This window comes from Schistocerca gregaria, chromosome 1, assembly GCF_023897955.1.
Source record: "Schistocerca gregaria isolate iqSchGreg1 chromosome 1, iqSchGreg1.2, whole genome shotgun sequence".
Lineage (NCBI taxonomy): Eukaryota > Metazoa > Arthropoda > Insecta > Orthoptera > Acrididae > Schistocerca > Schistocerca gregaria.
Window position 1 is genome coordinate 152,545,602 of NC_064920.1, and position 72,089 is coordinate 152,617,690.

General features: G+C 44.7%; 1 protein-coding gene across 1 annotated transcript; it reads right to left on the reverse strand.

Annotated features, from left to right (window-relative positions):
- Nucleotides 1–34,081: 34,081 nt before the first annotated feature.
- Nucleotides 34,082–41,160, reverse strand: LOC126335097 (cuticle protein 67-like). Its single transcript, XM_049998012.1, has 2 exons — nt 41,131–41,160; nt 34,082–34,663 (listed from the first exon to the last, which is right to left on the reverse strand). The coding sequence occupies exons 1-2, from the start codon at nt 41,137–41,139 to the stop codon at nt 34,181–34,183; spliced, it is 492 nt and encodes a 163-aa protein (XP_049853969.1). The 5' UTR covers nt 41,140–41,160; the 3' UTR covers nt 34,082–34,180.
- Between the last annotated feature and the right edge of the window lie 30,929 nt (nt 41,161–72,089).

Here is a 72,089-nt window from a genome sequence, read left to right on the forward strand (position 1 = left end):
GGAAATCATTCATTACGTCGTGTAATTAGTTTGCCCTAGCGTCGTCATTCAGTTGTCTATAAAAATTATGAATTACGGAGATCTGGAAGGCCGCGTAAGACTCTAACGCTGGTCTTCCAGATTACAGTCCATGTCTTAACTGACGACACAATCTAGAACTCATTTTACTTCCTGCAGTGTTAGGGAAGGAGGAGTCATTCTGCTGGGTACATGGTAATTCCAAAATCATGTGTGGACATCTACGTGGTAAAGAAAGCAGTCCACTGGATCCCATTCAGGCCGTTATCTTGTTGTCGAACAATAATTTTATGATGATTGGAGTAAGAGCGGACGAAGGTGCAGGGCACCCAGTCTGCAGTCCATAACGCCTACTATTCCTCCCTTTTGCAGTAACTAAGGCGAGTAATTTTAAAGATTTCCCGACAGGACAATGGCCTATTACATATACAGTCCTTCTCTGTGGAGCAGTGCTTTTCTATATTGATTAACGATTGAAACGGTTAGCCAGCCCTAGTTTAGCTCCTTTGGATGCTATAATTTGTCCTAGCAAAAGCATTTACACCACAGAGAAGACGTTATCGACGAAATTTTCACTTCAGTTGCGTTAAAAACTGAGGTCTGAATCAGTCTCGTAGCCACAGGTTCCCGAATGCCGACTGATGTATTTCTAGTAAGAAATCCAGTGATCAATCCTGCTTAGCTATTTTGGATGATTTGTTAAATTTATGCTGAATATTACTTGCATACAGTAATCTTCCCAACTCCATGGAAATATGTCTTACCTGACAAAAACACTTCTACATCTACATCTACATCTACATCTACATCCGTTCTCCGCAAGCCACCTGACGGTGTGTGGCGGAGGGTACCCTGAGTACCTCTATCGGTTCTCCTTTCTATTCCAGTCTCGTATTGTACGTGGAAAGAAGGATTGTCGGTATGCTTCTGTGTGGGCTCTAATCTCTCTGATTTTATCCTCATGGTCTCTTCGCGAGATATACGTAGGAGGGAGCAATATACTGCTTGACTCTTCGGTGAAGGTATGTTCTCGAAACTTTAACAAAAGCCCGTACCGAGCTACTGAGCGTCTCTCCTGCAGAGTCTTCCACTGGAGTTTATCTATCATCTCCGTAACGCTTTCGCAATTACTAAATGATCCTGTAACGAAGCGCGCTGCTCTCCGTTGGATCTTCTCTATCTCTTCTATCAACCCTACCTGGTGCGGATCCCACACTGCTGAGCAGTATTCAAGCATTGGGCGAACAAGTGTACTGTAACCTACTTCCTTTGTTGTCGGATTGCATTTCCTTAGGATTCTTCCAATCAATCTCAGTCTGGCATCTGCTTTACCGACGATCAACTTTATATGATCATTCCATTTGAAATCACTCCTAATGCGTACTCCCAGATAATTTATGGAATTAACTGCTTCCAGTTGCTGACCTGCTATTTTGTAGCTAAATGATAAGGGACCTATCTTTCTATGTATTCGCATCACATTACACTTCGCTACATTGAGATTCAATTGCCATTCCGTGCACCATGCGTCAATTCGCTGCAGATCCTCCTGCATTTCAGTACAATTTTCCATTGCTGCAACCTCTCGATACACCACAGCATCATCTGCAAAAAGCCTCAGTGAACTTCCGATGTCATCCACCAGGTCATTTATGTATATTGTGAACAGCAACGGTCCTATGACACTCCCCTGCAGCACACCTGAAATCACTCTTACTTCGGAAGACTTCTCTCCATTGAGAATGACGTGCTGCGTTCTGTTATCTAGGAACTCCTCAATCCAATCACACAATTGATCTGATAGTCCGTATGCTCTTACTTTGTTCATTAAACGACTGTGGGGAACTGTGTCAAACGCCTTGCGGAAGTCAAGAAACACGGCATCCACCTGTGAACCCGTGTCTAAGGCCCTCTGAGTCTCGTGGACGAATAGCGCGAGCTGGGTTTCACACGATCGTCTTTTTCGAAACCCGTGCTGATTCCTACAGAGTAGATTTCTAGTCTCCAGAAAAGACATTATACTCGAACATAATACGTGTTCCAAAATTCTACAACTGATCGACGTTAGAGATATAGGTCTATAGTTCTGCACATCTGTTCGACGTCCCTTCTTGAGAACGGGGATGACCTGTGCCCTTTTCCAATCCTTTGGAACGCTTCGCTCTTCTAGAGACCTACGGTACACCGCTGCAAGAAGGGGGGCAAGTTCCTTCGCGTACTCTGTGTAAAATCGAACTGGTATCCCATCAGGACCAGCGGCCTTTCCTCTTTTGAGCGATTTTAATTGTTTCTCTATCCCTCTGTCGTCTACTTCGATATCTACCATTTTGTCAACTGTGCGACAATCTAGAGAAGGAAGCACAGTGCAGTCTTCCTCTGTGAAACAGCTTTGGAAGAAGACATTTAGTAATTCGGCCTTTAGTCTGTCATCCTCTGTTTCAGTACCATTTTGGTCACAGAGTGTCTGGACATTTTGTTTTGATCCACCTACCGCTTTGACATAGGACCAAAATTTCTTAGGATTGCTTGGCTGCGTCTTCTTCCTGTTCTTTAGAAAATGTAGACTTCCTAATTTAATTTTAGAGCACTCTCTACTTTTCAGTCCGTCTCTTAAAGCAGAAAAAGGTATTCCATACATTCTTGCAGCTTCCCTCTGTGGCTTTCCATTTTCGGAAACATCATGGAGTGCTCAGTTCATTTCATGATCCTTCTACCCTTTACCTCTATATGTCGTTCTGATTCTTTTTCTGACCATCTGTGTAAATTTTTAAAAATGTGATTCACTGCGAACGCTGGTGCAACATCGTGAACTTTGTGTGGCGTTGCCCAGTGGCGACATGACTCTACATTTTTAATTCTAAAGTAAAAACCACGACGTTTAACTGATAATGTTTGGTGTCCAAAACAAGTTCAATAAAGATGTAACGAAACAGCGATACTTTACACGCTGTTACCTCGACATTTCAGTACCTGTGAACAACCTCGTGCCGTTAGAAACCGGAAACAACTTCGGATCTTATTGAAATTCCCTCCACTGTATGGCAGTACTAAGTGGCGCTCGTTATTCACACTAGGAGAATGGAAAGAAGCAGTGCAAGGCATTCGCTGCTGCAAGCTATTACCCAGCTCTTCCACACTGTAAATTTTTAAGACAGCTAGTGAAAAGACAATTTGGGAGCACAGAAATAAACATTGAAGTTCTTCATTTACGTTATTGCAGACCGAAAGAATGATGTTTTCGATAAGCTATTTACCTGTCTGGTCACCAACTGCTTGTTTAATAAGACTCCCTGTTTCACGATTCGGTAGCAATAGCTACTGTACATCAGGTTAGTAAGGTGAGTTATGCAAATTATAGTGTGTTTTGGCGAAAGAAGCAAAATTCATCCTGTGAGCTATAGAAACGTAGACTTTACTCTTAAGTGATGATGCTGCTGCAGAGGAAGAATTGGTAACAATTCAGACAAAAATAAATAGTCAGTTCAGTTACAATTTCCGCGGAATCTGGAAACCCATAGCATTTTGAAAGTGAACAACTGGTACGGAAACTTACCAAAGGCTTTTCTTCCTGCACTTCAACAATCTGAGAAGAATCAAAACAATTCAAAGCAAAAAGAGTACAATCTTTTGTTCCTATACCCATTTAGAGTGACGTTAACTACTTTACCTTAAATATCTTTTGATATGTTAGAGATATACATTATTTTCATCTTGATGAGCAGTTGCAAATGGCTCGTAATAGGAATTAACTATGTTTTAGCAAACATACAGGGTGCGTTCCGAAAGTAATGCAATTATTTTTTTAAAGTAATTTATTGAACAGATTTGCACAAACACTTAAAATTCTTCAAAGTACTGTCCTTGGGCCTCTACACATTTTTTCCAGCGACTCTGCCATGACCGGTACGCCCCCTGGAAGGCGTCTTCTGGGACCTCTCGCAAGGTCTTCGTCACGGCGGATTGGATCTCGTCTATGGACGAAAAACGGGTTCCTTTCAGGGCTGACTTAATCCTAGGAAACAAAAAGAAGTCAGCTGGGGCGAGGTCAGGACTATAGGGGGGGGGGGGGGAGAGGGGGCAGCGTTGGCACCTGGTGTTTGGCCAGGAACTCGCGGACTCGTAGCGCGTTGTGGCAAGGCGCGTTGTCGTGATGGAGTTGCCAGGTAGCGGAGATGTCCTTTCTCGTCCTGACGACCCTTTTGCGGAGTCTTTCCAGCACATCCACGTAGTAGGCAGCGTTAACTGTCTGTCCTTGAGGAACAAACTCCTTATGGACCACTCCTTTGCTGTCGAAAGAGACAATGAGCATTGTTTTCACTTTTGATTTGCTCATTCTTGCCTTTTTGGGCTTGGGGGACTGACCAGTGTGCCACTCAGAGCTTTGGCGTTTTGTTTCTGGGTCGTATTCAAAAACCCAGGCTTCATCACCAGTGATGACGTTGTCCAAATAATCAGGTTCAATTTCAACACGTTGCAAAAGTTCACTTGAAATTTCCGCTCGGTTGGTCTTTTCGTCGTCTGACAACACCTTGGGCACGAGCTTGGCGCACACTTTCCTCATCGCTAAATCTTCAGTAACAATGCGAAAAACAACAGTAGACGACGAGTTCAGTTCATTGGCAACCATCCTGATACTCAATCGACGGTCAGAGTCCAACAGTTGTCGCACACGAACCACATTGTTGTCGGTTTTGCTGGTTGACGGCCGTCCAGAGCGTTGTTCGTCGTGAACCTCTTCCCGGCCTTCCTTAAAGGCCTTTAACCACCTCGAAACTTGTGAGTAGGACAGAGCAGAGTCCCCGTAAGCCTCACGAATCATTTTGTTAGTCTCCTCAAAAGATTTGTTCAGTTTAGCACAAAACTTAATCGCGTAACGTTGCTCGATCGTCGATTCCATTTTTTCCGTGACACGGTCGGCGCGCAGAGGTTTACAATAACAGACGTCCTGCCGCTTCCACAGCTCGGAGAGCACTGAAACCGGTTTCGCGGCAAAGCTTAGCGTCCCCCCCCCACCTACTCCATGTGGCCCGCTCCCACTCCGACTACTAGGAGCGGCGCGGGAAATTCAATTGCATTACTTTCGGAACGTACCCTGTAACTGTTCTCCTTTTTGGCTAAGGAATAGTAGTAGTAGTAGTTGTTGTTGTAGTTGTAGTAGTTGTTGTTGATGTTGTTGAGACAATACAGGGTGTTCCAGAAGTCCGGAAACACCATCATAAAGTTCAAACGGAGAAGCAAACAGTAAAACAAAGTCCCTACAGACGAGGAAGGACGGGGAAAATACTTATTGGCTGTGTCACCAACATGACGGCTATCTTGAAAATTGACATCCTCGATTCAACTCGAAAATTTCCCATGTGGAGGTGGCCATGTGACATATCAATGAGAAAAACGATGACGTTATTACTTTGATCATAGCATTATTCATTCTCATTATGTGGGGCAGCAGTGATACGCTCGGTAGCGTGAGAGTTACGTACCGAAAAGGCATTAACCCGACGCTGTACACTATCGATAGAACACAGGAACTGTTCGATATGTTCTCCATGATGCAGGAGTGTTAATGCTATCCTCCGAAACCCGCCCTTATGAGCTTCGACCAACACATAGGGCTGAATTAGACCGCACGCATCAACAATCAGCTGCTTAAGATAAATCAGATCCTGTACTTTCACAGTATTAACCAGTGTTTTGACGTGATGCCACATGTAAAAATGTGAAGGAGTTAAATCCGGTAAACGTGATGGCTGCTTCACTGCACCCCTACGACCAATGGGACTTATGACCTCAGATGTTAAGTCCCGTAGTGCTTAGAGCCATTTGAACCATTTGGTACTACCAAAGAATTACATTACACGGTGAACGATCGGACGATTGGCTAGACAACAGCTGTAAATTAAAGTGGCAAACGCATATTCACAGAATATTCAAGTGCTATTTTACCGATTGTTCAATAGTTCTCTCATCGGATAATCCGTACTACTATTACGAATGCCAAAGTAACTATGTCTGTCCCGCTTTCACGACCAAACTGCTAAACTGAGTTTGCTGAAATTTGGTACAGAGATAATTTGAACGCTGAGGAAGAATACAGGCTACGTTAGAAAGTGCGTAGTACAAAATATCTATTGATTTGAAGACTATAGCGCGAAATGTGAAGTAATAATTACTCTATGAAAAAGCTGTTTGCTCCTTGCCTTTTCAACTTTAGCATATTTGTGAAAATACTTTTATTGGTTTATATGTTCTAAGGAATATGATTCAACGTAATCGGTATAATACTTATTTAATACTTCCATTCTAATACCAGCTTTATTAATTGCGAAAGTAACTCATTGTTACGTTTTAACGATTCTATCGCTGAATCGATACCGATGGTACTTGGTATGGACTGCCGGCCGGTGTGGCCGAGCGGTTCTAGGCGCTTCAGTCTGGAACCGCCAGACCGCTACGGTCGCAGGTTCGAATCCTGCCTCGAGCATGGATGTGTGTGATGTCCTTAGGTTGGTTAGGTTTAGGTAGTTCTGAGTTGTGGGAGACTGATGACCTCAGATGTCCCATAGTGCTCAGAGCCATTTATGCACATAACTTGAAACATGAGGAAGTTCACAGGCTACTTTAGATCTATCTTTTTAAATATTATTAACATTTTTAAATATGGTATACGTGAGTGGCATGCAGAGGACACTGGTTTAATGGTCGGCAACTCTTAATATCTATAGATTATATAGTGACAGTGCAAATCGAATGTTACTGTTCCCATGGTTTATGATACTGAGTTGCTACACCACCTGACATAGCTGCCGTGTTTTGGTGGAGATACAACAATGAAATTGGACGGTAAGCTCGAGAACCATACTTAAAACGGTTAACATCAACCTCGCAAATGTAAGTCTGATTTAGCCCATAGTTCTAAGAGAGATCAAGCTGCGAAAGCAACTCGAATCCAAAAAGCCTCAGAGCCATTTCATGTCTGTTGGAACTTGGATGTAGGACGTCAGTCGGCCTTAAGATCTACAGAGACATTAGAAAAGTCACAAGCCCGTCCCAAACTACCTGATTTCTGCGAAATATGCTCTAGAAAATCATTGTCTGAAAGAAGTCAACTCGATTTACATTTTAAAATTAAGTATTAACGTCGGTTAGAAAGAAGAACGATCTCAATTCATTGCTTTGAGGTCAAAGTGACGTTTCACAAAGCTCGACAACATTATTAACTAATCGGGTGGCAGTATAGAACATAGAGTGAGAGGAATAAGACATAAATTTTATGACTACTATTGTTAACATGTCTTCTTCTGCTTATGGCAAAGATTTGACATATGAAGTGTTGCTGTCTAAAACTGATTTCAAGTAACGGTAACACGGAGATGATGAATTTTTCTGTTGAACGTATCTGATATTCAGCTGTCTCTGAAGAATCCGTGACAACTTACGGAATACAGAGAGAAATTTTGTTGTAATTTCCAGGTTTTATCGGAACATTATAGCAGGACCACAATATCATCTTTCCTTCTGGCTGTCCTAGCATGGCCCTGATTGTATGGCCCTGTATTTGTGCTGACGCTGTACCTGGTTAATTAAAAGGTTGGAATAAAAAAATGCATTCTTTCTAAGGTACGATTTCATTAACTGCAGCTTCAACTGAGAGAGAATGATGCGCATTATTTTCTCGAGCAGAAGAATAAGAAAGACGCCATGATATTACACAGTGATGAAAGCTTGTCTCTGAAAGCCAACTGTTTGGGACAGATGTACATTACCCGACATAATACGTGTATCTGACGTTCGTGTTCGTGTTTTTAAGATGTTTGTTGACAAAAGTGGGTCCATGATAGCGACTGTCTAAGCAATCTTGCCTTTTCCTGCCTTCCGTTGTGTAAGCAACTTCTTCTTCTTGCAATGTCTTGCAAAAGGATCAAAAAGTATACATTTATGTGAACTTCTTGATGTCTAATTCCATTGGGATGTATGTTGGATCGGCAACTACTAAGGTCATAAGAAAAGTTCTTCTGTAATTTCTACACTACTGTATGAAGTAAAAGTGAAGAATTAGTGAAGAATTAGGAATTAATTAGCATAGTACATGTTGCCCCATATAGAAACTGCTGTGATTATGATAAGAGCCTACAAGGTTCGAATAGTCTGCACTGAAGATGGTCACACAGTGACCGAAATCGATCTGTAAAATAAAGGATTTCTATCTTTATGACCGATGCTGTCATTTATAGAAAATATATTGACTTTAGTGAACGTCTCTCGTGCGAAGCCTGAACTTCCCAGGCGGTTTTCTTTCAGGTGCAATGCTCTTACTAGCTGAGGGGTGCAGACATGACTCACACAACTTCACTTCTGCCAGTACACCTCACCTACTTTCCAAACTTCGCAGAATCTTTGCTGTGTACCTCATTGGATTCCTCGAAGGACATATTACGAGAGCCACAGCCTAGAGGTTGTTTCCATAAAGAAACTTTCACCCTGAGAGAAGTGTGCGCCATTTTCAAATATCTTGGCAGAGTATAACTGCGTTTTACCTTGATATGCGAACCCACAGCCGTTCATTCCACCATCAGTGATCTTAAAGACCGAGGTATCTCGGTACGGCTCATTTCCCCTCCTACCCCTCCCCCTTCCCCACCCAGACCTGTTATCCTTTCAGAGTTGCACTGGAGCCATTACACCTCTCCTACTTACGAAACATTTGTGTCCGTAGTATGCGAACGACGAACTTGGGAAAATTACTTTCCTCAGTCCCCAATCCTTCCTAAAAACTTTAGGGTAGAACAGGCAATAAAAATACCCCGTACGATCAGCGCATCCTATCCTCCGTCATGGCTAATCAAATTTTACACAATCTTTTGCTGCGGAGTATTATGTCCTTCCGTTACCTTATCATACAAAAGGACTGCTTGAAGTATTGGATTGGTCTATAAGTTAGTAGCATTCTCCCATAAGTTTAGTAAACAAAAAAAATACACAGACTTTAGTAATTTATCATGTATTTACCTTAACTACACTACTGGCCGTTAAAATTGCTACACCAAGAAGAAATGCGGATGATAACCGGGTATTCATTGGACAAATATGCTATACTAGAACTGACATGTGATTACATTTTCACGCAATTTGGGTGCATAGATCCTTAGAAATCAGTACCCAGAACAACCACCTCTTGCCGTAACAACGGCCTTGATACGCCTGGGCATTGAGTCAAACAGAATTTGGATGGCGTTACAAGTACAGCTGCCCATGCAGCTTCAACACGATACCAAAGTTCATCAAGAGTAGTGACTGGCGTACTGTGACGAGCCAGTAGCCAGGCCACCATTTACCAGACGATTTCAATTGGTGAGAGATCTGGAGAATGTGCTGGCCAGGGCAGCAATCTAACACTTTATGTATCCAGAAAGAACTGTACAGGACCTGCAACATGCGGACGTGCATTATCCTGCTGAAATGTAGGGTTTCGCAGGGAGCGAATGAACGGTAGAGCCACGGGTCGTAACACATCTGAAATGTAACCTCCACTGTTCAAAGTGCCGTCAATGCAAACAAGAGGTGACTGAGCCCTGTAACCAATGGCACCCCACACCATCACGCCGGGTGATACGCCAATATGGTTTCCAATGTGCGTTCACCGCGATGTCGCCAAACAGGGATGCGACCATCATGATGCTGTAAACAGAACCGGGATTCGTCCGAGAAAATGACGTTTTGCCATTTGTGCACCCAGGTTCGTCGTTGAGTACACCATCGCAGGCGCTCCTGTCTGTGACGCAGCGTCAAGGGTAACCGCATCCATGGTCTCCGAGCTGATAGTCCATGCTGCTGCAAACGTCGTCGAACTATTCGTGGAGATGGTTGTTGTCTTGACTCAGGGATCGAGACGTGGCTGCACGATCCGTTACAGCCATGCGGATAATATGCGTGTCATCTCGACTGCTAGTGATACGAGGCCGTTGGGATCCAGCACGGCGTTCCGTATTACCCTCCTGAACCCACCGATTCCATATTCTGCTAACCGATCTCGACCAACGCGAGCAGCAATGCCGCGATACGGTAAACCGCATTCACAATAGGCTACAATCCAACCATCATCAAAGTCGGAAACGTGATGGTACGCGTTTCTCTTCCTTACACGAGGTAACACAACAACGTTTCACAAGGGAACGCCGGTCAACTGCTGTTCGTGTATGAGATATCGGTTGGAAACTTTCCGTATGTCAGTACGTTGTAGGTGCCGCCACCGGCGCCAACCTTGTGTGAATGCTCTGAATAGCTAATGATTTGCATATCACAGCATCCTCTTCCTGTCGGTTAAATTTCGCGTCTGTAGCACGTCATCTTCGTGGTGTAGCAATTTTAATGGCCAGTAGTGTATTTATAACAGTCTGTCAACGATGGGGTAAACTTTCTGTGCCGCGACTGTAGAGATCACGTGGTTTTGAGGCAAAGAACTTGTCGAGCCATGTTCGGAGCCCATTTCAAGCCGGAAAGTAACTTCCTCGAAGGTTTCTCGATGAGAGTGGAAAATGTGAAAATCTGAGAATGCAAGATCAGATGATCAAGGTGCTTACGGAATGTCTTCCCAACTCAATTACTGTACAGTGTTTTTTTGTCTGTCTAGCAATATGCAGGTGGTCATTATTGTGCAGCAGCAGCACTTCACGCAGTTTGCTTGTCTTCAGTTGAAACGTCCGGGCTGAGAGGCCGTGGTCGATGTAAAAAATTTCCACCTGATGTTTAGTCTCCATCTGCGGGAGACATCTTCTGATGTCATCCGGCTACTGCCACTGAAGCTCCAGATACTCCCGCATTTATAGAGCGCATAGAGAGCACCACCATTCGTCACGTGATGCCGACGGCATGCCTGTCTTTGGAAGGCGTCATCATTCGCTATTAAGAGTAATCGATTGTTATTCTGCTGGCGTAACGTCGACATCCATATTTTGCCCAACTTTAAAAGTTGCTCTTTCCTATTAAAATTATTAGTGTGTTTGTGAATCTCTATTGCTTCTCTGTACATGAGCGCATGATAATGGGATGTTCGTGTTAGAACGCTTGTCTCATTAAATTTAATGTCGTGGTTCCATCTCGAAAAACATGCTCAGCTATGGCCAATTTTTCGATGTGTCCTAAGCGACAGTTTTTTTAATGTTCGGCTTAGCGGGTGTTTACACTTCTCTTCGTTGTTCCAATATATACTTGTCCACAACTGCATGGAATTTTATACACCCCAAGTATTGCTAGGGGGTGTCGGGCGCCTTTTGCAGTTCTAAAATATTCCTTAATCATCTTGGTGGATCAGAAGATGGTTTCGATCCCATACCTGGCCAGAACTTTCCCGATACGGTCCGTGACTATTTATGAGCGGTAGGAAAACTTTCCCAGTAGGTGACCGTTGTTGCTCTTGACTTCTGGCTTCTTTTCTTCTTTGATGGAGAGCTCGATCAATTTCCTTGCTAGTACATCCGTTTTTAATGAAGGCTTACAGTAAGTGATTAAATTCATCTTGCATGTAAGCCGGTTCGCAGATTTTGTTGGCTCTGTCCACCGAGGGTTTCATGACAACTCTTTTTTGCCTAGGACGATGGTTTGATTCTTTGTGGGGGTATCGATCGGTGTTAGTGTTCTTTCTATATACCTTGTGGCCCAGCGTCCCATCCACCCGTTTAATTAACGACACATCCAGGGAATTGAGTTGACCTTTGCTCTCTTTCTCCATAGTAAATTGTATCTTCGGGTTAATACTGTTTAGATGGAGCAAGAAGACATGTCTTCTTAGGTGGATATTTTATATATCGACCGCTGCCTCTCAGCCCGGAAGTTTCAACTGAAGGTTCAGGAGTAATAGATACATCTCCGAGAAGCAATTCGTAGTACACCACACAGTTGCTCTTTTACCACATGCGTTACATAGGCTTTTGTGGATGCGTGCGGGCAGGTCTTTGTATGGGGAGTTGCTGCATTGTTTGGACTCAACCATTTCTTTTTTTTCATTACGTCAGCATAAAGACACGCAACGATACTGGATTGTAATGGTCAGTATTGTTCATGAGCCAAATGATGAGGAGCAAGGGGAGATTCTCATTCGGCCACCCGCTGATTGTTTTACTTTCGACTTAGAGCATGCGGTACCTATACATCCGATTTTTGATCCTTCGCCACGGTATGTAAATGTAGCACGACGGTCGAATGACCACAGTTCATCACAGTTTCCGATTCTCGCGTACACTGACTTTGAACGTTGTAGATTAGTGCGTTTGAACGATCTCCATCAACCCCGAATGTCTTCCGGAACATGGAGAGTCACTAATGTGAGAAACGAACCTCCTCAAAACGGGAAAACCATTTTCTTACCGTTCTTTGTCCAGTGGCATTATCCTCATACACGGCGCAAATGTTTCTGCTGCCTCCGCTGCTGTCATCCGGTAATTCAAATGGTTCAAATGGCTCTGAGCACTAGAGGGACTTGACAGCTGAGGTCATCAGTCCCCTAGAACTTAGAACTACTTAAACTTAACTAACCCAAGGATATCACACACATCCAAGCCTGTGGCAGGATTCGAGTCTGCGACCGTAGCAGTCGCGCTACCAGACTGAAACGCCTAGAACCGCTCGGCAACTCGGGCCGGCCCATCCGGATTTGAACGCAAACGTACGAATCTGTTACGATTTATTCACTGGGCACTCCATTTTCTAACATCTACAGCTCCACTCACTATCTGCAAATGATAAAATGTAAACTCAGGCCGACCGCGGTGGCTGTGTGATTCTAGGCACTTCAGTCCAGAACCGCGTGACTGCTACGGTCGCAGGTTTGAATCCTGCCCCGGGCATGGATGTGTATGATGTCCTTAGGTTAGTTAGGTTTAAGTAGTTCTAAGTTCTAGGGGACTGATGACCGCAGATGTTCAGTCCCATAGTGCTTAGAGCCATTTGAACCATTTAATATGTAAACTCAAACAGCAACAGTGAACTAAGAAAAAAAAAAAGACCAAGACTGGTAAATCCTTAGCAACCGGAATGCCAACATGCAAAGGAAAAACGCTACGAACTCATACACCAGCCTAATAATTAAGTAAAAATGAAATCCATTATGGTTAACGGATCTTGAAACAGAATTCGAAAATTCCTGGCAGATTAAAATTTTGGCCAGACGTGTAAACAGATGCTGAAACGTTGCCATTACTAGGTAATATGCTTGGTGATTCATAGTTTATTTACGGGAATATAAAACGTCGAACTCCACGACCATCTGTATACCATTACCTAGGTACTACTCACGCAGAACATTGACTCGGCCGTCCCTAGTCCAGCGTTGTCATTGGACAAACCGCCGTCGGTCGTGTTTCTCTGTTGCTGCAACAAGTAAAGCCGCAACAATGGTCGCCATGGTAACAGTCTGTGATGTTGCAGACGTCGTCGCACGTTCCGTGTATACACTACTGGCCATTAAAATTGCTACACCACGAAGATGACGTGCTACAGGCGCGAAATTTAACCAACAGGAAGAAGATGTTGTAAATATGCAAATGATTAGCTTTTCAGAGCATTCACACAAGGTTGGCGCCAGTGGCGACACATACAACGTTCTGACACGAGGAAAGTTTCCAACCGATTTCTCAACAGGAAGAAGATGTTGTAAATATGCAAATGATTAGCTTTTCAGAGCATTCACACAAGGTTGGCGCCAGTGGCGACACATACAACGTTCTGACACGAGGAAAGTTTCCAACCGATTTCTCATACACAAACAGTACTTTTCTGCTGTTGCCTGGTGAAACGTTCTTGTGATGCCTCATGTAAGGAGGAGAAATGCGTACCATCACGTTTCTGACTTTGATAAAGGTCGGATTGTAGCCTGTCGCGGCTGCGGTTTATCGTATCGCGACATTGCTGCTTGCGTTGGTCGAGATCCAATGACTGTTAGCAGAATATGGAATCGGTGGGTTCAGGAGGGTAATACGGAACGCCGTACTGGATCCCAACGGCCTGGTATCACTAGCAGTCGAGATGACATGCATCTTTTCCGCATGGCTGTAACGGATCGTGCAGCCACGTCTCGATCCCTGAGTCAAAAGATGGGGACGTTTGCAAGACAACAACAATCTGCACGAACAGTTCGACGACGTTTGCAGCAGCATGGACTATCAGCTCGGAGACCATGGCTGCGGTTACCCTTGCTGCATCACAGACAGGAGCGCCTGCGATGGTGTACTGAACGACGAACCTGGGTGTACGAATGGCAAAACGCACATTCTCCAGATCTCTCACCAATTGAAAACGTCTGGTCAATGGTGGCCGAGCAACTGGCTCGTCACAATACGCCAGTCACTACTCTTGCTGAACTGTGTATCGTGTTGAACGTGCATGGGCAGCTGTACCTGTACACGCCATCCCAGCTCTGTTTGACTCAATGCTCAGGCGTATCAAAGTCGTTATTACTGACAGAGGTGGTTGTTCTGGATACTGTTTTCTCAGGATCTATGCACCCAAATTGTGTGAAAATGTAATCACATATCAGTTCAGGTATAATATATTTGTCCAATGAATACCCGTTTATCATCTGCATTTCTTCTTGGTGTAGGAATTTTAACGGCCAGTAGTGTAATTAAGTAAAAATGAAATCCATTATGGTTAACGGATCTTGAAGCGGTACTCAAAAATTCCTGGCAGATAAAAATTTTGTGCCAGACGCGAAAGCAGATCCTGAAACGTTGCGCTTTCCAAGTAACGTCCTCGCCGATTCATAGTTTGTTTGTGGGAATATAAAACGTCGAAATGCACGACGGATACTAAGCGCTGGACAATGACGACCATCCGCATACCACTGCCTAGGTACTACTCACGCACAAAAGTGACTCGTCTGAAACAACAATTTGCGGTCTCCAGTTCAGTGTCGTCGTTGGGCGCACCGCCGTCGGTCGTGTTTCTCTGTTACTGCATCTAGGAAACCTGCAACAATGATCACCATGGTGACAGTCAAAGACGTTCCAGACGTTGTCGCACGGTCCATGTGTAATTTGTCTTGCTGCAGGACAGACGCATGGGACATTCCATTTCGAAAATTGCTGGGGAGTTCGATATTCCGAGATCCACAGTGTCAAGAGCGCGTCGAGAGTAACACATTTCTGGCATTACGTCCCGCGACGGACAATACAGAGGTCGCGGCCTTCATTTGACGTTTGAGAGGAGTGGCATTTGCGTAGAGTTTTCAATGTTAACAGACAAGCAGCCATGCGCGAAACCACAGCAGAAGTCAATGTAGGATGTACGACGAGCGTATCCGTTAAGAGAGTGCTGCCGAATTTGGGCGTTGATCAAATGGTTGAAAAGGCTCTAAGCCCTATGGGACTTAACATCTGAGGTCATCAGTCCCCTGGACTTACAACCACTTAAACCTAACTAACCTAAGGACATCACACACATCCATGCGCGAGGCAGGATTCGAACCTGCGACCGTAGACTAAAGCGTCTAAACCCGCTCGGCCGCAGCGGCCTGCAGATATTGATCAGCTATGGTAGCAGGCCTTTGCTGAAAGCATGACGTCGCCTGCAGCGCCTCTCCTGGGCCCGTGAACATAATCGGTTGCATCCAAGATCCCTGTAAAACAGTGACCTTGAAACGGTACACTAGTTTCCGCTTTATAATCAGCAGGTTTCGCTGCTCGCTCGCACCGGGTAATACAAAAGGAGGCAGCTCCGCCGCCAATTTTATTGCACGACGCGGCCGGCCGCGGATGCAACAGAACCCATGTGAACAGGTGGAAAGAAATGTGTCAGGCTTCATAATACATATTTATATGTGTCGTGTATTATGCATGTCTTGTACGTGAATGTGAATCTGCACATGAACTTTCCTAATCCTCCTCACACCTTTCCATAAATCGTGGCCAAATCTTAGTTGGGAAGTAGTTCTGTAGTATAGTAGTGCCAACCTCACTCCTGGGTAGGGGATCAGAGAGACAGCACAGGCAGGTAAAAGTCAAAGACGCTCCAGTGTCACAATATTTGGGGTGGAGGGGTTGGTCACGGCCAAGAGGTTCGACCATTCCCTCCAACGGGGCCAGGGAGACCACTGGGTGCCCGCGAAATTCTGGGAGTGTTACAGAAGACCGGTAAGTGAGCAGACATGCCCTCAGTGCGCCTGTGTCGATGTTCACGCGTAGAGGAGAGGTATTTGAATATTCGCACTAATTTTTTATTTCAAGCTTCGGATTGTGTAAGGAAATAAATGTTCTCGTTTAATTTCGGAAATTTGACCCCCTGTGTTAATGTATCTGGTCCCCAGTTTGCCCGTTATCCTCCTCACATAGTGGATGTCCCATCTAAAATATTGGGAGACTTTGGTGGTATACATTTGGCCAACGCAATTCCGTCTTGCTCGTAGAAATGTGCGTGCAGATTAGTATATAATATACCCGAGCTACAAGTTGTAAAACTGTAATATCTGTAAACTGGAACAATTGCTGCAATCGCTTTAAAGTCGAGTGATAAAGTTTAAAATAAATATATAATAAATTGTCATAAATCTTTAACGTACCCTAAAAATCACATAGGATTCAAGTTAAAGGAATTCATTTAAAATGAAAGATATACAATGCAGGGACCCACACATCAGCGTGTGAGCCCTCCAGCCCCTTGCCTAGTATCGTACAGAATAGGGCACGCTATCTAGGTAGCGCTCTCAAGCTCCCCTCTCCACTTATCCGTTGCTCAATTTTCCTTCAGGGCTTGACTACACCAACTTTCATCTGGCTTCCCTAGGCTAGGAGGTTTGACGGTTATCTTTCAACCTGATCAAATAACTCCCGATTTCAGGTCGTAAGTGCTGATGGTAGAGTTCGAATATGGCGCAGACCCCACGACACCATGGACCCAAGTTATCAACGAGGCACTGTGAAAGCAGATGGTGGCTCCATAATTGTGTAGGCTGCCTTTACATGGAATGGACTGGGTCGTCAGGACAAACTCAACCGGTCATTAACTGAAAATGGTTGTGTTCGGTGTTCGGTGTTACAGACTGTAGCGCCTAGAACCGCTCGGCCACTCTGGCCGGCCGATCGAATAAGGCAGGAGGGATAGACAACTCCCCATAAGAATAAAAATCATTGGGGGAAGTGGCAACAGAACGACTACTCACGTTGCTCTGTAGAATTTATGAGTCTGGTGACATAAAATCTTCGGAAAAGTGTCATCAGAGCAATTCCTTAATTGCAAGAGACGACAAGCACGAGAATAATCCCACAATCAGATTAACAGTTTATACACCCAAGTTGATAATACACAGAAGAATGGAAAAGAAAATAGAGGATGTGTTAAATGACGCTGAGTTTGGCTTTAGGAAATATAAAGGCACCCGAGAGCCAATTCCCACGTTGCAGTTGATAATGGAAACAAAACTAAAGAAAAATCAAGTTACGTTCATAGGATTTGTGGACCTTGAAAAAGAATTCGAGACTTTGAAATGGTGCAAAATAATCGAAATTCTAAGAAAAATAGTGATACACTGTAGGAAAAGACGGGTAATATACAATATGTACAAGAACCAAGAGGGAAGAGTAAGAGTCGACGACCAAGAACGAAGTGCTTGGATTAAAAACTGTGTGAGACAGGGATGTAGTCTTTCAACCCTATTGATCAATCTATACATCGAAGAATCAATGACAGAAACAAAAGAAAGGCTCAAGAGTGGAATTAAAAGTAAGGATGAAAGGTATCAATGATAGGATTCATTGAGGACATTGCTATCCTAAGTAAAATTTACGAATAATTACAGATGTTTTGAGTGTAGTGAACAGCCTACTCAATGTCGAATGTGGATTGAGAGTAAACCGAAGAGGGACGAAGGTAATGAGAAGTAGCAGAAATGAGAACTGTGATGAACTTAACATCAGGACTGGCGACCATTTGCAACCATTAATGGACTTGATGTTCCCAAAAGACAATTGAATTTTCATGGATGAAAACGCGCCCTACCAGGGCGCCACAGTTGTTGGCGACTGGTTTGAAGAACACGCTGGAGAGTTCGAGCGAATGATTTATCCATCCGGAAAATCCGGCATGAATCCCATGGAACAGTTCTGGGAAATAGTCCAGTGATCAGTTTGTGCACAAAAGCCTACACCACGCAACACTTTCGCAGTTATGTACGGCTGTAGGGGCAGCAACGCTCACTGTATCTACAGGGGCCTTCAGACTACTTGTTGAGTGCATGCCACGTGGAGTTACTGCAGTATGTCGGGCAGTAGGAGATCGCACACAGTATTAGGAGACATCCCACGGCTTTTGTCATCTCATTGTATGGTGTTGGTTCAACTGGTTTTCTGCGGTTGTTCTGAAACTTTAACCATTCAAGTATGCAAGCGTGTGAATTTGACGTTTGTATCCTGCCGTCTTCCTGGTCTTGCAGTTTTAATGGCCCGAAGTGTAGTCCCGGTCCAGGCAGCGCCCTGGGTGTTATACGGCGCGGCGGCTGCCCTGCTACTTTACGAGCTGTGGACTGGCTCGGGGCGACGTGCCGGCTTTGTGCTGTCTCTCTGCTCGGTAGTCTGAGAGCGTGTCGCAACCGCCGCCGACGGAACCCAATCGCGGTGAAAATGGCCTACTTGTGAGGCGCGCTATTAATCACACGCTCGTTACAAAATCAAGGGCACTCGTAGCTGGCGGTCGCCACTGGTCGAACCACAGTAGCGCAGGACATTCCCGTTTTTGCACGCTCGATGCCTCAGAATTAAAGTATAAATAACGTTGTTGTCCCTTACTTTATTTATTTTATTTTATGTTAACCGGGGACCTAGAAACGACGGAGCGGCTCCGTCCCCGCCGCAGCCGCAGTGGTCAGCAACCGTGCGACGTCTACCGGAGTCCACTTCACCCCTCCGCCGCCCCACACCGAACCCAGGGTTATTGTGCGGTTCGGCCTCCGGTTGACGCCGCATGGAACGTCTCACACCAGACGAGTGTAGCCCCTATGTTTGCGTGGTAGAGTAATGGTGGTGTACGCGTACATCGAGAACTTGTCTGCGCCGCAGTCGCCGACATAGTGTAGCTGAGGCGGAATGAGGGGAACCAGACCGCATTTGCCGAGGCAGATGGAAAACCGCCTAAAAACCATCAACAGACTGGCCGGCTCACCGGACCTCGACACAAATCTGCCGAGCGGATTCGTGCCGGGGACCAGGCGCTCCTTCCCGCCCGAAAAGCCGTGCGTTAGACTGCACGGCCAACCGGGCAGACTTGTCCTTTTTACTCGTCATTCGTCACAGCGTCTCTCACTGCCTCAAACTACTGCCGGAAGTGTTGAGGTCGGAAAATACGGAGTAAACCACATAAAACTTGCACCGAAACTATTGCGGAAATGTAAAGTGCTTCTAACATTCTGCGTGGTGTCTCTTGTTCTACGTCGAGTCTCCCTACCACTTTCGCGCAACGACGCTCTGAACGTGTTTTTTAGGGAATTGACTAGTTTGAACCTGGGACCTGTTGCTGGTAAGGAGACACCAGACCACACATGACATGTAGAGTTCAGAAGAGTTCAGTGAGACTAGCGATGATATAATCAAATACTTAATGATTTCAGCGTCAGCTACACTGCACTCCCTGTAAAAGAATCTTAATACTAACTAAATTTAGTGGAAGGGGTTCAAGGCTTTCCTATTTTTAGTTAACGTCGAAAAAGCAGTTACGTTTACCATTGGAAATTTTATTCTACTCACAAAACATTGTTTATAAATTGCGCTATTAACAAAAGGAAATATTTTAATAGAGGATGATAAAAACCAACTGCGTTCAACAAAAATGTGAATGAATATTCCCTGAGTGGGTTTCCACGTTCTACAATGGATCGAAGGATGACCTATGCCGTATCACATCTATAATCTAGGTTTAAATTAAGTTTCACAAAAGAGAAAACTATCAAAATGGTCTACAGTGACCATCAATTACCTTTAATTAGTTATCTAACTTGTCGTAAATTACAGTGGCTGATGTGACTTCTCAATAATTATATAACAGAAAAATCATTGCGTTTCAGATTTTAACTTACGTAGCAAATGTGAATACCATGAGCTTTAATTGACGATCGACACTAATATTACGCAAAACGGGGGTGTAACAGATGAGACTTCTGCAGTTCTGAGTGAAGCCTTACGCGCTCAAAAATGCGGCATCGCGTGCGTTCATTACCTTGTCAGTGTTCATCAAGGGGCGGCGGCCGGCGCAGCTCCATACAGCTCGCCGTCTCGGAAGCAACTCTCTCCTAACTTCTCCTTACTACAATTTACCGAAGTTGGTTTTAAAAAAACTATCTGGCTGTGTTTTCATCTGACCAATCAGGGTCTCAATGGTAACCTTAAGCTCCACCTACAAAAATTCTGTCTATCCAATGTGAAACGTTATACTTTTCGTGGTGGGGCAATGTTTTAATGTTTGCAACGTAACAGAGACGCGAAAAAGTCTCACGCTAGAACGTGCGGCTGGTGTTACTCTTTTAGTGTTATTGTAAGATCTATACTGTTCTTCTGGAGGGCTCTATCTTTTAACATGGCCTGGGGGGTGGTCCTGGTGGTTAGCTGCCGACGTGGGAGTCCGTCCCTTATCGTAGGGCCTTCTAGCTTAACACGGTTCTGCTCTCGGCTTCCGTTCTCGTTGCTCCCCTCGGAACTGCGTCTGTCTCACAGTGGGAAGGTATGACATGCATTTAGGCTTTCTTGTGTTTGTCTGTGGTATTCCATTTGCCCACTCGTTACGCGTATTACTTTTCTTGATTTAATGTCACGATTTATTCGGAGCTATGTGACATACTACTGGATTTGCTTACATGTCAGGGTTTTCATGCATCGAGTTGGATTTGCCTGACACCTTACACGATTTTTCTAATAATTTCCGGGTATGCAGCCGGATCCCGTCGACATTCTGCCACGATATTTCGGCCCAGAGACGTCCGGCCATCATCAGGTGAGTACACAACTACTGAAGAGCCCAGGTGCAGTCGCGGTATTTATACCGATTCTCGCGCACGTGTTGACATGCGCGGCATAGCCGAGTTGTACGTGCTGCCCTCGGTGGTGAAAGTAAAAGATCATCTAGTCATTGAGTATCGAATGACGCTGTCTATTCCGCTGTGAATGTATAACTTTAATAACAGGATTCCAAGTTTTATCCAGTTGAAAGCCGTTGTCACGATTTATAAGATTATCGGCAAGACGTATTTCCACTGATTCCTTGATTACGGAATCCCAAAATCCGGAAACCGGAGCTAAAACTTTTGTTCCATTGTATTCCATTGAATGTCCCAATGAAATACAGTGCTCTGCTACTGCCGATTTTGACGGTTGCCGCAGACGGGTGTATCTTTCATGTTCTGTACATCGTTCATGGACAGTTCTTGTCGTCTGGCCAATATATGCAGAGCCACATTCACAGGGAATTTTGTAGACGCCTGCTTTCTTCAGTTGTAAATCGTCTTTAACGGATCCAACCAGGGCCTGGTTCTGGTGCTGCCACCTATTCTACAGCAAAATATCTGGCCTCACTACTAAAGCCGTATGTGGGTAAGTGTTGCCACCATATACGTAGTTCCGAGGATTTTGTCAGTCGCTTGAAGGAAGTTAAGCTTAGCAGTTCGGATTTATTAGTCAGCTTTGATGTGGTCTCACTATTTACCAAAGTGCCTTTAATGGAATCGTTACATCTTATTGGTAACTTATTCAGTGCAGAAATGACGGCCTTGTTTGAACATATACTCTCCTCAACGTACTTTCTATTCAATGACGAATTCTTTGAACAAACAGACGGCGTCGCCATGGGGAGCCCTTTGTCCCCTGTGGTAGCTAATCTCTTTATGGAGGACTTTGAGGAGAAAGCACTTGAGTCTGCTGTCTTAAAGCCTACGGTCTTCTGGCGGTACGTAGATGATACTTTTGTTGTATGGCCTCATGGCAGACAGGAACTGGAGAAATTCCTTCATCATTTAAACTCTTTACATGAGAACATCAAATTCACGATGGAGATTGAAAAAGATGGCACTTTACCATTTCTAGACGTGCTAGTATGCCGTAAAAATGATGGGTCATTAGGACATTCTGTGTACAGGAAACCGACTCACACAGATCTCTATCTCCAGGCGTCAAGCTGCCACCACCCAGCACAAACAGCGAGCGTTCTCAGTACCTTAATACATCGAGCGCATGTAATATCGGACGATGAAAACCTCCACGCAGAGTTAGAACACTTGGAGAAGGTTTTTAAAGAGAATGGCTACACTTCACGCCAAATAAGAAAGGCCATGCGCAACTGTCATAACAAGAAGCAACGCACTGAGGACGCTGATGACGACTTTAAATCAACTGCGTTTCTTCCATACGCCGGGAATGTGTCGTCGAAAATAGGCCGATTACTGAAGAAGAATAAAATCAAGGTTATCTTCCGTCCATCAGCAAAGAACCAGGCCCTGGTTGGATCCGTTAAAGACGATTTACAACTGAAGAAAGCAGGCGTCTACAAAATTCCCTGTGAATGTGGCTCTGCATATATTGGCCAGACGACAAGAACTGTCCATGAACGATGTACAGAACATGAAAGATACACCCGTCTGCGGCAACCGTCAAAATCGGCAGTAGCAGAGCACTGTATTTCATTGGGACATTCAATGGAATACAATGGAACAAAAGTTTTAGCTCCGGTTTCCGGATTTTGGGATTCCGTAATCAAGGAATCAGTGGAAATACGTCTTGCCGATAATCTTATAAATCGTGACAACGGCTTTCAACTGGATAAAACTTGGAATCCTGTTATTAAAGTTATACATTCACAGCGGAATAGACAGCGTCATTCGATACTCAATGACTAGATGATCTTTTACTTTCACCACCGAGGGCAGCACGTACAACTCGGCTATGCCGCGCATGTCAACACGTGCGCGAGAATCGGTATAAATACCGCGACTGCACCTGGGCTCTTCAGTAGTTGTGTACTCACCTGATGATGGCCGGACGTCTCTGGGCCGAAATATCGTGGCAGAATGTCGACGGGATCCGGCTGCATACCCGGAAATTATTAGAAGAACAAATACGCCGGGAAAATTTCAGAAGTCACACCTTACACGATATTGATGTGTTGTTTTCATAGAATGGATTGATAGTCAAAGGCTTGTATTGTTAGCCACTAAACATATTGTAATAATACTTAGGATATGTATTTTTATCCAAATATACACAGTTTAAATGGAACAATACTGACAGTATGAAACTAAAAGTAGTGTAAATTTGAATGTCAGTGGTGTTTATTGGAGGATTGTAATCGAGTCGTTCACGAGATGTCGCATTTTGAAAAGTTTGTACACCGACCTTCGTTTGTACCATTCAACATGTGTAGTTGCTTCGTACAATGTTTCCTTGTAGTGTGCTTGTGTGTTCTTTGAGCATATTGTGACTTGTCAGTCAAAATTTTGAAAAACACAACCCTCAGTTGCAAACACAATTAATTTGTAACTTAGGTTTCGGTGCCACAAGGGACACCTTCTTCGGACAAAATTAAAACTAAATGTTTCAGAATAACGTATCAAAAAATTCGAGAGCTGCGTTCATACCTGACAGCGTGAGATAGCCGGAATTAAAATAAAATGCAACAGAGCTGCAAGCCACTATGTGCTGCCAAGTGTTCTCTGCTACAGTCAACACAAAACTGAGTCAATTTTGTGTTGACAATCGAACTTTGTCGCTCTCGCAAATAGCGCCTCACGATCCGACAGCGCATGCACGGCACCAGCGGTCCCGGCCTGGCTGCGCGCTACGGAGACTTCCTCGCTGCTCCACCCCAACCGATTGACCACCACACACACCACCACCACCCGGAAATAATAGCGGTCACACCGAAGATAGTACAACAGTACTAGCAGCGATAAGCGCTGCTGCTGCCACTCAAGAAGGCAATCCAGTAACTTCGTTACGACAGTAAGGAAGAAACAACACGCCACTCATTGCGACAAAATGCCAAAGAACAAACGGCATGAACTGTCAGTCTCCGATTGGCACGCTCAATTTCGCTGACTTCCTTGACATGAGCATCCTCCGTAGACGTCGAAGGGCGTCCTGAGCGAGGGTCATCCTTCACTTCCGTCCACCCATTTTTAAACTGTGTCAACCGTTCCTAACACCGAGTACGGGTTAAGTCCTCATCACCGTAGGCTTCCTGCATCATTTGGTGTGTCTCTGTACAGGTTTTCTTGAGCTTCGCGCAAAATTTAATACAGACGTATTGCTCCTCTAACTTTGCCATCTCGAAATTAGCAAACTGTGCGACACAACCAACGTTCTACTGAATACAGCACTGAAGAATAACTAACAGATAGACAACAATGAAACTTTCGGCAGTTACACATTAAGCACAGGTGTATGCAGAGGTGCCAACCGCATTTCGCTCCAACACACCGTTGGCGCGAAATTAGGAATGTTCCGAAATTTTTTGGGCAGATCTCGTATACTCGTACGAAGAGGTTGCGATGTGCTTGGTGCACAATACGGGGATCCTCGCTTGCGATGGTCAGACGTGGTTGACTGGAACCTCGGAGAAGAGTTTGGTGCCTCTCGTTCCCAAGTAGGGAAACATGTGAGTGCCTCACAGGTATCGACGTTGCGAGATTCGACCACCTGGTCAGCTGGAGACACACGGTGAGTTTTCAAACTCTGTCTTGTGCGTATAACGCTGTCTCACACGGGTACGCAGCACTGCCGTTCCTTTAGAGATCATCAACATGTGTAGCTTTTTTCGCTCCTTATATACCCTACCACGCCTGCTAATGGCACCAAACACGAACAACGCTAATGTACTCGGGTAGCCGTTCTGCCAGGCACAGAGGACTGCAACTCTAGTCATTTATATACCCTGGGACGAAGTTACATTCAGATCCGATCACATCTCTCGGGCGTTTTACTATTTTGTTAGTCAGTCATACTGACACTCTGTGCTATTTTTGATGCAAAGAAAATGTTGGTTACGGCAAATAACACTAACGAGTTTAAATATTGTGAAAACGATGACACAGTACCAAGTACGGTGGAATGATGTCCTGCAGTCCTTTCTAGGCATAAGATGCGATACTGCGTTCTGAAAATTTTGTTTTTTTGTAAGCCAAGTGTCCCCATAAACCGCACCATAGTTAGTTATCAACTGGAATTAGGCAAAATTAACTAGTATTTGCCTTGTTAAAGAAGCCACTTCATATTGTAATTGAGCTAATGTACACTGAAGTGAAAAAAAATCGTGGGATAACGATATGCGCACATACACATGGCAGTAGTATCGCCTACACAGGCAAGAAAAGGGCAGTGCTTTGGTGGAGCTGTTCAGAGTGGTTCAAATGGCTCTGAGCACTATGGGACTTAAGATCTGAGGTCATCAGTTCCCTAGACTTAGAACTACTTAAACCTGACTAACCTAAGGATATTACACACATCCATGCCCGAGGCAGGATTCGAATCCGCGACCGTTGCAGCAGCGCAGACTGAAGCGCCTAGAACCGCTCGGCCACAGCGGCCGCGGCGGAGCTGTAATTTGTACTCAGGTGTTTCATGTAAAAACGTATCCGACCTGGTTATCCCAGCACGATGACAATTATCAGATTTTGAATGTGAATTGGCAGTTGGTGCTACAAGTATGAGACATTCCATTTGTGAAATCGTTAGGGAATCAGACATTCCACGATCCTTAGGGTCAAGAGTGTGCCAAGAATACCAGGTTTCAGGCATTACCTCTCACCATGGGCACTGCAGCGACCGACGACCTTCACATAATGACCGAGAGCAGCAGCGTTTGCGTAGAATTTTGCAGTGTTAACAGACAAGCAACACTGCATGAAATAACCACAGAAATCAAAGTGCGACGTACGACAAACCTATAGCAGCAGACAACAGCCGCGAGTGCCTTTGCTAACAGCGTAATATCGCCTGCAGCGCCTCTCCTGGGCTCGTGACCATATCAGTTGGACTGTAGACAACTGTGGCCTGGTGAGATGAACCCTGATTTCACTCGCTAAGAGCTGATGGTAGGATTCGAGTGTCGCAGACCCCATGAGGCCAAGAACCCAAGTCGAAAACGACGCACTGTGCTAGCTGGTGGTGGCTCCGTAACTGTGTGGGCTGCATTCTCATGGAATGGGCTGGATCCAACTGAACCGATCATTGACTGGAAATGGCTATGTTCGGCTGCTTGGAGACCATTTGCAGCCAGTCATGGACTTCATGTTGCCAAACAAGGATCGATTTTTTTTTAATGGACGACAATGCACTACGTCACCGGGCAACTATTGCTCGTGATCGGTTTGAAGAACATTCTGGACAAATCGATCGAATGAAATGAGCACCCAGATCGCCCTGACATGAATCTCATCGAACATTTATGGGACATAATCGAGAGGTCGGTTCGTGCAAAAAATACTGCACCTGCAAAACTTTCCTAGTTACGGAGCTATAGAGGCAGAAGGGCTCAATATTTCTGCAGGAGACTTCCAACGACTTGTTGGATCCATGCCACGTCGAGTTGTTGCACCACGCCGGGCAAGAGGAGGTCCGACACAGCATTAGGATGTATCCCGTAACTTTTGTCACCTCGTTGTAATTAATTTAGTTTGGGGTGTAGGTTTATCAGTTCATATTGTCAACTTTTCATATTTCACTGCTTGAGTAGACTGCAGCAATACTCTCTGGCAATCTGCAGAGGTACCGAGTTACGGGTACCGAATCCCGTCAAAAGGCGTTTCATTAGACACGAAGCTCTTCTGTTAATACATTCGAACATTTCGTTAGACACGCTGTCGTTAACAGTTCTGTTGTTTTTCACTCTTGTGCCACCTGCAATAAAGTGCGTACCATTGCGGTTTTGCACCAAACTACTGAGCTACGTAACTAGTCACTGAAGTCACCTGTTCTAACACAGTACATGTCTGAGAGAACGCCGCGACAGTTGAGGATAGTCACAATGGTCGAACAGCGTCGAGGCCTTATTTACCAGAAAATAAACAATAGACAGCCATTCGCAGAGGGGGAGGAGCATACACGAAATTAGAAGGTAGTTATGCAACTATGATCTCTCCTCGCAGCTCCTTCAGGCAGCTTGAGAGCAACGACTGCGTTGGAGAAGCCTTGACGAAGATGGTCCGTCTGCACGGCGAACATTCCCGTGTATAACAGGCGACGCTTCTCAAAGGAGACGCGGTCATAACAAAGTGATCTACCTTTCAAAAATGAGTCCCATATTAGATTACATAGTGACAAAAGACTAATTTTTAAGTGGACACACAAATAATTCGTACTTATATAGTGACGACACAGTGAATAATATTTAGTTTGCATTGATCGTAATTAATTGTGAGGAAAGCTAAATGACAATGGTTGCACACAAACGGCAAGCAAAAGCAAATTTCGTGAAAGAAAAATAGTAACACATACATAGGAAGCAACATTAAAAATGCAATGGAAATTCCACTGTTGAGTTCAAAGTAGATAGGGAATAGGTGGAAAAAGTGCACTGAAGGACTCTACGAGGAGAAAGACTTGTCTGATTGCGTGATAGAGGAAAAAATCAGGAGTCGACAACGAAGAGATAATGGATCCAGTATTAGAATCAGAACTTAAGAGAGCTTTGGAAAACTTAAGATCAAATAAGGCAGAAGAACTAAAGAACATTACATCAGAATCTCTAAAATCGTTGCGGGAAGTGACAACAAAACGATTATTCACGTTGATGTGTAGAATGTATGAAACTGGCGATATACCATCAGACTTTAGGAAAACCATCACCCACATAATTCCGAAGACAGCAAGAACCGGCAAAGCGAGAATTATAGCACAATCGGCTTAACAGCTCATGCATCCAAATTGCTAACAAGAAAAATATACAGAAGAATGGAAAACAAAATTGAGAATGTGTTAGATGACGATCAGTTTGGCTTTAGGAAAGGTAATGGCGCCAGACAGGCAATTCTGACGTTGCGGTTGATAATGGAAGCAAGACTGAAGAAAAATAAAGACACGTTCATAGGATTTGTCGACCTGGAAAAAGCGTTCGACAGTGTAAAACGGTGCAATATGTTCGAAATTCTGAGGAAAACAGCGGTAATCTGTAAAGAGAGATGGGTGATATAGAATACATACAAGAGCCAAGAGGGAAAGAGGGCGTAATAAAGAGTGGACAAGCAAGAACGAAGTTCTCGGATTGCAAAGGTTATCAGGCAGGGATATAGTCATCCGCCGCTGCTGTTTAATTTATATGTATTGAAGAAGTAATAAGAGAAATAATAGAAAGGTTCAAGAATGGAATTAAAATTCAAGGTGAAAGGATAACATCAAAATTGGGGATTACGAAGTAGACGAAGTTAAGAAATTCTGATACCTATGTAGCAGAATAATCTATGACGGACAGAGTAAGGAGGACATAAAAACCAGACTAGCACTGACGAAAAAACCTTTTCTGGCCAAGAGAAATTTGCCATAGCAACATAGGTCTTAACTTGAGGAAAAATTTCCTGATAATGTACGTCTGGGGCACAACATTGTATGGTAGTGAAATATGGAATGTGGGAAAACCAGAACAGAAGAGAATCGAAGATTTTGACATGTGGTGCAAAAGAATTATGTTGAAAATTAGGTGGACGAATAAGGTAAGGAACGAAGAGGTTCTCCACAGAACAGGCGGGGAAAATAATGTATGAAAAAAGAAGAAGGGACAGGATAATAGGACATCTGCAAAGCGTTAGGGAATAAGTTCCATGGTACTAGAGGGAGCTATAGAGGGTAAAAACTGTAGAGGAAGGGAGAGATTGGAATACATACAACAAATAGCTTGAAAAGGTTGGCACAGGAAAAGAAACCTCGGTATCGAGGTAGCCTAAAACAGAACGGGCAACGTCTAGTATTGCGTTATCTTGTTGAAAGGTAATGTTGCGAAGATCACGTACGTAGTAGAACACGTGTGAAACGTAATGACTTCAGCGCAGATTACGAGCTAAACGAACTAGAGGTGCAACATTCTAGACATCAGGTCTGCGATGTGGTTTATGAATATGATAGTGGTAGAGACCATGTACAATAGTATATTCTTTTTGTTCCACACCTGCACAGAAGGAAGATGTATTCCTGTCTACCCGTACCAGTGATATTATGACGCAAAATGAATCGGGAAGCTCAAGATAAGTGCTTGAAAATGACCAAAGGTTGAAATTGGCAAATTGGGTAGATAAAAAAAGAATATAGTGTACGTGGATCATGGCTTCATTCTCAAAATTAATCTATACATTTAGTACAAAATTTATCCGCTGCATGTAGCTTAATTCTGTCGTTCAGAAACATCGTCCTAGCCTTATAACTTAGTAGAGAAACTAAGGAAAGTCTTATGGACGAACAATATAGCTGGAGCGTCACAGCGACTTGTTATCATTAATTTTATCATACACGTTCTTGTTTAGATTTATGTAAACTTTATTTTTCTTACATCACCAATTAATATTGGCAGAAGCTAAATTAGATTCCTCATTCCAGCTGATAATATGCTTTTTCCTTTAGCAGAAAGTGAACTGTCCCGAAATTTGTTAATCTGCCACTTTATATAGTCATCTTTTATATTTTCCATTGTCTTTATCATATTTGTTGCGAGTATTTTTCTTACTATTCCTATCTCTTCCCTGTGTTTTCCGTTCCGACATCTATACTCCGGTAACCAGTGTGTGGTGCATTGCAGAACTTGTATTCCATTGCACCACAGAGTGTTCCAAGAATGTGTGCTTAAACGCTCTGTAGCGTTGTAATGAGTCAAATACTGTACTCGAGTTTCCACAGGAGACATTTGAAGGGATTCTAGTATATTCGTAGATTCCTTACTTGTATTCTTGGAACTCTGAAAGGACTTTCGCGAGACCATCTTCAGGCATCCGTTGGCTCAATTTTTTCAGAATTTTCATACTCCTCTCTTGGAAGAGAAACAAACTTGTTACCAGGCTGTATGATACAACAGTAGCTTGTCAGTTATGGAAATAACTTACTAGATATTCCGAGAGGTAGTATTTTCTTCACTAGTCCACAATATGAATCTGTACTGAACACGCTCCTTAAATCCTGGAACGTGACACCAGTGTGGTAGCTGAGGCAATTTATCACAAGATAGTCGGCCGCGGTGGTCTAGCGGTTCTAGGCACTCAGTCCGGAACCGCAGGTTCCAATCCTGCCTCGGGCATGGATGTGTGTGATGTCCTTAGGTTAGTTAGGTTTAAGTAATTCTACGTTCTAGGGGACTGATGACCTCAGATGTTAAGTCCCATAGTGCTCAGAGCCATTTGAACCATTTGAACCATCACAAGATAAAACGTACCGAATTAATTATACTGAAATTTCTACAACAAAATCACCATGCTCTAGTGTCTCCATTCACAAGAGAAGAACACATGTTCATGACCTATCTGGCATTGTATAAAATTGTTTGCCTCCGTTAGTAAAACGGGAGCGACGTGGCCGGATAGTTGGTGTAAACCACTGCTGGTCGCTGTCACCCACATTGAGATACCCTGGCTTTCATCATAACAAGATCTGGTTCCTCAGCAGCAAGCATGACAGCATGGAGCGAATGGCGCGAGGTAAAATACGAAAGAGAGAAGATTAGAATTTAAGGTCACGTAGATGGAGATTTTTTAGGTAGAGAGCACAGATTCGATTGGAGAAGTACAGGAAAATTATTGAAAACGAAAATAAGAATCTGACGCCGATTTGATCCAATGTTCTTCCGAAGACAAGTAGACCGTCTCACCCCCGTGCCAGCACGCTCGATATGCAGTAATATACGCTCATGCTCATAAATTAAGGATAATGCTGATACATGGTGAAACAACGATCTGGTTTGCGGGCCTAAATCACTTCAGGGTATGACCATCCTGTGCATTTGACCTGCGGTTAGTTGCACTGTGGCGCTGGCAGCAGTCTACATACGCAGAGGTGTGTTGGTGCATGTCAGGGTACGGTGCAGCGAGTAAGTGTGTAGACATTCACAGACATGCTAATGGTGACTGGGTGTTGAAAATGGCTCAAGGAACACATGTTGCTAACGTAATGATGGGTAGAATACAAGGGCGACTGGAGGCTGGTCAAACACAGCAGGTCGTAGCACGAGCCCGCCGTATGCCACGAAGTGTGATCTCAAGATTATGACAACGATTCAGCAGACAGAAAACGTGTCCAGGCGCTACATTACTGGACGTCCACAGTTACAACACCACAACAAGATCGATATCTCACCGTCAGTGCCCGCAGATTGCTACGGAGTTCTGCAGGTAGCTTTTCTCGGGACCTTACCGCAGCCACTGGAACAGTTGTCTCCAGACACACAATCTGCAGACTACTGAAAAGACATGATTTATTCGCCCGTAGACCTTTAAGGTGTATTCCACTGACCCCTGGTCACAGGAGAGCCTGTAAAGCCTGGTGTCAAGAACACAGTACATGGTCATTGGAACAGTGGTCCCAGGTTATGTTCACGGACGAGTCCAGGTATAGATGGAACAGTGATTCGCAGCGGGTTATCATGTGACGTTAACCAGGAACCAGATACCAACCCCTTAATGTCCTTGAATGGGGCCTGTATGGAGGTCGCGGTGTGGGGTAGGATTATGATTGGTGCACGTACAACCCTGCATGTCTTTGACAGGCGAACTGTAGCAGGTCAGGTGTATCGGGACGTCATTTTGCACTAGTATGTCCGCCTTTTCTAGTGTACAGTGGGTCCCACCTTCCTCCTGATGGATGATAACGCACGGTCCCACCGAGCTGCCATCGTGGAGGAGTACCTTGAAAAAGAAGATATCGGGCAAATGGAGTATCATGCCTGTTCTCCAGACCTAAATCTCGTCGAGCACGACTGGGATGCTCTCGGTCGATGTATCGCTGCACGCCTTCAAACCCCTACGACACATCAGGAACTCCGACAGGCGCTGGTGCAGGAATGGGATGCTTTACCCCAGCAGCTGCTCGACCACCTGATCCAGAGTAACGCCAACCCTTTGTGCCGTCTGTGGAAGTGTGCATGGTAATCATATCCCATAGTAATGTGGCGTTTCGTAGCACACGTGTTTCGGGACGGTTTTCTCAAGTTATCACCAATACCGTGGACCTACAGATCTGTGTCGTGTGTGTTCCCTATGTTCCTATGAAATTAGCGTCAGTTTTTTGTAGTGCCACGTTGTGTACCACCACATTCTGCAGTTATCCTTAATTTATGAGCATGAGTGTACATAGCTGCTTCTTGAATTCTCACATTACAAAAACCTCCCTCGACCAGTACCTGAATATTGCACGCCAGTCTTAAATCATTGATGGAGTACATATGGAAAAACCAAGGAAGAGCTGCGCGTTTCGTTACAGGTTCATTTAAAAAGTGCTAAAGTGTCATGGAGATGCACAGGCAAATCCAGTGGCGGACACTGCAAGAGAGGCGTCCTGAGTTACGACTGTACGTTCCTTGAAGAGTCCACTAATATATTGCTTCCTCTTCCATATATCTCACGAGAAAACCAAAAGTTGAAATTAGAGGGATTCGAGCTTAATGGATCTTCCCATTAGCCATTCACTACTGCAACAGGAAGAAAGGGACGTGACAGCAGTACACAAAGTATCCTTTGGCACACACCTGAAGTTGACATAAGTAGTACGGATGTAGATTTAGATGTGGATTGCTCTGGTACCTGGCAAAATGGTGATTCTTTCCGCTACCTCTGCAGTTGGAACAGAGTGACATCGATGGCTTCCTTAGGTAAGACTAGACTTCCATGGGCACCAAATGGCCTTCCTGTCAGCTGGCTGTCATGGTTTCTCTGATTTAATGGAAGCAGTCGGATGATTATTATATAAGATGATGTACGGTTACCGCTTATACTTCTGCGCCATTGAGCTAATGACCTGTCCCTAATGATTCAACGTCGACGGGCGCTTATTTGGTCTGTATCCTTCCTTCAGAATGTCTTATGAATATGATAGTGACAGTGTTTAGGGTATTCTGTGATAGGTTTAGCTCCCAACAGATGAATTATTATTGACATGAATGCAACGTGAAACTTCCTGGCGGATTAAAACTGTGTGCCGGACCGAGACTCGAACTCGGGACCTTTGCCTTTCGCTGGCAAGTGCTCCACCAACTGAGCTACCCAAGCACGACTCGCGCCCCGTCCTCACAGCTTTACTTCTGCCAGTACCTCGTCTCCTGCTTTCCAAACTTTACAGAAGCTCTCCTGCGAAACTTGCAGAACTAGCACTCCTGAAAGAAAGGATATTGCGGAGACATGGCTTAGCCACAGCCTGGGGGATGTTCCCAGGAAGTTTCATATCAGCGAACACTCCGATGCAGAGTGAAAATCTTATTCTGGATGAATGCAACGTAATTATCTGAAAGTATTTCACCTTCAGCTTTTCACTCACTTGTCACAAGGGCCTGGCATGATGGTGTCATCCTCTGTTTGGTGCGTCATTTGATTGTAGTGTGGAACGACATTCGTTTAACACCATTTTCGTAGCCTTTAGTGTCAGCTTTCGAAAAGTCGCAATTCCATGCACCTCCTGCATTGTTCTCGTAATGCCGAGTACAATCGTGTTAGTCCTCCTACCAAAGACAAAGTATAATCAGCAGCATGATCGAATAAAGCCCAGCAGGTATCAGGCAGACTTGTAGTTAAACTGCCATCAACGTGAAGAACGGTACCATCACAGCAGTGAGTTAATGCCTTACTAGGGATGGTCCTACTGGATGCCAAATTCCCTCGCCTTTCTCCCGCGTTGAACTAACCTAGCCAGTCTGTTGTTGAGTAACATATAGTTTAATATAGACTGCAAAACAATGAGACTTCGCATTTTTCATGATAAAAAACATTCCACGAGGCGAAAAAAGTGCTAAGTAATATGAAAAACTTCTGTGACCGGCTGAAGACTGAAGCGCCGTCACCAACAAGAGCTTGAGAAGTCATAGCCAAATAGTGTTGGCTGTGAAGGGCTGTGTATAAGGAATGGAACAAGACAGTTCACAAAGAAAGGGACACATTAAAAATGCTATAATTTATTTTACAATAAATTACAAATAAATATAGTGCTCTGAATCATCACGACAGCTCAGAATGCCAGGAAGTGAGGTCAGATTACCAGGCGTAGGCGAGTCCCAGACCGTTGCTGTAGGTCATGTGGGCGACGGCGGGGGCGGCGGAGTAGGCCACTCCCAGCAGACCGACGGCGGGGGCGGCGGCCTTGACGACGGCGGGGGCGGCATAGGCGGCGGGGGCGGCGTAGGCGACGGGAGCTGCGGCCTTGACGACGGCGGGGGCGGCGTAGGCGACGGGGGCGGCCACGTGGGCGACGGCGTCGTTGCTGACGCGCACGTCAGACTTGCTGACGCTGGAGTAGGGGGTGTCGATGGTCTTGGAGTAGGTGGACACCTGTCCCAGGTTGCCGTAGCTCCTCAGGATGTTGGAGTGCTGGGAGGTGATGGCTGCGGGGGCGACGGCGTGGGCGCCGTAGGCGGCGTAAGCGGGGGCGGCATAGGCGGGGGCGGCGTAGGAGACAGCAGCGGGGGCGGCCAGGTAGCCAGCGCGGGCGACGGCCAGCACGGCGGCGAAGACGGCGAGCTGTAAGGGACGGGACAGTTAGTGGTAGCGACGTACTTCGTATTTACAAATAGTGAAGCTGCGTACCGTGACCATCCCACTTTGCATGGAATTAATCAGACCCGTTTCTGACGAAGAACGGCGGATTGATCTATGTACATTTAAAACACTGATATACAATGATAAATCGTCAACACTATTGCCGCCTGTATACTAATTCTTGGGAAGTAATCATGAAAATAATCCTGAGCAGTAGTGCGGCATTTTAAATTTCTTAAGACATTTTTTTCCTTGGTTTGCTCTTCGATTTTAGCTCCAATCCATGTCAAAAAAGAATTGCGTGAAATTGCAGATCAGTAGGATAACGGGCTGGGATGCCCCTTGGCCTTCAAAATAGGAAGAACCAGAAAAAATAGAACCATTAATTTCGCAATGAATTACACTAGTGCATTTAAATTCATTCATTAAAAGATGTGGGCACTTGATTACTTCATTGTTTTAACTAAATGAGTGCACATTTCACAGCATCGGTGACCAGGCGACATTGACCCCAAGTAGAGAGAGAGAGAGAGCGACAGAGAGAGCAAATCATGTCTCCAAGGATTCAGAAACGACTGCGCGAAAACTTCAAGATATACAGAACACAGACACATTTCAGTGGAAATCTGCAGGCGCCATACGACAATAAGGCATGATGACCTCGTTGTCGAGAGCCTACAAAACACAAGCGACAATATGGAGCGGATGATGTGTCACATGTTCCGGCACGCCAGCCTGATAAGCACTGCAACCACGGCACGGTGCGTAATACCAACTGAAACGTTAAGAGTCAGGCCAAGCACTGATCCGTGTCATTCAAAACGTCACACTATCTCTGTCATTCTTCTTGAAATGCTATCTCGTGCAATATATACAAGGGCTGCGTGCAGGTTGGAAGGAGAAAAATATTTATTGCTTTAAAATGTTCATGTCCCGTAATGAATTTGAATGTCATCACAATAAATGAATGTCATCCGTACTTTTCGTTACTTTTTCAACAGGAAAAGAAGTGATTCGGAATGTTTCAGTTGTGGTGTTACAGAAGAGTGCTGAAAATTAAGTGAACTCATACCTGAGCTGCAACTGAAGGTGGTCTTGTTAGACCAATCACCATTAAAATACGAATATGCAGGAAAATAATGACTAGAGTAGCTGATAGTGTGATAGGTCGTGTGTTACAACATCACTGAATAATTTCCAAGGTACTAGAGCGAGCTTTAGAGGGTAAAAGTAGATTCGAGAAATAATCGAGGTTATTGGCGTGTGAGATGAATAGCCTGGCATAGGACAGGCAAAACGTGGCCGTCGCATCAACCTAGTCACAGGACCGACACGCCTCAAAAATTATGTCTAAAGTAAATTTCATTATAGGAAAGGAAAACCTGGGGAGAAACACAGTGGAAGATCACGACAATTGCTGCATCCCGTCTATGATAGAACAGACAGTGAGCTAGGACCAAATGCTAGGAACAGTCTATCAAAGTAACTTACATGTAAGGCGATATGTCGTCTACCATGAACTGAAACAAACTTAACTGGAGAAAGCAACGGTATAAAAACCACTTCTGACCGTTTCTAATAAAAGTGTACTAGTAATTAACGTCGAAAACAGGAAAGGAATAAAAGCCGCTTGTGAAATAACTACACCCCCAGTGGCTCCACGAAAACATGATGCATTGTTCCAAACAATTTTGTAAGAGGCTTAGAACCAAACTAATAAAATAGATTATGTAGTGCACAGTGCCGTCGTGCTATACTATCTGAATGTTTCACACCAAACTTAAATACATGTAAATAATTTATAGAAACCTATTGATAAGAAATAAATTATTCCACCTCAGCTAAATAATTTAATTTAATGACTGTAGATATATATTGTTGGTGTACTGAAGCCCTAATAGAAGAGAGGGAAAGTCCAAACGTAACAATGACCAAATTACTGGGATTGTGAGTAATGATTAAGAAATTAGGAGTGAGTAGCGTCTGGAGAAATCGGAGCATTAACCTTCTAATGGACATGTGGGTGTGGTGGTTGCTGCAAAACAGCTTGCAGACATCAGGAAATAAAAAGAACTCACGAGATCTCTCTATGAATGTCAGAATTAAAAAATAAGGCTGTTTGAGAAATGATAGTATCTATGATGAACAGCTAGGTACTAGAGGCGATGTAGCCACACAAGACAGTGACAATCCAAAATGTAGCTAGGTTCCTAAATTCACGGATAATGGGAAGTTTATCTAAAGCTTCATACAACTCATTGGGCAGAAGTCTCGTAAATTTAAGAGCGAGATACTGGAACCGCTCTATGAATATTGACAGTTCCTTCAGTACACTGAAGGTTAGTCTGTAGTAAGTACGTTTCACGGCTGCTAGTCAACCAACTAATGCGACGGTTATACATCACACTCCACCTACAAAGTCACAAAGATGGAGAACTTCAAAAAATCAAACTATAGCACTGAGTTTGGCACCAAATTTTCGAAAATTGGAATAAAAAGTGTCATAGAATCTCTTCTGCAGATTTACAGTTGGTAAAGGCAAAAACTTTCCCTTTTCCTTGCACAGTTTTTGATTATTATTGTGAACCTCGACACTGAGATAAGTTATAATGTACACTCCTGGAAATGGAAAAAAGAACACATTGACACCGGTGTGTCAGACCCACCATACTTGCTCCGGACACTGCGAGAGGGCTGAACAGGCAATGATCACACGCACGGCACAGCGGACACACCAGGAACCGCGGTGTTGGCCGTCGAATGGTGCTAACTGCGCAGCATTTGTGCACCGCCGCCGTCAGTGTCAGCCAGTTTGCCGTGGCATACGGAGCTCCATCGCAGTCTTTAACACTGGTAGCATGCCGCGACAGCATGGACGTGAACCTTATGTGCAGTTGACGAACTTTGAGCGAGGGCGTATAGTGGGCATGCGGGAGGCCGGGTGGACGTACCGCCGAATTGCTCAACACGTGGGGCGTGAGGTCTCCACAGTACATCGATGTTGTCGCCAGTGGTCGGCGGAAGGTGCACGTGCCCGTCGACCTGGGACCGGACCGCAGCGACGCACGGATGCACGCCAAGACCGTAGGATCCTACGCAGTGCCGTAGGGGACCGCACCGCCACTTCCCAGCAAATTAGGGACACTGTTGCTCCTGGGCTATCGGCGAGGACCATTCGCAACCGTCTCCATGAAGCTGGGCTACGGTCCCGCACACCGTTAGGCCGTCTTCCGCTCACGCCCCAACATCGTGCAGCCCGCCTCCAGTAGTGTCGCGACAGGCGTGAATGGAGGGACGAATGGAGACGTGTCGTCTTCAGCGATGAGAGTCGCTTCTGCCTTGGTGCCAATGATGGTCGTATGCGTGTTTGGCGCCGTGCAGGTGAGCGCCACAATCAGGACTGCATACGACCGAGGCACACAGGGCCAACACCCGGCATCATGGTGTGGGGAGCGATCTCCTACACTGGCCGTACACCTCTGGTGATCGTCGAGGGGACACTGAATAGTGAACGGTACATCCAAACCGTCATCGAACCCATCGTTCTACCATTCCTAGACCGGCAAGGGAACTTGCTGTTCCAACAGGACAATGCACGTCCGCATGTATCCCGTGCCACCCAACGTGCTCTAGAAGGTGTAAGTCAACTACCCTGGTCAGCAAGATCTCCGGATCTGTCCCCCATTGAGCATGTTTGGGACTGGATGAATCGTCGTCTCACGCGGTCTGCACGTCCAGCACGAACGCTGGTCCAACTGAGGCGCCAGGTGGAAATGGCATGGCAAGCCGTTCCACAGGACTACATCCAGCATCTCTACGATCGTCTCCATGGGAGAATAGCAGCCTGCATTGCTGCGAAAGGTGGATATACACTGTACTAGTGCCGACATTGTGCATGCTCTGTTGCCTGTGTCTATGTGCCTGTGGTTCTGTCAGTGTGATCATGTGATGTATCTGACCCCAGGAATGTACCAATAAAGTTTCCCCTTCCTGGGGCAATGAATTCACGGTGTTCTTATTTCAATTTCCAGGAGTGTATATTCTTCGATGTTGAGTGAAATAATTGTCAGGGTGAGCTCTTTGCCTGGCTAATTCATTTTTTCGGCATATTGGTCAGATGCAGCCGGTTGGGTAGCACAGTTCGTGGAATGACACCAGACAGGTATCACACGTAATTAGCAACATAATTCTCTGAACCCCAATGCTAACGTTCTTCGTTCGACAGCATTCGGCACCTGCTTTTCGGTTGCTGAGTTTGGAAAATAACTCGTTACACTGTAAAAGTAGATGCGGTCCTAAACGACACCTACAGGAAGATAACTGGCTCCCTGAGACCTACTAGAGTGGAGATTTATCGGTTATTGTCCCACCAAATGTCAGATCAATCCTGAGCTTGAAACAAAGGAACAAACAGATGAATGGCCAGTGTCACCCCCTTCAACCCGTGCCAATCAGTGCAACCAACGGAAACTTAGTAAATCATTATAATAAGGACATCCACAAGCCGTTATCACAGAGTAAGCTCTGCCCGAGTGCTTCCAACTAGAATGGTGGCACTGGAGAACGTTGGACAGACTCCTTAAGGACGAGGAGCGATCAAAACAACATATGAAACCGTGGGGACACACAGACATTGACGAGTTTGGTGAAACACGAACAACGGAACACTATAAAAGTGTCCGTTAGTGGATGCACCCAGAGAATGTACTCGAGGGGACCTCCTGAAGTATACCAAGACAGCTGCAGCTTACACTGAATCCTGCTTGAGAGAACGCTGTAAATTCCGTATTTTTGATTTTGTATTTCTTTGATTAGTGTGTTTTATACAAATATACCTATTTTGCATATTAAATTATGTACTTGTCTTTTTCCAGTTGCTATATATTTTGCAACTTTGTACACGAATAATAAATTACATGGTCTTCTTGGCTGTAGACTGTCTTCATGGTATTATGAAAACTAGGAAGATGAACGGTGAAAGCCCGTATGTTCATTTAAACATGTCGAGATCTCGGAAAATAAAGGAGGAGAGATATTCAACAGGAGGATCAGAATCAAGACAGTCGCCTGGTCTCGACCTATAAAATGCTATGTAACTTTAGTGAATGGCTCGTAGTCTGGCAACCAGGCACGATTCACGGTCACATCTCCTCTTGACGGTCAAATACTGATTGCAAAATGCTTCTCACCAACAGGTCCCAATAAGCTAAATATCGACTGACAGATGTTGTACTACAGTGAGTCAAGTGCGTCAACGACAGACATGAAGTTTGGTTCACACCTCAGACATTTAAAAAAAAAAAAGAGGCAGGAGTTTTGCTCCAGATATGGGTATTCTCTAGTAATAAGCTCAGAACATGATATTGAATACTTTCCCGGGAACGTTGGAAGCATAAGACTACCACTGTCTTCACAAACGAAGACAATGGTGTCATTGTATTCCTCCGAGCACATCCCCAGTAAACAGTCCTAAAGGTCCACCCTTTCTGTATTCTGAGCCGTGTCTAGGGGGGGGGGGGGGGGAAGTTATCTGGTATACCTCATTTCTGTTGATATTTACGGGACGAAGCCTATCCAATTTTTTTTTTTTTTTTTTAAGTGAATGGGAAGAAACTGAAACTATCCAAACGTACTTAGTCGCGTCTTGCATCACCAGGTTTCAGTGAGGTAAATATTTGAAAGACTAGTCTTCAGGAAAATCATTACGGGTTCTAACTAAACTGGATGAACTTAAAACGAATTGGTTGCAACTGCATCTAAGGAACCGTCTCGGGATTTGTCTGACTTGATTTTGGGAAAGTCAGGATAGCGATACGAATGGAAGCGAGTGATTTCACATGTGTGCCCCTTTGGTCGATATCTATTGCGAGGAATATCCCAAGTCCGCAGCTCGTGGTCGTGCGGTAGCGTTCTCGCTTCCCACACCCGGATTCCCGGGTTCGATTCCCGGCAGGGTCAGGGATTTTCTCTGCCTCGTGATGACTTGGTGATGTGTGATGAGCTTAGGTTTGTTTGGTTTAAGTTGTTCTAAGTTCTAGGGGGACTGATGACCATAGATGTAAGTCCCATAGTGCTCAGAGCCATTTATACCATTTTTGAATATCCTAAGGAGATTCGTTGACAGCTTGAAACGTCATATTGTAGCTTACCAAAATGACAAGTGGAAAAACACTCGGTTGGTTATTTGACTTCAGTAAAATACTTGACACAGTAGATGGATTTTTCACTCAAGCGACGACTTGTCTTCAGTGGGTGACAAGCTACTGCTGTAGATACGCTGGTCCAGAAACATGGAGTGAGATATGACGAAAGGAGCACAATTGCTAGCTGCACGATCCGCGAGACAAAGAGGTAGCGCAAGTTTCAATCCAAAGTCGGCAACGGGCTCTATTATGGTGCAGTGCGCCCAAGTGGTGGTGCTACGGCAGCGGCAGGTCCGGCGCTCTTACCTTGTACATGGTGTGAGTGGTGGTCAGAGCGAATCTGGAGAGGAGCGCGCCCGCCATGCGTTTATATACGTCTGGCCGCGCCTGGCTGTTTCGTCACCTGCCGTGCGCAAGGTCCGGGCGCTGCTCACCTCGTGGCCACGCACACGCCTCCACCACGCCCCACCTCCCAGCACTGCCCCCAGCACTTGCTGCCCCTAAACTAGACCTTCCATACCACGCGATACTGTCTTTCAAACTACGGTCGGAACCTCTAGCATTGTCCCTATTTCTACTTCCTCTATTCTCTTATTTCATGTGCCCTTCCAGTGGGAACTACATTACTGGCCATTAAAATTGCTACACCAAGAAGAATTACAGATGATAAACGGGTATTCATTGGACAAATATATTATACTAGGACTGACATGTGATTACATTTTCGCGCAATGTGGGTGCATAGATCCTGAGAAATCAGTACCCAGAACAACCACTTCTGGCCGTAATTGGCCTTGATACGCCTGGGAATTGAGTCAACCAGAGCTTGGATGGCGTGTACAGGTACAGCTGCCCATGCAGCTTCAACACGGTACCAGAGTTCGAGACTAGTGACTGGCGTAATGTGACGAGCCAGTTGCTCGGCCACCTTTGACTAGACGTTTTCAATTGGTGAGAGATCTGGAGAATGCTAACACATTACCCTCTTTCTGAGCTCAACATGACACCCATAGAGGGACGCTGACTCAAGTATTCAGGCTAACAAATTGGAAGCTGCTGTTCACATTACGGAAACCAAACATCGTCATTACGTCCTGATGTCAGCTGAGAGGGCGTGTACTGCTACATTATGAAATTATGGATGAGCGGTGTTTGCACTGACTGGGTGAGAAATCAATGAAAAGTGTAGGTCTAGTCTTTTAAAATATTACGTCTTTCTTTTGGGGAGGGAGCCATCAGCCTATTGAATGGTTTGATGCGGCCTGCCACAAATACCTCTCCTGTGCCTCCCATCTCAGAGTAACAATTGCAGCCTACGTCACATTTATATGCTGGATATATTTAAGTTTTTCCCCCACCAGCTCCGTATAGTACCATGGAAGATATTCCCTGATGTCTTAATATGCGTCCTATCATCCTGTCCCCTTCTTCGTTTCGGTGTTTTCCATATACTCCCTTCTTACCCTGCTCTCCGCAGAACGTCTTCATTACCTACCTTATCAGCCCACCTTATTTTATGCATACTTCTGCTACGCATCTCAAACGCTTCGATTCTCTTCTGTTCCGGTTTTCCCGCAATCCATGTTTCACTACCATACAATACTGTGCTCCAGACGTACACTCTCTACCTCAAATTAAGACCATTGTTTGAGCCTAATAGACATGAATGTCCTTTTTGCCAGTGCTAGTGTGCTATTTACGCCCTCATTGCTCCTTCTGTTTTTTTTTTTTTTTTTTTTTACTATGTAGCAGAAATCCTTAACTTCATGGGCTTCGTCATCACTAATCCTGATGTCAAGTTTCCCACTGTTCTCATTTCTGCTACTTCTCATTACTTTAGTCTTTCGGCGATTTACTCTCAATTCATATTCTGTACTCGTCGGATTGTTCATTCCTTTCAGCGAATCCTTTAATTCATTTTCACCTTGAACTTTAATTCCACTCTTCAAACCTGTCTTTTGTTTCCGTCATTGCTTCTTCGATCTACAGACAAAACAGTGGTCGTAAAACTACATCTCTGACTTACATCCTTTTAATCCAAAAAATTCGTTCTTGCTCTTCCAGCCTTAACGTTACCTCTTGGTTCTTGTACATATTTCATATTACCTATCTTTCCCTACAACTTGCCCCTATTTTCTCAGACTTTCGAACATTTTCTACCATTTAAACTGTCGAACGCTTTATCCATTTCGTCAGATGCGATGAACGGATCTTGATTTTTCTTTAGTTGCTTCCATTATCAACCGCACTGTCAGAAGTGCCTCTCTGACGCTTTCACCATTCCTAAAGCCAAGTTGATCGTCATCTAACAAATCCTCAATTTTATTTTCCATTGTTTTGTATGTTATTACTGTGAACAATTCGGAAGCATGAGCTGTTAAACTGACTGTGCGATAATTATCGCACCTGTCGGCTCTCGCTATCTTTGGAATTGTGTGGATGATGTTTTTCCAATAGTCTGAAGGTATATCGTCAGCCTCATAGATCTTATACATCATAGTGAATACTAATTTTGTTGTTACGTACCTCAGTTATTATAATAATTCCGATGGAATGTTATCTATTCCTTCTGCCTTATTTCATCTTAAGTCGCCCAGAGCTCATTTAAATTCTGAATCTGATAATACCTTGCCTGTTCCCCCATCGACCTCTGTTTATTTTTCTGTCACGTCATTAGACAAGTCCTTCCCTCATAGAAGCCTTCAGTGTACATTACACCTGTTTGCTCTCTTCTCTGCACTTAACAGAGGAATTCCGATTGGATTCTTAATGTTACCACCAGTGTTTTAAAATTCACCGCAGATTGTTTCGAATTTTCTATATGCTGAGTGAGTCCATCCGACGATCATTTCTTTTGCGATTTTTAACATTTTTCATGCAAGCCATTTCACCTTAGCTTTGCCGCACTTCCTACTTATTTCAATCATAACCGATATGTATTCATATATTCCTGGATTTTCCTGATCATTTTTTGTACTGCCTTCTTTTGTCAATGAACTGAAGCGTTTCTTCTGTTACCACTGGTTTCCTCGCAGTTACCTTCCTTGTACTATGTGTTTTTCTTTCCATCTTCTGTAATTGAGATATCCACTCCTCTTCAGCTGAACTGTCTTATCTGGTGTTCCTGGTGTATCTACCGCGTAAACATTAATAAAACCGACAAACTGCAGGGACGGATACCTGTCTGTAATTGGAGGGAAAAAAGGTTCGGTGGACTTGTATCCTGAAATGCATCGTCGTTACGGTAAATGGCACTGATGAATGATAGATCTTCTGACAACATGATATCACTGTAGCCCACTGGTGACGATTATGCAGCATGATGATGCCAGTGCTGGTAAAGGTTGCTTTGTCGGTAAGGATTACTGATGACACAAATCCCGTAATTGAGATGGTCTGATTGGAAAAATCATCGACAAAATCCTTCCAATAGAGGGAAATCATCCGTTGATGATCCTTGTGCTCATACAGGAGATAGGGATAGCAGAAGTTGTCATGCAGGGTACAGAATCGTACTTTGGCTTAGACCATGTTGACGGGCCACTTGGCTGGAGCTTGTACTAAGGTTCGTCTCAATACCTTGTAGAACCCGGTCCTGCGAATCTGGTGTTTGAAGAGTCCGCCGCCACCCTACACAATGGTCTGTTTGAGAGGACGCATGTCACATAAACATCCAAAAACGGGTTGAAATTTTGTGTAACGTGGTTGGTGTTGAGAGTACTTCTTTTAGTGTAGCCGTGCTGCCTCTTGACCGTTTCCATCCGCTTGGCCGTACGCAGACACCATCTCAGCTAGTTCCTGACATGAATACCGGACCATAAGCTTCGTCAATCATAGAGCCTGCAACACACAAGGTACACAAGGCTAGTGGTCAGAGGAACTGTCCTTCATCAGCACCATCTACCGTGACAAATATACATTTCCGGACATATGATCATAGAACCATTTTCTCTCAGTTTCCTATTAGGAATCCGTGTCCCACTTCCTTGGGTACTGATTTTTCCTTACTAGTCTGTTGAAGTTCAGCCTACCCTTCATCAATAGTAAATTGTGATCTGTGTGTATAATTGCCACCTTACAATCGAATATCTGATTTCGGGATCTCTACCTGACTCTAATGTAACCTAACTGGAATCTTCCCGTATCTCCCGGCGTTTTACAATCTCCGCTTCCTGTGATTCTTAGTAGTTGAAATTTTTTTGCAGAACTCAATTAGTCTTCCTCCTGTCTTATTCCTCCTACCAACAACGTATTTTCCAATAACTCTTTCTCCTACTCCTTCCCTACAACAGAATTCCAGTCGCCCACGACTGTTAGATTTTCATCTCCCATTACGTACAAAATTTTCGTTCAGCATCCTCTTATACTCTCCTTGTCTCTTCATGTTTTTTTGCGACGTCGGCATGTATGCTTGAACTATTGTTATCGATATTGGTTTGCTATTGATTCTGCTGAGAACAAACTGAATTGTTCATAGTAACCCATTCTCTGCCACACTTTCCAACTAATAACGAATCATATTCCAGTTATACTATTTTCTGCTGCTGTTGATATTACGCTATAGATTGACTAAAATCCTCGGCTTCTTTCCGTTTCAGTTCGTTGACTTAGAACTAGATCTAGATTGAGCCTTAGCAATTCCCTTTTCAGATTTTGTAAGTTCCTACCACGTTCAAACTTCTGACATTCCACTCCCTGACTTTTAGGGCGTTACCTTTTCCTTGCGTATTCAATATTTTTCTTGTGGCACCAGTGACCCGAATGGAGGGTTAGTCCTCAGTCAAAGAGAAATTTTGAGATCTCAGCTCCTTATGGGCATTCCATTAAATGCAGCGGCGGCATTGCGTGTGAGTTTCGTATAGGAGGTGTAATTTCGAGTTTTAGTTACTGTAATCTCCATTCCTTCCGAACTGACTATGCAAATGTAGACGAGACGTGACTCAAATTCAAAGATATAGTAGCAACAGCAATTGAGAGATTCATACCTCATAAATTGGTAAGAGATGGAAATGATCTCCCATAGTACACAAAACAAGTCCGAAAGCTGTTGCAGAGGCAACGGAAAAAGCATGCGAAGTTCAGAAGAATGCGAAATCCCGAAGATTGGCTAAAATTTACAGACGCGCGAAATTTGTCACGGACTTCAATGCGAGATGCCTTTAATAGTTTCCATAACGAAACATTGTCTCGAAATTTGGTAGAAAATCCGAAGAAATTCTGGTCATATGTAAAGTACAGAAGCGGCAAGACGCAGTCAATACCTTCGCTGTACAGTGCCGATGGTACTGTTACCGACGACTGTGCCGCTAAAGCGGAGTTATCGAACGCAGTTTTCTGAAATTCCTTCACCAGGAAAGACGAATGGAATAATCCAGAATTTGAAACTCGAGCAGCTGCTAGCATGAGTTTCGTAGAAGTAGATACTTTAGGGGTTACGAAGCAACTCAAATCGCCTGATACGGGCAAGTCTTCAGATCCAGATTGTATACCGATTAGGTTCCTTTCAGATTACGCTGATACAATAGCTCCCTACTTACAAGGGAACCTCCCCATAGCCCCCCCCCCCTCAGTTTTAGTTATAAGTTGGCACAGTGGATAGGTCTTGAAAAACTGAACAAGTTTTGTGTCTGTGTTTTGCGACCGCACCGCAAAACCGTGCGATTAGTAGACGAAAGGACGTGCCTCTCCAATGGGAACCGAAAACATTTTATAGTAAGGTCATAGGTCAACCGACTCCTCCACAGGAAAACACGCCTGATATATTCTATACGATACTGATGACGGCATGTGCGTCACATGACAGGAATACGTTGTCGAACCACCTAACTTGTACACTTAGCGAATGGGTAAAAAGATTCTTCTACCTTGCCCGATTTAGGTTTTCTTGTGGATGTGATTATCATAAATAAAATAAAATAAATTAAACTTTTCATTCGATGGAAGACTTGAACCAAGAACCTGTCGTCCCGCAGCTGCTCACGCCAACCACGGGACCACGGCGCTCCTGAGCTCTCATTGTCCTTAATGTTGCTTATGGTGCGCGTGGACTACTCAGTTTGTATATTTTGCTTATTTTTTTCATAGTTCCACACAACTTCTTCCTGTTTTCTCGATTCATCTGTGTTCAGTTTTTCAAGGCCTATCCACTGTGCAAACTTATAACTAAATCCGAGGGGGTTCATTGGGGAGGTTCCCTTGTTAGCAATCATATACTACCGCTCGCTCACCGATAGATCTGTACCTGCAGACTTTGCGCATTTCGCACCAGTGTTTAAGAAGGGTACTAGGAGTAATATATCATTGACGTCGGTTTGCAGTAGGGTTTTGGAGCATATACTGTGTTCAAACATTATGAATCACCTCGAAGGGAACGATCTATTGATACGTAATCAGCATGGTTTCAGAAAACATCGTTCTTGTGCAACGCAGCTAGCTCTTTATTCGCCGGAAGTAATGGGCGCTATAGACAGGGGATCTCAAGTTGATTCCGTATTTCTAGATTTCCTGAAAGCTTTTGACACCGTTCCTCACAAGCGACTTCTAATCAAGCTGCGGGTCTGTGGAGTATCGTCTCAGTTGTGCGACTGGATTCGTGATTTCGTGTCAGGAAGGTCGCAGTTCGTAGTAATAGACGGCAAATCATCGAGTAAAACTGAAGTGATATCAGGTGTTCCCCAGGGAAGCGTCCTGGGACCTCTGCTGTTCCTGATCTATATAAATGACCTGGGTGACAATCTGAGCAGTTCTCTTTGGTTGTTCGCTGATGATGCTGTAATTTACTGTCTAGTAAGGTCATCCGAAGACCAGTATCAGTTGCAAAGCGATTTAGAAAAGATTGCTGTATGATGTGGCAGGTGGCAGTTGACGCTAAATAATGAAAAGTGTGAGGTGATCCACATGAGTTGCAAAAGAAATCCGTTGGAATTCGATTACTCAATAAATAGTACAATTCTCAAGGCTCTCAATTCAACTAAGTAGTTACGAACAACTTCAGTTGGAAAGACCACATAGATAATATTGTGGGGAAGGCGACCCAAAGGTTGCATTTCAGTGGCAGGACACTTAGAAGATGCAACAAGTCCACTAAAGAGACAGCTTACACTACACTCGTTCGTCCTCTGTTAGAATATTGCTGCGGAATGTGGGATCCTTACCAGGCGGGATTGACGGAGGACATCGAAAGGATGCAAAAAAGGGCAGCTCGTTTTGTATTATCAAGTAATGGGGGAGAGGGTGTGGCAGATATGATACGCGAGTTGGGTTGGAAGTCATTAAATCAAAGACGTTTTTCGTCGCGGCGAGATCTATTTAGGAAATTTCATTCACCAACTTTCTCTTCCGAACGCGAAAATATTTTGTTGAGCCCAACCTACATAGGTAGGAATGATCATCAAAATAAAATAAGAGAAATCAGAGCTGGAACAGAAAGGTTTAGGTGTTCGTTTTTCCCGCTCGCTGTTCGGGAGCGGAATGGTAGGGAGATAGTATGACTGTGGTTCGTGAACCCTCTGCCAAGCACTTAAATGTGAATTGCTGAGTAATCATGTAGATTTAGATGCAGATACTTTAGCCAAATGCCGGGAGTATTCCCGCTTCATGGTCACGGCATGCTACCCGTCCCTTCCTAGGCCCGTGGTTGAGTAAATACTGTAAATACGAATTACGTTATTTTCATTGTTTTTAATTGGAAATGGCAAGACATGTCCAAACCACGAATGAATGAAACTACTACTACTACTATAATCACAATGAACTGCGCATGATATCGTCTGCGCGCCATGCTACGAGATGTCTAATATCTCACGGAGACCTGTCGGATAACCTGTGCTCCGTTTGAGACCTAGGAAAATGCATTATTGCTGGTCAGACGCACGAACGAATCTTCATCTTCTTCGGTCCACCATTCGTGTTGCTATCCACCTTATATGAGCAACGTGACGATAAGTGGCAGTAAAGGGTGGGTGACCTTGCCATATTATGAATGGAAACGAGTATCGATTACAGCTGCACTTTCATTGCCAATCGCTCGGCCTTGCACGGATTCTGGCGTTTCTCGTTGCGGCGGGATCTTCTCACGAAATTTCAAATTCTAACTTTCTCCTCCGAAAGGAAAATATTTTGTTGACGCCGAACCTCATACGGCAGGATATAGGTGTTCGTTTTCCCGCGCACAGTTTGACAGTGGAGTAATAGAAATTACTGTGAAGGTGGCTCGATGAACCCTCTACCAGGCACTTAAGTGTGATTTGCAGAGTATCCATGTAGGTGTAGATATAGATGTACTGCCAGTACAAACGTGAACCGTTTCATTCGGACTAATCACAAACTTACAGAAACATCAGTATCAAACGCGTCTACGGAGCTACACATCGATGTCGAGGACGTAATGACCCCATCAGAGAAACATTGTTACTGGATTATGGAACTAAATAAATTTAAATCGTAGGAAATAAACGTCAGCTGTGGGATTCAACATCAAAACGCGCTGAACTTAAACTTCAATTAATAACTTCTAAATGGTGTATTTTCTGACACGTTCGTTCAGTTTACGAGGAAATCTGGCAGCTGCTAGCGCTGACAGTGGAATCCCTCCGCTTTCTGCCACCTCTCTTCCTCCAGACCTGTTACAATCGTGTGCCGGAGGGAAAACATGCCGTGCGTCACAGCGTCACCGTCCGTGCAAGGGTGTCGCTGATGCCGTTGCAGTTAGATACTATTCATTTGAAATTCCTCGTCATAGATTACAGAACAAGTCCTCCTCTTGCTTTAAGAGATATATCACACCGCGTAAACAAATTTTCATGACACTGTCTGCAATTAATTACGACTGAGGAAATTAATTTCATGGTTTGCTGCGTTAATCACTCTTACGTCTACATTTTTCTTCGCACTTCACCTGATGGTGTCATTATACCGATAGCTGGATGAATCGCGAAATAGAAATTATCCGTATGGGACAGAAATCGCTAGATGCTACCTACATCTAACGACAAGCAAATCGTTACGATTTCAGAAAAAGTTTGATGACTTATTCAGGAGAAAGAGTTTCACAAACGAGCGACTCAAAAACGCGTTGGAACACCTTTGGCCCTTTTGCAAGCAGCCACTGGACTTGGAGTTGACTGATAGAGTTTTTGGGCTCCTCCTGAGGGATATTGTGCCAAATTATGTCCGGTTTGCGCATTAGATTATCAAACTCCCGAGGCTGATGGAGGGCATTGTCCGTCATGCTCCAAACGTTCTCAGTTGAGGAGAGATCTGACGACCTTGCTGGCCAGTGTCGCCTTTGGGAAGGAGGAAGACAAGCAGTAGAAACTACTGTATTGTTCGAAGTGGGGGGAGTACTATCGTGCTGAAACGTAAGCCCTGGCTAGCTCTCCAATGAAAGACAACTAAAACGAATATCGTCGACGTAACACCCCAGACCATGATCTCCTGGCTGTCAGACCGTATGGCGGGCGACATTCAGATTGGGGTCCTACCGCTGTCCAGGATGTCTCGACACGGGTATTGGGCCCGGAATCTCATTGCCTACAGTAGAACTCTCTTCAGAGATGTCCCACTTCGAAGTGAGCCCCTATGATCAGCGAAGCGGTGGCTGGAGACGCATGGTGGCAGGTTACCAACCTGACTTTGGCCGCCATGCTGCCGAACAACCGGCAGTGGGCCGCTTCATTTCATAGCACGACCCGTTTGGTAGTCATCTGCGGCACCCTTACAGCGCAGCGGTACGTCAACGATATTCTAGGCCTGGGTTTGTTTCCCATCGTGCCGGACTGGGCTTACAGTTCAGCAAAATAATGCAGAGAACACAGGGCGAGAGTTTTTACTGCTTGTCTTAGTACATGCCAAACCCTATCTTGGCCAACAACATCGCCGAATCTCTCCCCAGCAGTGAAGGGTTGGAGCATTATGGGCAGGGTCCTCCAACAAACCTTTGGTTTTGACGATATAACATGCCACCTGGAGAGAATTTGGTAGATCCCTCAGGAGGGCATCCAACAACTCTGTCAATTAATGTCAAGCCGATTAATTGCTTTCATAGGGGCCAGAGGTGGACCAACGCGCTACTGATTTGCTCAATTTGTGAAGCTTGAATAATTCACCCAATTTTTCTAAACTCTGATCATTTGTTTGTCTGTACATGTACATCAGATTTGCATCCCATTCTGATAATTCCTTAGTGATGGGTCCTTTTTTTTCTTTCTTTTGGGTTTCAAGTGCCGTTAACAATGAACGGAACTCATCGAGAAAAGATAGGTCGGACGTCATAGAAGGGCAAGTGTTTATTTGCAATCGACAAAAATATTACGTCTATCGAGGTCGGAATTTAGTCTGATAGTGAAGTTATCTGGACCCGAGTGACTGGTCTATGTAACCTGAACTCAATCATAGAATGTTTTCACCGGCCACCCGATTTTGTGGTAATAGCTGCAAACTCATCCAGATAAAGTCTAGCCTCAGAAGCGTGGAATTACTCTGGTCATGGAATATTAGTTGGAGGCGATTTTAAACTCGCGAGTACAGATAGACTGGGACGTCTACGGATTCCGTGAAGCTGGCATGTACAGGCAGTCTTGTGAAGTAGTTCTGACCACATTTTCCTAAAACTGCTGAAGCATCATCTTGTTTGACAGCTCACACGCTTTAGAAATATTTTAGTCCTTGTAGCTACGAACGGGCACGATTTTGAAACTTCCTGGCAGATTAAAACTGTTGTGGTGGACCGAGACTCGAACTCGGGACCTTTGCCTTTCGCGGGCAATTGCTCTACCATCTGATCTTCTGTAAAGTTCGGAAGGTAGGAGACGAGGTACTAGCAGAACTAAAGTTGTGAGGACGGGGTGTGAGTCGTGCGTGGGTAGCTCAGATGGTAGAGCACTTTCCCGTGAAAGGCAAAGGTCCCGAGTTCGAGTCTCTGTCCGGCACAGTTTTAATCTGCCGAGAAGTTTCATATCAGCGCACACTCTGCTGAAGAGTGAAAAATCTCTTTCTGGGGTACGACTCTATTGGCCTTGTTAGTATAGAGACAGACATTACTGATCATGATGTCATTATAGCGGCGATGGTTATTAAAGTTAATAAACCCCACGAGAAGTCTACGAGAGTTTATATTCTGGAAGTAGCAGGTAAGTAGATCTTAGCAACCTGTTTAGACGACGATGGCTTTCATTTAGTTCTAATACGAAAGAAGTAGAGGAATTGTGGGCAATGTTTAAACCGAATGTAGAACACGTGAAGTGATTTAGGACGGAAACGACCTACGGTGGAAGTTAATGCAAAACGGAAAATACCCACCGTGGCTTAATAACAACATTCGGAAAGTGCTGAGATAATAGACTGTTGCACTCTTGGTTCAAAAAAGAACACTGAAATGACTTCAGTCAAACGCTAGTAGGAATTCATGTTAATGAGCTATAGCAGCAGACTACCGATGCGAGGGCCTTTGCTAACATCACGACGTCGGATACTAGGAGAAGTCTACAGGTCGTAAGTAGTTTCTCACAACAATATAACAACGCTGGAGATCGAACATCTTAATAAATGAGTGAATAATATTCATGCTAACGAAACTGTACGAACGGCTACGGAATATCAAAAGTGTAAATACGAGATCGCGACCGCGCACCATAGTAGTCAGGCTCCGATAGGATGCATTCCCATCCAATTCTGTTGTAATTCTTAGCTTTAAGTTAATCATTATTAACTGTGTCGGTATTGTCATGGTCTTCCGTAAATAAATACACTCCTGGAAATTGAAATAAGAACACCGTGAATTCATTGTCCCAGGAAGGGGAAACTTTATTGACACATTCCTGGGGTCAGATACATCACATGATCACACTGACAGAACCACAGGCACATAGACACAGGCAACAGAGCATGCACAATGTCGGCACTAGTACAGTGTATATCCACCTTTCGCAGCAATGCAGGCTGCTATTCCCCCATGGAGACGATCGTAGAGATGCTGGATGTAGTCCTGTGGAACGGCTTCCCATGCCATTTCCACCTGGCGCCTCAGTTGGACCAGCGTTCGTGCTGGACGTGCAGACCGTGTGAGATGACGCTTCATCCAGTCCCAAACATGCTCAATGGGGGACAGATCCGGAGATCTCGCTGGCCAGGGTAGTTGACTTACACCTTCTAGAGAACATTGGGTGGCACGGGATACATGCGGACGTGCATTGTCCTGTTGGAACAGCAAGTTCCCTTGCCGGTCTAGGAATGGTAGAACGATGGGTTCGATGACGGTTTGGATGTACCGTGCACTATTCCGTGTCCCCTCGACGATCACCAGAGGTGTACGGCCAGTGTAGGAGATCGCTCCCCACACCATGATGGCGGGTGTTGGCCCTGTGTGCCTTGGTCGTATGCAGTCCTGATTGTGGCGCTCACCTGCACGGCGCCAAACACGCATACGACCATCATTGGCACCAAGGCACAAGACGACACGTCTCCATTCGTCTCTCCATTCACGCCTGTCGCGACACCACTGGAGGCGGGCTCCACGATGTTGGGGCGTGAGCGGAAGACGGCCTAACGGTGAGCGGGACCGTGGCCCAGCTTCATGGAGACGGTTGCGAATGGTCCTCGCCGATACCCCAGGAGCCACAGTGTCCCTAATTTGCTGGGAAGTGGCGGTGCGGTCCCCTACGGCACTCCGTAGGATCCTACGGTCTTGGCGTGCATCCGTGCGTCGCTGCGGTCCGGTGCCAGGTCGACGGGCATGTGCACCTTCCGCCGACCACTGGAGACAACATCGATGTACTGTGGAGACCTCACGCCCCACGTGTTGAGCAATTCGGCGGTACGTCCACCCGGCCTCCCGCATGCCCACTATACGCCCTCGCTCAAAGTCCGTCAACTGCACATACGGTTCACGTCCACGCTGTCGCGGCATGCTACCAGTGTTAAAGACTGCGATGGAGCTCCGTATGCCACGGCAAACTGGCTGACACTGACGGCGGCGGTGCGCAAATGCTGCGCAGCTAGCGCCATTCGACGGCCAACACCGCGGTTCCTGGTGTGTCCGCTGTGCCGTGCGTGTGATCATTGCTTGTACAGCCCTCTCGCAGTGTCCGGAGCAAGTATGGTGGGTCTGACACACCGGTGTCAATGTGTTCTTTTTTCCATTTCCAGGAGTGTACATCACCATGGAATCCCTTTTATACGTTATTCCGAATAATGCAGCTTCCCGCTTCGTAACTTAGTATCAGGGAAAGTGGATCTGCACTTTACACAGAATCCGGCGGTGCTGATACTATTTCTGCAATCGACATAAACTTCGAGGGCTTCTAGGCAAAATAGGTAGAAAGAATCGTACACGACGACTCTCTAACATAGTCCAAGGACGGATTGTCTTAATCTAAACTCGGATGGAAAGGCAATGCCAGTTATACTGTACGCATATTGAACCATACTCTACGATTCAGTCTATAAATTGAGACATTTCTGGAGGTTTAGTAAAACGGGGAGGTTCTTGCAGTGTCTATGCACGCGCAGTACGCATCAGCTATTCAGATAGCCGGAACATTCGGGTGTCACAAATGGTACACCTATGAATGGGAAAATCGTTCCTGTGTCTTTTTGGCGATTTCTTTATCAGTCAACCTTGTATTGTCCACGGGAGCAGTTCTCCGACCTACCTAAAACCTGACGGCTTCTACCTGTAATTGTCACGTCGGAGGAACACGCACAAATCAGTGACTAAACCACGAAAATTTAAACCACCTGTACATAAAAGGATTTTTGGTGATCGTTAATAGGCTCTGATTTTCGTGAGATCGCTATTTGAGGAATCGTAATGATCCTTGTAGAAAAGATTTTCGCTGCCCAAAAAAGGGTCATAATACCCGAGCAACTGGAGGATCTACGTCTTCTGTGATTCTTCAACAGAGTGAGATCAGCAATGTAAAATTGTGAGTAATTATTCGACGACCCTTCTTGAAAGCGTGAATGGCATGCGCCGTTTTCGAATCGTTTAGTATGCTTTGTTTGCCCAGTGATCTACGGAAATAACTGTTTGTGAAGGAGAGGATATTCTTTCTGATAATATAAAAGAGTCTTACCGCTGTTGAACAATTTTACTTGATGTAGTTTTCAGCGATCACCTATCTCAGTTGCTTTAATTTTATCACTCATCAAGTGAAAGGGACCGTTTTAAGGAAGTCGGCAGTGAAACATATTCGGATGACAGAATTAAGTGTTTCGCTCTTCTGTTTGTCATGTTCTATTTCAGCGTCAATACATTGAGTGACGGTACAGACGAATTTGGTGTGCTTATTGATTTTGCTGGAAATCGTAACTTCTTAGATCCTTTTACACAATGCCGATTATTTTGTCAAATTTTACCCTTTTCATTTTCCCAGAGACAAAGGAAAAGTAAATGACTGGGGACCTTCGGGGTCACCAACCTTGACTGGTTATCAAATATTTCGCACACAGCTATCATGAAATACTCATCAGTACGCCTGTTGGGAATATTTGTCGATTCTGTTTCATCTTACCTGATTAAAGTATAGGATGAATAATGCAGTCACATACACACTAGACAGTATTGAAGACATTAGCTCCAATTAATCGCTATGTGCTCACTGCAAACATACTCCTGTTTTAGGAGAATCTAATTGGACCTCTCCATCACACACACTTCCTTAATCTGATGTTAAAACGACGCCACTACGTCCACACGCATCAAACTTGGCGTTACAGAATAGCTCCATACGTCTTCAAGAACGCAGCTCGGAAACGTCATTCTCCTGACTAAGTCTGCCTAGATGTGTTCTTGAAGAACGTAGTTCTATTTGCTCTAAAACTGATAACTCTGGTTGCTTTAACAACTGATCTCATGAACACACTAGTTTATTGGGTTAGACGACGGAGAAACTGTTACAAACTAACTCCTCGTTGCATCCCTACTCCTTTTCTTCAAATATGATTTTTAGTTCTTCTGTTTATTAACGTATGTAGCCTTTTCATTATGAGATCTCTGGAGTTGATACATATAAGAATCACTGTTTTTGTTTTTTTCATCTATTCTTCTATGAGGTTAATTCGCTGTCCAACACAGTATTTGCTGCAGGTCAGACAACCACGTGACTACTGTGCCACTATACCTGGCAGTCGCTGAGAATGCTCGGTGGAAACCGGCAATGGACGCTTAACTAACGCACCCTGAGCTAGCAGGCTTCATCTTAAAACAAACTCACTGTAGCGTTATGTTGACTTTTTAACTGTTTTCTTCCCGTCCCGGTCAAAAGATGTTCCATTTACACTCTTATTATGAGCGAAACGGGAGGTGTGTTCAAAAAGAAATCGAACTTCTGAAATAGCGCTCCAAGCTGCGGCGGGTGTTATTGAGCGCGCGCAGCTGCAGGTCTGCACAACGAACCACCGATTGCTGCATTTCGCTCTGACCTTTAATAAGCGAGCTATGGCCGCTGAAGTCCACAAGCAGCTCGTTGGGTTAGTACAAAAGTGCCAATGAAACAGCTTAAAAAAGAACGTTGTGTATGTGAAATTTTGCTACAAACTAGCAAAAAGTTCACAAATACGTTGCAATTGCTTAGCCAAGTATACTGGAAGGGCTGTATCAGCCGCACCGTTTCCAGCAGGGCAGGATGTCGATCGGTGACGATCCTAAAACGAACGACCTCCCGCATCAAAAGTGATCACCATATCGAGAGAGTTCGGGCTGTGATTCGCCGAAATCGTCGTTCAACTGTACTAGAGGTTACTGACGCAAGTGGGCACCAGCGTAGACCTGAATTGTGGGAAAAAGAGACTTGGATGTTGCATCACGACAATGTATCCACTCACGCCTCACTCCTTGTCCTCAGTTATCTAGCAAAACATCAAATCCCAATTGTGCCCCATTCACCGTATTCTCCGAACCTGTCCCCGAAGACTTTCTCCTGTTTCCCAAAGTTATATTCACGCTGAACAATGCAACAAGAGATCCAAGCGCAGTCCCAGAAAGAGGGTTCCAGGAGGATTTCGAAAAGTGGAAGAAACCTTGTATTGCCAGTAGAGGAGATTATTTATTTATTTATTTATTTAGGGAGACAGTGCCTAAAATGTTGTACAATGTGCAATAGTAACCTCCTTGGCACAGCATTGGTAAAGGTGGGAGTGGATAGTGTATTAATAGAGTTGGTGAAAAGGATGTATCATCAATGGGATGCAGTTGTGAAGGTTGGTTGTAAAATGCCGGAAAGTCTTAAAGCAAGTACAGGATTAAGACAAGTATGCTCTGTATGAACAACCTTATTTAAGTTGTATTTAGAAACTGTTCTCGGTCACTAGTACACAGAGTGGAGAAATTTGTGTGTGACAATACAGCATCAAAGTTTACATTTATTACTGTTTTCCGACGGTCAAAGACTTCTGTCTCTGGGCCGGCCGGTGAGTCCGAACGGTTCTAGGCGCTACAGTCTGGAATCGCGCGATCGCTACGGTCGCAGGTTCGAATCCTGCCTCGGGCATGGGTGTGTGTGATGTCCTTAGGTTAGTTAGGTTTAAGTAGTTCTAAGTTCTAGGGGACTGATGACCTAAGAACTTAAGTCCCATAGTGTTCAGAGCCATTTTTTTACGGCTCTGGATTAGGATGATGCCATGCGTCAAATGAGAAACTTAAAGGGTGCTTATAAACAATGGGGACTAACAGTGAATTTTGATGAAACAGAAGGAGGGGATTTCGATTTTGAGTTTGGCCAGGTAAGAAATGTGGAAATTATCAAGCACGAGGTTTCATTAGCCGATAATAGTGGACACTTTTATGGGGACATATTCCACAGGATAAGTACAGAGTGGCTGTTAGATCATTGGAGTCTGGAAATTTGTGCTAAGATCTTATGGGACAAAACTGCTGAGGTCATCGGTCCCTAAGCTTGCACACTACTTAATCTAAGATAAACTAACGTACGCTACGGACAACACACACACCCATGCCCGAGGGAGGACTCGAACCTCCGACGGGAGGAGCCGCGCGAACCGTGACAGGACGCTTTTTCGACTGCGTGGCTACCCCGCGCGGCTGTTACATCATTAAATGGTATCTTTTGGAGTTGGCACATATCCGGACGAACAAAGAAAGCATTGTATCGTGCTGTGGTTGAAAGCATTCTGAAATATGGGTTAGAGTTTGGACACTGAACGAGGCACAAAGGGGGGAAACCGAGGCTGTCGTAATGGACGGGTTACGGTAGAGCGACCCGTTTTGTTTGACAGAGGAATGAATATGTAAGGCTGGAGATGAATGCTGTCGTACCAGACACAAACAAGAGTGATGCTCGAACACAGATGGTACGGACTCGGCCAACGGATGGAAGGACAACGATGGCGGCAGCGTCTGCTCTGCTTATCACAGCCATTCAGCAGGAGCCGAAGGAGGGCGAGGGCAACGTGGAGGGGAACTACAGCCAAAGCCATCGAAAGGGGAGTCCTATCGCAGGAAATGGCTCTGAACACTATGGGACTTAACTTCAGAGGTCATAAGTCCCCTATAACTACTTAAACATAACTAAGCTAAGGACATCACACACATCCATGCCCGAGGGAGGATTCGAACCTGCGACCGTAGCTGTCACACGGTTCCAGATTGTAGCGACTAGAACCGCTCGGCTCTATTACAAGAAGATTGACAGGATAGAAGTTCATGGCATTTGAGAACACGGAACTGCTGGTAAGCGGAAACGTCTGATAAAGTAAAAGTAAATACAATAAGTGTTATAATAAAAGTTGTGTGGCGTTTTGAACACATCTCGTTCAAGCACTCCAGACAAAAAATTAGCCATGCTCAGACGTCTTGCATGGGGGCTTATTTAAAAAGAAAAGACTAATATTAATGCATAAATGCAATAATTTTACTAACTGTGTGACCGGTTATGAAGTCTCGTAACGTGTTGGCCCTGACTATTATTAGCACGCAATCTGACTGCATAAAATAAAAGTAAAGAATGACAACGAATTTCCATTAACACGGTTGATTAGTTATGTCCCCTGCAGCTACGAAACAACGAAGCACAAGTGTAGCTGTTCTGTGTGTTCTGTGTGTCTCAACGTACATGTATCTGGCTCGGTTCTTTCTCAATACGACAAATCATTTTAAACACCATTTACAATTGAAAAACCAGAAATACTATAATTGCACAGAGAAACCAGAATTAAAAGTCTAATAAATGGACGAGCCAGATGCTTTGTTGGCTTTATCTGTGAGCAAGAGGGATTATTATTAAAGAAAACTGTAATACCTTTTTACCTCATTATAATTTATATTGACGATAAAAATCCATTACACCAGCATCACAAATCGAAAGCCCATCTCCTATCTCAAATATATTATGACAATTGCGTCTTCTTCCACCTATACAATACACCAACCACACTGTACAACATTTCAGTCAACACTCAGATCATCTACTCTCTCGCCCAACAGAACAACGACTGCTCTCAGCATCCTCTGAACTACTATTGCGCTCAGTGGAGGAAGCGGAATAATAATCTTTGGCGCACTCTCTGCCGCTGTGACTCATTGTAGCCACCTTTCAGTCTTCATGCTAATACCGTATAACACCGCCTCCTCCCTTTGTAATGTACGTAATTCGCTGAGGAAAATACTTTCAGGTTTCTTCAGGTAGACTATTTCCTGCTAATGACATTTGTTGATGATTAGTACGGTTGGTTCATACCTACAATGTTGTTAGAGGAAAATCTGGAAATTTGTGGTAAGGTCTTATGGGACCAAACTGCTGAGGTCATCGGTCCCTAAGCTTACGCACTGCTTAATCTAAAGACAATGGACACACCCATGGCCGAAGGAGGACTAGAACCGCCGGCGGGGTCAGCCGCCCGAGCCGTTACAAGACGGCTTAGTTGTTGTGCTGGTTGTTAGTGCACAGCGTCGGTGAACTCGTTAAAATGTGACTATAAAGGTAACCAGTCAACGCTGATATAAACTTTTGTTTATTGAATGTACCAGTTTAGGTTATCTAGTCAGTTTCAACAGCCAATAGTTCTTGCCAGATGGCTGCGTAAAAATGTAGCAGAGTGAGCGTGTATTGAAGGTTTCTCTAGTTTTCTAGTAACCTTCAGTTACAGATACCACAGGGCTTCCAAACTGCGGGGATGCGGGGATGTTGGTGGCTGCGTCTCACCGACTGTTTCAAATAGTCCCAGACGGTTTCTATGCGATTAAGATCGGGTGAGTTAGCGAACTAATTGAGGTGCGGCGTGCCAGGAATGCACTCGTGCAGCCTGGTGAAAAGTCTGTTTTCCACAGCACGCTCATCATGAAGATGTGGAAGAAAGGACACAATTTGGTCTGAGTACGTTGAAATCAACATACTGGTCAACGATCATGGTAACCTGAATGAGAGCGTCCAAATCATGGCACAGTAAATAACAGCGGGACAGCACAGAGGCACCTCTGGCCAGAACTACACCCTCCATACATTGCGGTTTCAGTGCCCCTTCGTCTGACGACGCAAAACCGCTACTCTTCGGACCTGGTCGTCAGATCCTGTAGTGTCTGTGTTTATTGGCCTAATGAAGTAATGAAGATGTACAGCTATATGTGCCGCTGGAGTTTCTTTTCCAATGTTATGATCAAACAAAAGGTTGAACTGAACCTGATGACAGCAATTACTGTCTAGTTTGAAACTGTCGTCTACAAAGCACGAAACCCGACTCCGGTCCCTGTCGCTGAGGATATTTTTACCACCACTGTTCTTAGGGAAAGATGCGAGTGGAACAGGCAAGTTTCACGATTGAACAATGGATCATCTTTTTAGCCTTAGACAAATAAGTGTGAAGGCTTATCTTAATCGTTAGAAAGAACAGCTAATATTTCTGCATTTAAAAGATCGATTCTTAGGCATCAACGCTCTATGAGCAGCGATGGAGTACATAGATGTATAAGGACAACAAATATCCCTAATTCTGAGTGTATACACCAGACGTACGCTGCAGTTAAATTAGGAACTAGAGTGAGACATTCCAAACATCGAAAGGACATAGACATGGCCGCAGTACGTTGAAGACACAATTAAAAATACATGGAGTGTATATTGGAACGGCGGAATCAGTCACGCGGAGGAATGGGAATTTCTTCCCAGCATGGCTTTAGCCACTCATTACTTTTTGCGAATAATCAGTTACTGATAACACAAAGTAGAGTGGACGTCAAATTTACGATAAAGAAGATAATGGAAGCATTTGAACAAGGTGGGTTAAGAATCAATATGATCAAAACAGAATATTTAGTATCGGGAGGAGATGGAAGGCATTAGTAGTGCCGCAAGCAGCAGTTAAAGCTGTAAGACAATCGAAAAACTTAGATTCGATTATCCAATACTGAGGAAACAATGAAGTAGATGTAGAACGTAGGATCCAGCAGGCAAGAGTAGTACACTACTGGCCATTAAAATTGCTACACCAAGAAGAAATGCAGATGATAAACGGATATTCATTGGACAAATATATTATACTAGAACTGACGTGTTACTATATTTTCACGCAATTTGGGTGCATAGATAATGAGTAATCAGTACCCAGAACAACGACCTCTGGCCGTAATAAAGGCCTTGATACGCCTGGGCATTGAGCCAAACGGTGCTTGGATGGCGTGTACAGGTACAGCTGCCCATGCAGCTTCAACACGATACCACAGTTCATTAAGAGTAGTGACTGGCGTATTGTGACGAGCCAGTTGCTCAGCCACCATTGACCAGACGGTTTCAATTGGTGAGAGATCTGGAGAATGTGCTGGGCAGGGCAGTACTCGAACATTTTGTATCCAGAAAGGTCCGTACAGGACCTGCAACATGCGGTCATGCATTATCCTGCTGAAATGTAGCGTTTCGCAGTGATCGAAAGAAGGGTAGAGCCACGGGTCGTAACACATCTGAAATGTAACGTCCACTGTTCAAAGTGCCGTCAATGCGAACAAGTGGTGACCGAGAGCTGTAACCAATGGCACCCCACACCATCACGCAGGGTGATACGGCACTATGGCGACGACGAATACGCGCTTCCAATGTGCGTTCACTGTGATGTCGCCAAACACGGATGCGACCATCATGATGCTGTCTACCGAATCTGGATTCATCCGAAAAACGACGTTTTGCCATTCGTGCGCCCAGGTTCGTCGTTGAGTACACCATCGCAGGCGCTCCTGTCTGTGATGCAGCGTCAAGGGTAACCGCCGCCCTGGTCGCCGAGCTGATACTCCATGCTGCTGCAACTGTTCGTGCAGATGATTGTTGTTTTGCAAAGGTCCCCATCTGTTAAATCAGGGATCGAGACGTGGCTGCACGATCCGTTACACCCATGCGGATATGATGGCTCTCATCTCGATTGCTAGTGATACGAGTCCATTGGGATCGAGCACGGCGTTCCGTATTACCCTCCTGAATCCGCCGATTCCATATTCTGCAAACAGTCATTGGATCTCGACCGACGCGAGCAGCAATGTCGCGATACGGTAAACCGCAATCGCGATAGGCTACAACCTGACCTTTATCAAAGTCAGAAACGTGATGGTACGCATTTCTCCTCCTTACACGAGGCATCACAACGGCATTTCACCAGGCAACACCCGCCCGTTGCTGTTTGTGTATGAGTAATCGGTTGGAAACTTTCCTCTTGTCAGGACGTTGTAGGTGTCGCCACCGGCGCCAACCTTGTGTGAATGCTCTGAAAAGCTAGTCATTTGCATATCACAGCATCTTCTTCCTGTCGGTTAAATTTCGCATCTGTAGCACGTCATCTTCGCCGTGTAGCAATTTTAATGACCGGTAGTGTAATTAAAATTATAAATGGAGGTCTTTAGAGTCTGGCAGTATCAAAAGAAACAACGAAGAGGATACTGGAAACAATAGTGGAACGTACACTACCATGTAGTGCAGGAGGACGGACCCTGAAGGAGTGGCAGTACAGATAAGGAGGGCGGCCAGGATATCCGGAACACAGAGGAGAAGAAATGAAGCAATCGCGGAGATAATGGATATGGAACTACCAGTAGAGCAATAAATGTGGAAGACAGCCATGGTCATGAAAGCTGGAGATAAAGAATACAGGACAACTGCTGAAATCGGCCAACTTCGTTTATGGTGTGGTCATGCTCACATTCAAACGCCATACCTACTTTCCTCCACTCTGTAATGTCTCCGCGTCTTTCAGTTTTGCCCCCCTGATTCTGTTCAACAGATTGGCACATGCGCACTACTTCACCGTTATGGCATTATGACGTACACTCGCAACAAATCTGCTAGCATATTTATTGGCCTGCAACTAGTTTCAGTTTTAGAGTGTTTAATAAATGGTTCAAATGGCTCTGTGCACGATGCGACTTAAAATCTGAGGTCATCAGATCTTAGAACTTCTTAAACCTAACTAACCTAAGGACATCAGACACATCCATGCCCGAGGCAGGATTCGAACCTGCGACCGTAGCGGTCGCGCGGTTCCAGGCTGAAGCGCCTAGAACCGCTCCGCCACTCCGGCAGGCCAACTATGAAACTTATTTAGTGTAATAATTTCTCAGTACACTTAAATAAACACTATGTCAATGTGAAACAAGAAAATCACTGAAGCTTAAACTAACTTATGGCTGTAACTGCGAAAACACAGGTACAGGTAACGAAAGAAAGAAAGTCTTTGTAGAGATCAGCGGTCGTGATGAAGGCTGTTAATAACATATCAACAAACGATACATGGACTGTGAGGAAACTGGAACAGAAGAGAATCGAAGTATTTGAGATGTGGTGCTACAGTCAAATGTTGAAAACTAGGGGGACTGATAAGGTAAGGAATCGGAGGTTCTGAGCAGAATCGGAAAGGAGTATATCGAAAGCACTAACAAGGAGAAGAGACAGGACAACAGGCCAGCTGTTAAGACATCACGGAATGAATTCCATGGTACTAGAGGGAGCTGTAGAGGGTAAAAGGAAGAAATTTCTGACAATTTACGTTTGAAGCACTGCACTGTATTTTAGTGAAACATCAACTGTGGCAAACGATGTAGCGCTACAGACGAACGTTGAAAATTAGATGGACTGGTAAGGCAAAGAATGAGGAGGTTTTGTGCAGGGAATCGGAGAGGAAAGGAAGAAGAAGGGACAAGAGATTAGGACATGGTATTGGAGATGTAAAAGGTAAAAGCTGTAGAGGAAGACAGAGATTGGAATACATCTATCAAATAATTGGGGACTTGGGTTGCAAGAGCTTCTCTGAGATAAAGACGTTGGCACAGGAGAGGAATACGTGTCGGGCCGCATCAAAGCAGTCAGAAGACAGATGACTCAAAAAAAAAGCAACAAAAGGATAGATTTTAAAAATATGCATGTTGTATCACAGTTTAAAAAAAGGAGGACGTTGAGAAAGTACATTATAATTAAGATGCAATACTCAAAATAAACTTGGGTGAACTCCACGGATGATGAGCTCATAAATGAGGTTCTTTTACACGTTGTACCACCTCCTAATAGTGTCATCATGTTTTCAGGATTCCGGGGAACAGTTTCCGGCATGCAGTACTCAAATATCCACGCCAAGAAAGGAATGATTTCGGAGAGCTCTGTTCGTATATTCTCAGACTGAGACCCCGCCCAACACGGCCAGTGATCGACGATGACGTTAAAACGTAATTAAAAAATGTCTAATAATCTGCGCCGACTGGCGACCTTTGGTTGCTTAACACACTTCGCAGCGCTTTCCTCCGTAAGGGTAATATTATTAAGTAACGGCCGGCATTCCAGTCCGCAACGACTAGTGCGTTGTGTCACAACCAGCAATCGATGAGATAATGAACGGCGTGCCCGAGGCTGGAGCAGACTGCCGCGCTCAACGGCGAGCTAGCTCCCTTTGTGGAACAGGAGATGAAGGGCCTTGCCTGAAGGACCCAGAGCCGTGGCAGGAATTCGTTCCTTTTCCAGAGACACGAATCTGGACGGGGCGCCTTGCCGGCGGATTTCCACGGCCGCCGCAGACCTTGTGCTGGATTCCGCTGCCTTTATGTGCTAATTGCGGCCCGCAGGCCGGCGAACTGCATCGCAGCCGCCGCGCCGCACCACCCGCCTGTCATTAACTTCTTTCTCTCTGACCTTTCCACCCGGTGGGCAGTTTCCAGCCAGGCACGTCGTCTGACCAGCTCCTCGCTTTATTACCCACGTCACCGTAGCTTACGCAGCACAGGACCGTTTGGCGGAAAGCGGATGTCTGAAGGGGGTAGTCACTGCCTTCACGGAAAAATGTTTGCGGTCACCTGAGGAACCACGTTTTAACCCAAGAGTGCACCTCTTCGTCCGAAGCAAATCGGCGCCAACGAATGTCTTTCAGCCGGGCTCCAAAAATAAAAGAATTGCGCGGGGAGGGATCGGAACTGTATGGAGTCAACAACTGCGAGAATTATCAGCTCTGACAAGGACCGTGCAAAGAAGAATGGAAAAGATATTGAGAATCTGTTAGATGACAATCAGTTCCGCTTTAGGAAACGTAAAGGCACGAGAGAGCCATTTTTTACTTTCCTGTTCATAATGGAAGCAAGACTGAAGGCAATCAAGACACGTTCGTAGGATTTGTCGGCCTGGAAAATAGCGTTCGACAAAGTAATATGTTGCAAGATGTTAGAAATTCAGAAAAAAAGGGTAAGAAGCAAGGAAAGGCGCGTAATATACACTACTGGCCATTAAAATTGCTACACCACGAAGATGACGTGCTACAGACGCGAAATTTAACCGACAGGAAGCAGATGCTGTGATATGCAAATGACTAGCTTTTCAGAGCATTCACACAAGGCTGGCGCCGGTGGCGACACCTGCAACATGCTGACATGTGGAAAGTTTCCAACCGATTTCTCTACACAAACAGTAGTTGACCGGCGTTGCCTGGTGAAACGTTGTTGTGGTGCCTCGTGTAAGGGGCGGAAATGCGTACGATCACCTTTCCGACTTTGATAAAGGTCTGATTGTAGCCTATCGCGACTGGGGTTTATCGTATCGCAACATTGCTGCTCGCGTTGGTCTAGATCCAATGACTGTTAGCAGAATATAGAATCGGTGGGTTCAGGAGGGTAATACGGAACGCCGTGCTGGATCCCAACGGCTTCGTATCTCTAGCAGTCGAGATGACAGGCATCTTATACGCATGGTTATAACGGATCGTGCAGCCACGTCTCGATCCCTGAGTCAACAGATCGGGACGTTTGTAAGACAAAAATCATCTGCACGAACAGTTCGACAACGTTTGCAGCAGCATGGACTATCAGCTAGGAGACCATGCCTGTGGTTATCCTTGATGCTGCATCACAGACAGGAGCGCCTGCGATGGTGCACTCAACGACGAACCTGGTTGCACGAATGAAAAAAAGGCCATTTTTGCCGATGAATCCACATTCTGTTTACAGCATCATGATGGTCGCATTCGTGTTTGGCGACATTGCGGTGAACGCACATTGGAAGCGTGTATTCGCCACCGCCATACTGGCGTATCACCGGCCGTGATGGTATGGGGTGCCATTGGTTACACGTCTCGGTCACCTCTTGATCGAATTGACGGCACTTTGAACAGTGGACGTTACATTTCAGATGTTTTACGACCCGTGGCTCTAACCTTCATTCGATCCCTGCGAAACCCTACATCTCAGCAGGATAATGCACGACCGCATGTTGCAGGTCCTGTAGGGGCCTTTCTGGATACAGAAAATGTTCGACTGCTGCCCTGGCTAGCACATTCTCCAGATCTCTCACTAATTGAAACCGTCTGGTCAATGGTAGCCGAGCAACTGGCTCGTCACAATACGCCAGTCACTACTTTTGATGAACTGTGGTATCGTGTTGAATGTGCATGGCCAGCTGTACCTGTACACTCCATCTCTGTTTCGCTTAATGCCTAGGCGTATCAAGGCCGTTATTACGGCCAAAGGAGGTTGTTCTGGGTACTGATTTCTCAGGATCTATGCACCCAAATTGCGTTAAAATGTAATCACATGACAGTTCTAGTATAATATATTTGTCCAACGAATACCCGTTTATCACCTGCATTTCTTCTTGGTGTAGCAATATTAATGGCCAGTAGTGTACAATATGTATAAGAATGAAGAGAGAAAATTGAAAGTGGAAGACACAGAAGGAAGAGCAAGGGTATAAGACAGGGATGGAATCTTTCGCCCTTGTTGTTCAGTCTGTACGTCGAAGAAGCAATGGCGAAAATAAAAGGAAGCTTCATGAGTGGGATCACAATTCAAGATGAAAGGATGTAAACGCTACGATTCGCTGGTGGTATAAATTACATGTCCTTTTGGAAGGTAGAACAGGAAGCTGGAGAGATCTGGAGAGATTGGATAAGAGTCTCTGACCTTTCCACCAACTTGTCGTCTTCTAAAGCTTTGTCTAGAGCGCAAAAGACAGCTCGTCGTGGAATCTTCTTCGATGGATGCTGCTATGGTGTCAATTAGAACCCGTCATTGTGCTTTTTGTGGGTTGCCACTTGCCCAGGTTAGTATCTGTATCTACAGAGGGCAAGATCTGTATCACTGACAATGATGGTAGGCGACACTTCTCATGAATGTATCCTGCTTCGTTATTATTCAAATATTCACAGATTTTACACTGTCTTTTACAACACTCGACGTAGCTTTCTTAATTGTATGCTAACTTTTCCATCCAACATCTCAAATATTGTATGAATTATGTGACTATTACATAGTCACATCAGAGTAACGCACGATACTGAGATACGTATCCTACCATCCAGAACGCCCGAAACAGATCTATGTGTCTGGCCCTCCAGAACACCCGAAACAGGTAACTAGCGCAGCCGAAGTACTCCCAGGTGCGCCAAAGTGACCCGCAGGTTTTCGAAGCACTTCGGCTGCAATATCGTTATCTCATGTTTCTCAAAACATAAGAATTTTAAAAACTGTACAGAGACATGGTTCTCACATACAACAGCACAATACACACACTATAATATCAGAAGAAGAATGGGTAGGTTTGAGGGATGAAGCAGTGAAGGCAGCAGAGGATCAAGTAGGTAAAAAATCGAGGGCTAGTACAAGTCATAGGGTAACAGAAGAAATACTGAATTTAATTGATGAAAGGAGATAATGTAAAAATGTAGTAAATGAAGCAGGCAAAAAGGAATACAAACGTCTCAAAAATGAGATCGACAGAAAATGCAAAATGGCTAAGCAGGGATGGCTAGAAGATAAATGTAAGGATGTAGAGGCTTATCTCACTAGGGTTAAGATAGATACTGCCTACAGGAAAATTAAAGAGACCTTTGGAGGTAAGAGAACCACTTGCATGAATATCAAGAGCTCAGATGGAAACCCAGTTCTAAGCAAAGAAGGGAAAGCAGAGAGGTGGAAGGAGTATATTGAGGGTGTATACAAAGGCGATGTACTTGCGGACAATATTATGGGAATGAAAGAGGATGTAGAATGAAGATGAAATGGGAGATATGACACTGCGTGAAGAGTTTGACAGGGCACTGGAAGACCTATGTCGAAACAAGGCCCCGGGAGTAGACAACATTCCATTAGAACTACTGACGGCCTTGGGAGAGCCAGTCATGACAAAACTCTACCATCTGGTGAGCAAAATGTATGAGACAGGTGAAATATCCTCAGACTTCAAGACGAGTATAATAATTCCAATCCCAAAGAAAACAGGTGTTGACAGATGTGAAAATTACCGAACTATAACTTTTATAAGTCACGGTTGCAAAATACTAACTCGAATTCTTTACAGACGAATGGCAAACTGGTAGAAGCCGACCTCAATGAAGATCACTTTGGATTCCGTAGAAATATTGGAACACGTGAGGCAATACTGATCGTACGATTTATCTTAGAAGCTAGATTAAGAAAAGGCAAACCTACGTTTCTAGCATTTGTAGACAAAGCTTTTGACAATGTTGACTGGAATACTCTCTTTCCAATTCTGAAGGTAGCAGGGGTAAAATACAGGGATCGAAAGGCTATTTACGATTTGTACAGAAACCAGATGGCAGTCATAAGATTCGAGGGGCATGAAAGGGAAGCAGTGGTTGGGAAGGGAGTGAGACAGGGTTGTAGCCTCTCCCCGATGTTATTCAATCTGTATATTGAGCAGGAAGTAAAGGAAACACAAGAAAAATTCGGAGTAGGTATTAAAATCCATGGAGAAGAAGTAAAAACTTTAACCATAGGACTTGGAAGAGCAGTTGAAAGGAGGATATAGAATGAACATCAACAAAAGCAAAACGAGGATAATGGAATGTAGTCGAATTAAGTCGGGTGATGCTGAGAGAATTAGATTAGGAAATGAGACACTTAAAGTAGTAAAGGAGTTTCGCTATTTGGGGAGAAAAATAACTGATGACGGTCGAAGTGGAGAGGATATAAAATGTAGACTGACAATGGCAAGGAAAACGTTTCTGAAGAAAAGAGATTTGTTAACATCGAGTATAGATTTAAGAGTCAGGAAGTCGTCCCAGAAAGTATTTGTATGGAATGTAGCCATGTATGGAAGTGAAACATGGACGATAAATGGTTTGGACAAGAAGAGAATAGAAGCTTTGGAAATGTGGTGCTAACAGAAGAAGATTAGATGAGTGGATCAGATAACTAATGAAGAGGTATTGAATAGAATTGGGGAGAAGAGGAGTTTGTGGCACAATTTGACTAGAAGAAGGGATCGGTTGGTAGGACATCTTCTGAGGCATAAAGGGATCACCAATTTAGTATTGAAGGGCAGCGTGGAGGGTAAAAATCGTAGAGGGAGACCAAGAGATAGATACACTAAGAAGATTCAGAAGGATGTACGCTGCAGTACGTACTGGGAGATGAAGCAGTTTGCACAGGATGGAGTAGCATGGAGAACTGCATCAAACCTGTCTCAGGACTGAAGACCACAACAACAACAACAACAATCCCAGTACTGTAACATGCTCTATCGGAAGTGCTCGGAAACTGGGGCCAGTCCCAGAACAATGGTAAATTGCTCAATCATATAAGAGTAACGATTACGAATTATCCATTACAGTGAATCCTAAGCTCATTCGCAAAAGCAACCACACTTAGCACTCATGCTGCCACGTGTGTGTGCCATACGGTAGTCAAACAAAGTGCATGAAGGGTGGCAATTATTGAACCATACGGAAAAAATACGTAGATCTGTAAAAATCTACGGCGTGTGCACACATTATTCAACATGTAAACGTCACCTCAGATATTCGGATTTAGTTTATGACATGTTTGACATGCCTCCCATCATTGGCGACGATGTGGCGCAGACGAATAGCGAAATTCTGGATGGCCCGCTGAAGTGTCTGAACAGCGATGCTGTCGATGACCTCCTGAATGAGTGTTTTCAGCTCGGCAATGGTTTTGGGGTTATTGCTGTGCACCTTGTCTTTAATATGGCACCACAAAAAGGAGTCGCATGTGTTCAGATCCGGAGAATATGGCGGCCAAACGAGATCCGTGATAGTGGCCTCGGGGTACCACAGAGCCAGAATGCGGTCCCCAAAGTCCTCCTCCAGGACATCAAACACTCTCCTGCTTCGATGGCGTCGAGCTCAGCCTTGCATGAACCACATGTTATCGAAATCTGTGTCTCTTTGGATAATGAAGACGCAATCGTCTTCCAAATCCTTCACGTGTCGTTCGGTAGTCACCGTTCCATCAAAACATATCGCACCCATTATTCCGTGATTGGACGTTTCACACCACACAGCCATCCACTGAGGGTGAAGAGACTTCTAGGTCGCGAAATGCGGGTTCTCAGTCCCCCAAATGATCCAATTTAGCATACTGACGAACCCATCCAAATGAAAATGGCCGACGAGACGCGCGAGTATGCACGTACTACTTCTCATTATACTTATATCGATATGGTGCCTGTTCTGTCGGACATGTCCAAAAGAACACGCACCATATCGATATAAGTATATAGTTCTGGCAGTACCGGCCACGACCTTCTTCTTCTGTGCGGATGCACACATATTACCCGAACTCTTACGGGACCTCGTAAGAAAGTCTTCTACGAGTACTGAGTGTGTTGGGTAGGGACACTACGAACGTAGTATGTGGACATATAAGGTGAGTATGTGGGTCTCGCGGTAGGCGTGCGCGAGACAGTCCACGCAGTCGCACTGTCCACCAGGAGATCCCGGGTTCGAGTCCCGGTCGGGCACACATTTTCACCTCTCCTCGTTGATATATATCAACGCCCGTCAGCAGCTGTAGTTATTACTATATAATTCTAGTTCAATTCACATTATGTCCCGCGGCCAACCGTGTAGTTTGAATATCCTAACGCAAACCGTTCAGACGTTATGACGATTTTATTTCATATGAGTCAGTAGTTGTCACCCTGAAGGTAACTAGTATTAGGACACGCATAGCCGGCATATTCGTAAGCGTCACTGTGCCAGCCTGACCGCAAATAACTCACCGTCTACTCTCACTTCACTCCACGTCCGACATTGTCGAGTGGTGGTGCCTACCTTGTAGTTCTGCAGAGATTAAGAGCACAAGAACGATCAGCGTGGATTGTCACACGATACCAGTCTTCGGCTTGAGCCCCTCAGAAAGAACAAAACCGCACTGTCTTTAATTTTATATTTGACAAAAAAAACTTAGTTTTCAAACCGACAATGAAGAATGGAGATGTTAACGACTGCACATTCTCGAGCACAGAGAATAGCCTGCAAGTATGAAAGGCAATAAAAACTTACAAGAAAAGAATGGTCGGGTCAAAGTGCAGTTTGGGACAAAAAGATAAACGAACATCTGTTACAGAGGAAATTACTGATCCTGCAATAATACAATACATTGATACAATATACACTACTGGTCATTAAAATTGCTACAGCAAGAAGAAAAGCAGATGATAATCGATTATTCATTGAAAAAATATATTATACTAGAACTGACATATGATTGCATTCTCACGCAATTGGGGTGGATAGATCCTGAGAAATCAGTACCCAGAACAACCAGCTCTGGCCGTAATAACGGCCTTGATACGCTTGGGCATTGAGTCAAACAGGGCTTGGATGGCGTGTACAGGTACAGCTGACCATGCACGTTCAACACGATACCACAGTTCATAAAGAGTAGTGACTGGCGTATTGTGACGAGCCACTTGCTCGGTCACTATTGACCAGACGTTTTCGATTGGTGAGAGATCTCGAGAATGTCCTGGCCAGGGCAGCAGTCGAATATTTTCTGTATCCAGAAACGCCCGTAGAGGACCTGCAACATGTGGTCGTACGTT